General features: G+C 34.4%; 4 protein-coding genes across 7 annotated transcripts; 3 read left to right on the plus strand and 1 right to left on the minus strand.

Annotated features, from left to right (window-relative positions):
* Positions 1 to 20678: 20678 nt before the first annotated feature.
* LOC132641995 (uncharacterized) lies at positions 20679 to 25616 on the plus strand. Its single transcript, XM_060359187.1, has 5 exons — positions 20679 to 20881; positions 22789 to 22921; positions 23623 to 23747; positions 23869 to 24015; positions 25222 to 25616. Exons 1-5 carry the CDS (start codon positions 20708 to 20710, stop codon positions 25354 to 25356), a joined length of 714 nt encoding a protein of 237 aa, XP_060215170.1. The 5' UTR covers positions 20679 to 20707; the 3' UTR covers positions 25357 to 25616.
* A 785-nt stretch (positions 25617 to 26401) lies between these two features.
* On the plus strand, positions 26402 to 30071 carry LOC132641996 (uncharacterized). Of its 2 annotated transcripts, none has more exons than XM_060359188.1 (4): positions 26402 to 26735; positions 28689 to 28778; positions 28849 to 28957; positions 29624 to 30071. In XM_060359188.1, the coding sequence occupies exons 1-4, from the start codon at positions 26483 to 26485 to the stop codon at positions 29760 to 29762; spliced, it is 591 nt and encodes a 196-aa protein (XP_060215171.1). In that variant the 5' UTR covers positions 26402 to 26482; the 3' UTR covers positions 29763 to 30071. The 2 variants fall into 2 exon arrangements, with proteins under 2 accessions (XP_060215171.1, XP_060215172.1); XM_060359189.1 differs by having other exon boundaries at positions 26404 to 26735; positions 28861 to 28957.
* Positions 30072 to 33662: 3591 nt separating this feature from the next.
* On the minus strand, positions 33663 to 35031 carry LOC132639947 (uncharacterized). Its single transcript, XM_060356323.1, has 2 exons — positions 34026 to 35031; positions 33663 to 33697 (listed from the first exon to the last, which is right to left on the minus strand). The coding sequence occupies exons 1-2, from the start codon at positions 35029 to 35031 to the stop codon at positions 33663 to 33665; spliced, it is 1041 nt and encodes a 346-aa protein (XP_060212306.1).
* A 4210-nt stretch (positions 35032 to 39241) lies between these two features.
* Positions 39242 to 48130, plus strand: LOC132641997 (uncharacterized). 3 transcript variants are annotated; one of them, XM_060359190.1, is made up of 15 exons: positions 39242 to 39398; positions 40894 to 41340; positions 42680 to 42757; positions 43013 to 43068; positions 44372 to 44491; positions 44647 to 44717; positions 44916 to 45009; positions 45109 to 45318; positions 45689 to 45940; positions 46129 to 46237; positions 46374 to 46441; positions 46585 to 46654; positions 46754 to 46828; positions 46942 to 47033; positions 47743 to 48130. In XM_060359190.1, exons 2-15 carry the CDS (start codon positions 41038 to 41040, stop codon positions 47816 to 47818), a joined length of 1674 nt encoding a protein of 557 aa, XP_060215173.1. In that variant the 5' UTR covers positions 39242 to 39398; positions 40894 to 41037; the 3' UTR covers positions 47819 to 48130. The 3 variants fall into 3 exon arrangements, with proteins under 3 accessions (XP_060215173.1, XP_060215174.1, XP_060215175.1); XM_060359191.1 differs by lacking the exon at positions 39242 to 39398 and adding an exon at positions 39406 to 39554; XM_060359192.1 differs by lacking the exon at positions 39242 to 39398 and adding an exon at positions 40220 to 40244.
* Positions 48131 to 53727: the final 5597 nt, after the last annotated feature.

A 53727-nucleotide genomic window follows, 5' to 3' on the forward strand; every position in this document is an offset into this window, starting at 1 on the left:
CAAACAATGGGAGACCTCTTTTTCCACCCGTACTTCCTAAAGATGAAGCAATTGCAAGTGAACCCCGTCCTATGGAAAGTGGTCCCGAAATCCCACAATAGGCGATGAATAATTTATAATAGATTCACCTAATGATGGAACTCTTACGCAAGGAACAACAAATAAAGGTGAAGAAGTCCAAGCTTTGTGAAGCGAAAGAGAAGAGTAAAGTGGAGGGTTCCCTTAACCCTTGCAAAAAAGTATTTGGCAATTGTCCTAACTCCCATGAAACTGAGAGAGAAAAGATTGAGAGGAGTAACGGAGTGAAAAGTGACAACTCTAGATTGAAAAAAAAAAAAGGTTATGAGGAGTGATGTGAGGGAGTTGTCACAACCCCATTCTAACTCATGTAACTTTGTTTCCTTCTCTAGTTGTCTTAATGATAGTGCAGGTATTCTTGAAAGTAAACCAAACGATGAACCTCAAACTTTGAAAGTTCATAAGGTAGTTGAAAGCTTCCCGAAGGAGCAAATGGACTCCAAAGTTGAAAACTGAGATAAAAAGAATGTTCTATGCGAACTTCAAGGTAAAATAGCTAATCTTAATACTCCAAATGATGTGAGTAACCATGATGCTAAAATGAGTGTGAATGATAGCTTATCCTTACCTGAGCTTAATGTGCCTTTACCTTGTGATGATCTTAGTGAGTCTTCATTGATTGTTGACAATGTAGTTGATATAGGTGATCCAACACTAGTTGATCCTATTGATGACCACCTTGATTCTTCTTGTGAGATCAATTTGTGCCCATCTAGTGTTGATCTTTATGATTTGCATATTAATACATTGTCATATGATTTGTTAGTTCACCCACTAGTTGATCTTAGCGATGACCAAGTTGATTATTCTTGCAAGATCGATTTGCGTTCAACTAGTATGGATACTTGTGTTGATCAATTTGATTGCTATGATAGTCCACTAATTGAGAAATTTTGTGATGTGCTTAATGAGACTCAATTTAGTGATGTTGTCGATATAATTGGTCATTTAGATTGTCATGAAAATGCTTTGAAAGGTGAAGTTTGTCTTTTGAGAGTGAGATTGTATGTTTTGATTCGCTGTTGTTCATAGAACCTTCTCTCCTAATCTATGTCTTATTCAATGATAACATGACTAGTGAGGGTGATGTGCATAGTGAATTGTATTGTCATGATAAACATGTAGCCAAAGGTGGGTTATAGTGTGTTTTGTGAGTCACTATGAGATGATGATGAGCTTGGTCATGATGACAAGCATGAGGTGGACGAAGTTCTTGACACCATCCTCGTTGACAAAAAGTCCTTCTTGAGGGATTGTTACCTACTTGATGGACCCACGTCGAATTTGGGAAAGACCACCGGAAAGTGATGGGCGCTCTTTAAAGAAAGGGAGTGTCAAAAAAGAAGGTGATGTTTGCCTACAAATTGCTAATTCTCTATTGCATGTTCAAAATCTTAGTAGCCCAATGCATGATATTATTCTTGAACCTAGTGAGGATACATTGGAGGATGACATAGGTGAAGAAGTTATTTTGCGTGACACCTTTGTTTAATACTTATTTACATATGATGACACTTTTGTGTGTGATAGGGGTGCATCTTATGTTCAAAGGGGCCTTTATGGGTTAGATGATTTTGCTCTTAACCGAGATATGTGTATACTATTCCCTTTTGATCTCGGTGATACCTTGTGTGATTTAGTCTTGACACCACCTTGGAGGAATCAACTTCTTGATGCCTCATATGTGGAACTTTTATTTTTGGTAGTGGTTGATGTGTGGTTGCACCACAAGCTTGTCCCTCCTTGGGTGAGATTATGATTATTTCCTTTTGTGTTAACCCTTATATGTTGAGGAACATGTCTTCGTATGTCTTTCCTTGGATTTTGCTCGGTTCGAATTCGAGGACAAATCCTTTTGAAGAAGGGGAAGAAGGGGAGGATTATATGATCCTAAATGGCACAAATGGCATAAGGGTTCTTAGAGGGACGTGGGACGTTTGGATGATAGCAAGGGAAGAGATTGTGGAGGCTTCTACACCAAGTGGCTAAAAACGCAAAGGACTAAAAGTGCAAATTGTGGCTATAAGATGCAAATGAAGGCCAAGATCCCAAATTCAAGGCTATGGATGTAATTTAGGCTACAATTGCAAGACAATTGGTGTTTGGAAGATAAAGATCCCACGTTGGGTTATTTTCTCAAAGAGCCACTTTAGCGCCTTTGTTGTAAGAGCTTTTAGTATAAATAAGACACTTAGTCTTTCATTTCTTGCTTAGCTTATGCATTAGGAGAAGATGAATACTCTTATTGAGTAATAGTCTGTTTAGCTAGGTAGCTATAGTTTTAGTGATAGACAATGGTGGATTTCATTGTTGGCTTATGAACCTCATTTCCATTGATTTCATGAAGAGTTGTTCATTTGTGGATTCAATTGAATTTCTCTTGCCTTGATTTCAAGCAGTATAGGTTCTCTTGATTGAATCCAATTGGAAGGGTCTAGGTTTGATATATCTGCGTTTGTCCATAGATTCATTATCATTAGGGTCTAGCTTTTATTCCTCTTTTCTCATCCTTTTTTCTTCAATTCTCATCCCAATTTCTTTTTATCCTTTAATTCCGCATTTTAGGTATTGATTTGGTATTTTCTCCAAATTGATCCTTATCAGAGACTAGCTTCTATATTTGTCTACTCCCTCCATCCCAATTTATGTGACACCTTTCAGATTTCGATTCAAATAGTTTTTCTTTGGCCACAATGGTTTCATATGTCTTCTAAATATTTTGAATTGTCAATTATTGTGGCTTGTAGTACTTTTTACGTAATTTCTAAATATATAAATTTTATGTCAAAATAAACTTAAGGATTCTTTGTCCAGATACTCGGTCAATATTAACAAGTTTCACTCTCGAAATTCGAACCGTGTCACATAAATTTGGGATTTTTGGCAGTCTCATGTTTTCTTTTCATCTACTCGCTCTCTTTTAATATAATTTCTTTTTAAAATATTTTTCACTCAATTGAATTTCATATTGAACCATGATTCATGTTGCAATACTTAATTAGTTGGGATGTGTTTCATGTTTTTATGGTGATTTTGTTATTGTTGTGGTTGTTATTATTATTGTTATTATTTATTTATATATTTCTGATAATTTTCTTTGAGCTTTTGGGGAGTATGAATCAAGGGAATCACTTTCTGTTATCAATTGGGAGGCAAACGACAAGAAATTTGTACATAGAGATTTTGAGAATTTTTCTTTTGAGTGTTTCTTTTTCTCTATGATGTCTTTAAGATTTGAAGTACTTGATTGAGAATTTCAATTTATTAATTTGTAATGAGATTATACTCAACTTGACTGAAATTTTTAGCATTGTAGGAATATTACTGTGTTGCAGGTGAGGAAAGTATTTTTCAGAACGACGATCCAATGTTGTATATAATATAACGAAGAACAAAAATATAACAAATGCTAAAAATTTACTTATATTGTTATACTATACTAAAGTTAAATATTCATACTAACTCTTGATATATGAGAGAAAGATACGAACTTTTTCTGCTGTTCAATTGAAGTATTACTTTTAAGCTTTTCAATTTTTAGGATCGAACATATTTCTTTTTTTATTTATAAACTCTTTTTACTCCAATATGTGCTCCTCTTTGGATATCAATCTATACGTTTTAGGAGAAACATAGATCTTTTTTGTTGATACCGATTATTTTCATTTTGGGGTTATATTTTTTATGGGATTTTGCTTATTTTTGTTTTTGTATCAAGCTGATGTTCTCGGAGAGAAAGGTTCCAGGCTAACAAAATGCCTATTGTGTTCCTATTCTACTTTTTTTTTCTTCATATTTTCCTCTTACTTTTTAGTAATTTTTATGCATTTTAGCATGTCAGTTCTATATGGTAAAATTGTATTTTCTTAGTAGAAATAGTTATTCCCTTTAATTTGTCTCAATTTATAGGAAGGAACTCGGTGTCAAAACACTTAATTTTGACTATGAATTTACGTATAGATTTTCAAATTTTTTAAAATTAGAATTTACATATTTAAAAGCTACACAAAAAGTTTTACGAGTCAACAAAGCTGATGATCCAAAATACTTTAAAAAAAAATTGGAGAAAATTGCAGTCAAGAAAAACTTATTTGACTCCCAAAACAATAATACATTCACATAGAGTGAGACCGAAGACTCAATGTCTATACCTCTATTTTACTTATCCACAGTCGTTTTTGTATTTTTTTTTAAATTTTTCTCTTCCATTAAATCTATAATTTTGTATCTGTAAGAGAATTATTATTTTTGACTACGCGAAGCGCAGAGAAGTACACTAGTAAAAACGAAGTCCGGAACGAAACCCAATTGATTTGGATCGGTCAGTCGAACAAACGAAGACTATAATTCACAATCAAGTTATTCGCTTCTATACAGATAATGACCCCTTGGTACGCGGGATAAGGTGAGATATCCCAGTATTTGTATTAAGTTTGGTATTAATTTTATACTCTGTTTGGTACAAGATATAAAATTATCCTGGGATAATTTTATATCTTGTACCAAACAGAGTATAAAATGAAGCACAAAACTAATTCTGGGATATCCCACCTTATCCCATCATTGTTGGGATTGTTTTATCCCACCTTTCAGATGGAATAAATTAAATCCAGGACTATAATTTCAGAATTATAATACCGGAATAATTTAATCCGCGCACCAAAAGACCACTAATGTAATAATGACCATATCTTAATGAAGCTTGGTTAAGGTGACGAAAGTTATATGGGTAAAATATATTCTATACAAAGGTTAGTTAGGATGTCATGTTACTGTGATTTGATAGACATGACAACATGTACTCTTTCTTGTGTTGATAGAATGACCACATTTTTTATGTTATCATTTATGGAATGACCACATTGTGATGCTGCAATTTGTTCACAAAGGACACTATAAATAACGTTCCAACCTATGCTCATATCTTCACATTATTGTGAGTGATGAACAATGGTGTACCCCAGAGGTGTGAGCCTGGGAACACAGGTGCATTTTGGTCTTTTTGTTTGTAATTACTGGACCTAAATCTACTTGTGTTCTCAGGTCACCCCTTTGGGGTCACCTTGCTTTTTTTATTTTTTTATTTTCTTCTTTTCAATTTGAATTCCTCATTTTTCTTTCTTTATTTATAGCTTGTGAGAGTTTCACTCTTTTTTACAGCAACGTCTACGAATGCTACTCGATTAAGGTACTGTCATTTCGCTTCTTAAATTTTCTTTTACCAACTAATTCATGTATCAGATGCAGTTGAAAAATTAGTAGAGACGTATTTACAAATTCCTTTTTCATCGAAGAATCATTCAAAGAGCCGGATTTTGTCAACTCCAACATTGTCAAGAAGTTGTTGATAGTTTTATGTTAATTTTTGACGCCTGTTCGACGGATTATGTAGTTGAAGTTTCAAAAATTCCGACAATGTTTACATTTAGTTGTGTTCATTTGAGAATGGTATATTACAGCAAACATATCAGAATTTATTTTTATGGTGACACAGTGACACCATTAGTTGCTGGCTTGCAATGTTGCCCTTAGGTATACGTTATTTCAAATTGACTTTTAGGAAAGAACGGTCCGAACATCTTTATTTAAATTTATCAATTATTTAGATCGTTTCTTTCAAAGATAACGTGTTGCAAAAGTATTTGATGGATCTTATGTAGTCGATCTTATTTGTTTTTCTATTCTTTGGGATGACAAATTAGGTGACTGTTTCATCTAAAATATTTGAATTAATGAAGGAAATATTATTTACCTAATTAAATCCTCCGCGTGCTTGTAAGCACTTAAATTTAATTGAATTTAAATTCATAAAATAATGTGAACTACATTAAGTGCAAGACGATAAATCCGAATAGATATTACGGCTAATGCAATTGAATTAATTATTTAAATCTAATATATATGGATCAAGTAATAAGTCCAAATGCATTGGCCTAGTCCTTTAAATTGCGCTACAAATAATGAGCCGAAGGTTCAAATGACCTTTAGCTCATATTAAAATCTAGGTTCTAGGTTCATGTTACGTGTCAAATGATGTGACAATCTAAATCAAATAAACGAGCCAATGGAATCATGTCACACGTCAAGAAAAGGTAGTATGTCAAGCCAAATCAAATACTTTGTCAGGTCTGCAGATGACATGTTCTGGTCAATCAAATTAGAGCTTGTATTCATTCGTATAGTAGAAGAGATTCAGAACAAGATGTGTGGAAAAGTGCTTGTGGATAAATGCTACAAATTTCGCTAAAAGCTACAAACATTCAAGCATACATTACTCCCAAAATTTTGTAAAGTGAAATTTGTATTCATTGTTCATGGCAATTATCCAAGTGTTGATGACGAATAATTCAACTCCAAATTTGAGATGACGATTCAAGATCAAGCTATTCACGTCCTTGAATCAAAATGAAATTCAAATTCAACATAGTTTATATTATTGTTGGGGACAACCAGAGAAGTAGTATCAAGATTATAACGCTTAGTACTTGAAATCAAATACCACATTTGTTACTCAATTTTCAAGTCTTGATAATTTTTTAAAAGTGAAATTTGTTGTTTACAATGCTCTCTTCAAGTGGGGATAGATTCTTTTTTCATGGGCTAAGCACGTGAGAATTTTATTGATAGTAGGCGATTGTGACTCGAATTCACAACGTATGTTGGTTTTGTATCATATTGAAGTATGTGGCTATCTCAATACGATATTAGAGATACATTTTATAAGCTTATTTGGACGTGCGCAAGAATGCTAGAAATGCTACCATTTTTTTCACAAGGGAGGTATTACCCCCCAAAAAAAAAAAAAAAGATATACAGCTTTATAAACTGACCACTCAAAAGCAAAAACTTCTTTATGTAATATTAATTAATAAATTAAATTGAAGTGATATCAACTTTAACTTGTGGTCGCATTATTAGACAACTCTGGTCTCTGTTTGACCTTAATCGGGGAATATCAAGAAAGAGAAAAAAATTACTCTTGAAAAGGACCTCAATTTGAATACAAATTGCCAAGTCCTGTCACAATATAAGTCGCTCCTATAATACGAAAAATATGTGCCTGAGAACGAGAGTCCGTTATACAACTCACCCTCTATAAAAGTATTAATCTTGGATAGGTACAAATTAATATTGTCTAAAATAAAAGTGGATAAAAGTCGGATTGGAGAACTTGATTAAGAGTGAATGGACAGATGATTGATTTTATGTTTACGTGCCCCATATGTTTGTGTATCTTGGGATGATTAATACGTGGAATAAGTTCATTTGGCCATTTGTTTGGCATATAAAAGGATTTTATGGTCAGTTATTGGATTGAATAAGAAATTTATAGTTACAATAAGTTGAGTTTATGTTCAAGTATGAAAGACGAGTCACTATGCACAACAAATCAAGAAAAGGAGGAAAAACATATCATCGAGAGTGAGTGATAGCTTGATGGTTTAAAATGGACATTTCTAATTGTACTTGTAATACCATACTGAGTTAATGCAATTGTACATCTAGTGGGCATGATTGTATCAGGAAGTTCAATATTTACTATATGTACATAAAAAAATGATCTTATATATACAGTATGATTTTCGGTGAAAGGGACTCGGCTGAATCCCTCACTACTAAAAAAAAGAGCGTTTTCGACCAAAAAATTTCGACCACATTTTTGGTCAAAAAAAAAATCGACCACGCGCGGTCGAAAAATCAAGAATTTATTTTTTGTTTTATTTTCAGTAGGATTTCGACCACACGGGGTCGATTTTTTAAAATGAAGATATAATTTCGACCACGTGTGGTCGAAATTAAATTTTGTATAAATAATAAATGGGAAACGTTTAAATTAAAAATAATAAAAAAAAAAAACAAATTTCGACCACATGTGGTCGAAAATTGGACCACATTTATATATACACATCTGCTGGCTGGTCTTTACTAGGGCTATTCACGGTTTTGGTTAAAACCAAAATCAAATTGAAAATTTAACCAAACCGAATAAAAAAACCGACATTTGGTTTGGTTTGGTTTTAAATTTTAAAAACTAATAATATTTGGTTTGGTTATGGTTCTATTAAAAAATAACCGAACCAAACCGATAAATTATATACATAAATTTTATAATTATTTATATGTATAATATTAGTTTTTCATAAATAATTATAAATATTTTATACCTTTTAATCATTAATTTGATTTTTGGTCTACTTATTTCACATGATTGTTTAAGGTCCATGTTTTTAAGAGTATGTCAAAGCTCATGTCTTTAAGTCTTTTAACTCTTTAAGTGTTAAGTGTAAACCTACTAACAGAAGCTCACGTTAGAGTCTAATGTATTTAACTTAAATTTTTAGCCTTTCTTTGTCAGCCATTTGATTTTAGGTTGTTTCTTCTTCTTTTTTCCGAATTTATACTTTTCTTTTTTCTTGTCTGAATGGGTCCGAAACTTCTAATATTTTTCATACGAAAAGGACAGAGGTTGTAGATTTGGAGGTTCCTATAGAAGATACTTCAGTAACATCAACATTTGCTGCAACTCAAGCACATAGTAATGCCCTAATACTTCTTTCGTGGGTAATCCTCCTAAAAAGCAGAAAAAAACAACTCCTTGTAGTCGAGACCCTAGTCTTGGGGATAATGATAGAAAAACATCTGAAGTTTGGGATCATTACACACAGTTGTTTTTAATAAAATGGGAGAATAGAGGGCAAAATGCAAGTATTGCCCCAAAGTTTGGGATCATTACACAAAGTTTTTTTATTTCATATATTTTCATTTTAATTTTAGGTAGTCTTTATGTTTAATTAATATGTATGTTTGTAACAACAACTAAAAGCACCTATGCTCTACTTTATTTCTTGATATGTGTATTAAGATGACAAAAATGGTGCAACCACTACTAAGTTAGTTTTTAGCTCTATATGTAATAGTTTAGCAACTTTGGGTAACTTGAGTACTATACTATCACTAATAGTGAAAATGTTTCCATGATGTATATCATTCAACCTTAAACTATAAATAAAAGTTATCGTTTGAATAAAAAAAAAGACATGTCTTTTTCAACTTTTTAATGTTTTACTGATAAGTCTCATGGCTGCTAGTCATAAACCGAAAAATCGAACCAACCCGACAATAACCAAACCAGTGGTTATTATTTTATTTGGTTTGGTTATGGTTTTAGATATTTAAAAACCGACTAAATTGGTTTGGTTATGGTTTTAATCAATAACCGACCCCAACCGAACCATGAACACCCCTAGTCTTTACTTTTCATATTGAAGATTTTTTCTTTCTCTCTCTTTCCTCTCTCCCTCTCCCCTCTCTACCCACACACACCACCTCTCTCCCTCTCCTCTCTCTACCCACACCACCAGCCCACCGCCCCACCAGCCCACACCCTCAACCCACCGCCTTCCAACCACCGCCAGTCCACCGTCGGTGGCGCAGCCCTTGCATTTTCAGGTACGTTTTTTTCTTCCAATGTCATGAACACTTACCAATGCATAATAATCTCATGTTATTAGCTACATTACCTTCTATATTTAGTAGATTTGATAACTTTATTTAGTGCTCAATATTTGTTTTAGGGTTTATTTTATGTTATTTTTTTTTTTGGATTTTGAGTTGAAATTGAATGTTATTTTTTGGGCTGTTTTGGTCCCTTTTTTTGGGACTATTTTGATTCTTTATTTATGTGCTATTTATTTATTTTGGTTCTTTATTTATGTGCTCTTTATTTATTTTATTGCTCTTTATTTATTTTTTCTTTCCATTATGAAGTGCTAACATTATTGAGGCTATTGTGTACTTAAGCACGTATTGTTTTCCGCCCAATATTATATTTTTTTGAAGTATTATCAATAGTTTAAGTCCTTAACAAGGTAAGACAGCTTATATGAACCACATAGTGCTAATCAGGATCAACCATTATTTTGTTGGTTTACTTTGGTTATGTAGATTTAGACACAATTAATTAGCTCTTCATTACTAATTATTTTTTTCCCTAGTTGGTTATACGTATTCTCCAGTATGTCAATGGAAAAAAATAGAAGTATATTTCGGTAGCAAAATTTAAGTTGTCAATTAGCAAAGTTTTTGGGCTGTTTTGGTCCATTTTTTTGGGAGTATTTTGTTTCATTTTTTTGGGACTGTTTTGGTTCAGATTTTGGGACTGTTTTTGTTAATTTTTGGGACTGTTTTTGGTCATTTTTTGGACTGTTTTTTGGGACTATTTTTTGCGGACTGTTTTTTTTTTTGGACTGTTTTTGGTCTTTTTTTTTTGTACTGTTTTTTCTAGTTGTTAATACATGAGTGGTTATTATGTAGTTATTAATTAAAGTTAAAAAGATTTAGGTACTTTATCTATCTAGTTTCAAACTGCGCATTACAGGTAGGAAGGTTATACTTTGAAATAAAATTCTTTTACTAATCATATAAATTAAATATGATTTAACAAGTTCAAACTTTTTGCAATTTATGTAGATGGAATCTCGTAGTTGGATGTACGATAGAACTAATCCTGGTCGATTTGGGTTGAAGAATGAATTTGTAGCCGGCGTTTATGATTTTGTTGACTATGCTAAAACACTTGAGGATTTTACAATTCATGGTGTGGTTAGGTGTCCTTGTTCTAAATGTGAATGTATGAAATTTAAGACCCCAGAGATTGTGAGGTGACATCTAATGGAAAAAGGTTTTAAAAATAATTATACAGTTTGGACTAGTCATGGAGAAACACGTAACAATTTGGGTGAATTTCAGAACTTTGTTGTGGGTGAACGTAGTAGGATGGTAGAACCTAATGTACATAATTATAGAATGCACGACATGGTTCAGGATGGTTATGGCATGCATTGGGGCTTTGAATCAAGTGGCCATGTTGAAGAACCTCCCAATGAAGAGGCCAGCCATTTTTATAAAAAGTTTAAAAAAACTAGTCGGCCCTTACATGATGGTTCTACCCACTCTCAATTATCTGTCACTGTTAGATTATTGAGTATCAAAGCAGATAATAATGTTCCCCAAGGGGCAATGGATTCTGTGATTGACCTCATGCATGAATTGGTTGACCCGACTCTAGAGATACCCAATAATTACTATAAGGCAAAGAGATTGGTATCTAAGTTGGGACTCTCGTCGGTGAGAATTGATTGCTGTGAAAATGGCTGCATGTTATACTATAATGATGACGTCGATCTAGAATCTTGTAAGTTTTGTGGTAGTGAACGGTTTAGGGATACACGTAGCGGGAAGAGAGTGGCTGTTAAGGCGATGCATTATTTACCTCTAATACCAAGGTTAAAGAGGTTGTATGCATCTAATAGCTCTGCTCCTCATATGAGATGGCACAGTGAAAATAGAAGGTCACCGAGTGTTATGTGTCATCCATCGGATGGTGAGGCCTGGAAGCATTTTAATAGAACCTATCCAAACTTTGCAGCTGAACCACGTAACGTTAGGTTGGGTTTATGTTCTGACGGATTCACTCCGCATTCTGGCTCTGCTGCTCCGCATTTTGGTTCTTTATTTTTTGGGACCGTTTTGGTTCTTTATTTTTTGGGATTGTTTTGGTGATTTTGTTGGACCGTGTTGGTTTAGTTATTTGGGACTGTTTTAGTTCAATTTTGGGATGGTTTTAGTTATTTTGCTAGATTGTTTTTTTGGACTGGTTTTTGGGGACTGTTTTTTTTTTGGACTGTTTTTTTGAACAGTTTTTGTGGGACTTTTTTACGGACTGTTTTTTGGACAGTTTTTTGGGACTGTTTTTGTGGACTGTTTTGTGCGGACTGTTTTTATTTTTTTTGGGACTGTTTTGGTCATTTTTTGGACTGTTTTGGTCATTTTTTGGACTGTTTTTGGTCATTTTATTGTACTGTTTTTTGGCACTGTTTTTGTGGACTTTTTTTTCGGGACTGTTTTTTTTTGGGACTTTTTTTTTTGACAGTTTTTTGCGAATTTTTTGTTGGGACTTTTTTTTAGACTGTTTTTGCGGACTTTTTTAATTGTTAATTTTGATTTGTTTGTACGAGCTCCAGAGGGGTCAGGCGGTACCTCAAGATGAGATCTTTAAGATTACTCACACGAGGAAGGAGAAGAACGCTGATGGTACAGACCGATGGGTTGAGCCAAGGGCTGAGCAAACTTGGGTAAGTTGTTAGTTAACAATAATAATATATTATTTTGTACTAAATTAGACTATTAACATTGTATCCTTTAATTTCAGAATGAATTTCAACAACACTTTGGGGAGTTTCGAGCCACTCAGCCAAGTACCACGTAGATGACCGACGAGTTAATACAGCAACAATGGATTGAGAAGGTTGCTCCCCCAACAAGGCATGGGACAATTTATGGGATGCCTAATCGAGCCTTTCGTCGATACCCGTCGGCCCTTGAAGCCGTAGGTGTTACTGATGATGGGACAGTTGATCCTAAGGAGTATGAAGTTATGAAGCATCAAGTTGACCTGCTAACAAGAACACTTAATTCCTCGGAGGCCAGGATGTTGGGTATGCAAGCCCAGATTAATAGCTTACGTAATTCGCGGTTGTTTCTGATTCCCCCGTGTCCTGGGGATGCTCGTAGGTCACAGCCTCCTAGCCAACCCCGACCTTCCCAAGGTCGACGACGTTGGTCACAAGCTGACATAAATCATGCTCTTATCGATGATTCTAGTGGGGAGGATACGGATCATGTCTTTAACACTGAACATTTACCTTTTTGATTAATGTGCTTTTGGATTCTAATTCTGCTATGTTTAAATGGATATGTATATTATGTTTAAGGGTTTGAATGTAGTTTTAATTTGAACTAGAAGTACTTTCAATTTTAAGATGTTTAAGTGTTTGAACGTAGTTTATGATGTTTAAGTGTTTGAATGGACAATGTTTAAGTGTTCAAATGTTTGAACATTGTTTATGGTTGTTGTGTTGAATTGTTGATGAATTGGATGACTGTTTTGGTTGATGAATTTGGTTATTTCAAAATTGGCAAGTGGGATGTCAAAAACAGGCAAATGCTGGAAAAAATATTCCAGATCAGCCTAGATATTTCACAATTTCGACCACATGTGATCGAAATTGTACCCAGAAAAATACAATTTCGACCACGTGTGGTCGAAATTTAGCAATATGGTTTCCAGATTTCGACCACATGTAGTCGAAAATCTGGGCCCAATTTACAATTTCGACCACATGTGGTCGAAATTGTGAAAATAATTTTTTTTTATATTTAAATATAAATAATGTTTTCGACCACACGTAGTCGAAAAAATTAAATATATAATTTAATATAAAAATAATTTTTCGACCACATGTGGTCGAAAATAATTTTCCCTTAAATTCGGTAGAATGTGATTGCGACCACATGTGGTCGAAAAAAAATTTCGACCTACCGATTAGCGACCTACGCGTGTGGTCGAAAAATTGATCGAAATAAAAGCCTTTTCGACCTCGTGTGGTCGAAATTTTTGGTCCAAAATCCCGATTTTTTTAGTAAGTCTCGCCCCACTGGCTCTGCCATGATACATTTCGCATTGGTCCAGTTATCTAACAGTCTTTAAAATGGTCAACACTCAACACGATCTAATAAGTAAATTACGAATTGGAAAAAGTTTACTTAATTTCTAATTACTATGTTATCCTTCGAAAGATAGTCGGGGCTTAATATAGGAGTAGCGTAAATAAAATCAACTCACATGCTACTCCGTAAAATACGATAATTTTCCTTATTACTACTATTACTTTATGAATTTTGTTTATTAAGCTTAGAGCAGTTTTATGAGTATTATACTAGGTTATTACAATGATTCCAGAGATATGACAACATAGTATATATATATATTCTCCTTGTGTTGATAGAATGACCACACTGTGATGTTGCAATTACATTACAAGGAAGGCACTATAAAAAGGGCCAACATATGCATTATTTATATCTTCTTATTATTGTGAATGATGAACAATGGTGCACCCCAGAGGAGTGAGCCTTGGAACACAGGTGTATTTTGGTCTTTTTGATTTGTAATTACTGGACCCAATTATACTTGTGTTCTCAGGTCACCCCTTTGGGATCACCAATTGTTTTTTTTTTTTTTTTTTTTTGTCATTCAATTCTTGTTTTTTTTTTCTTTCAATTTTTCAATTGGAATCTCAACTTTCTTTCATTATTTATAGCTTGCGAGATTTTCACTCTTTTTACAACGTCGTCTGCGAATACTGCTCGATCAAGGTATTGTCATCTTACTACTTAATCTTTGTTATACTAACTTATTCATGTCATGTATTAGATGCAGTTGAAAATTTGCCAGGACGTATTGACAAATTCTTTCTTCATCGAAGAATCATTCGAAGAGCTGGAATTCGTCAACGCAAGTCTCAAGCACTGTCAAGAAGCCTTTGATAATTTTTTATTTCTGAAGGCCGTTCAATGGATATTTTCATCGAAAGTTTCAGAAATTCCAGCAGTGGATCTTTCATTAAATACATTTAGTTGTGTTCACCTTCTTTGGTTCATTTGAAATGGTATATTAGAATATCTTTTTATTTATAACACAACGACCCCATCAGTTGTTGCAATATCGCCCTTAGGATACCCTATTTCAGTTTGACTTCAAGAAAGAACGATCTGAGCATCTTTATTTAAATTTATCATTTATTACATCCTTTCTTTCAAAGATAATGTGTTTCAAAAGTATTTGATGGATTTTTAGGATCTTATGTAGTCGAACTTATTTGTTTTTATTCTCTTTGGGACGTTGATATGTGACCGTTTCATCTAAAAAATTAAATTAATGGAGAATTTTTTTTATTTACCTAGTTAAATCTTCCACATGCCCGTAAGCATTTACATTTATTGAATTCAAATCCATAAAATAATTTTTTAAATTCAAAACTATAATCCAAATAGATATTATAGCTAATACAATTGAATTAATTATTTAAGTCTAACACATATGGACCAAATAAAAAGTCCAAATGCATTGACCTAGTCCTTTTAGTTGGGCGACAAGTAATGAGCCATTATTATTAGCCCAAGGTCCAAATGACCTCTATCCCATCTTAAAACTTAGATCATGCTATGTCAAATGATGTGGTAATTTGAGTCAAATAAACGAGCCAAGAAAAGGTGATATGCCAAGTCAAATCAAATAACCAATAGAATTGTGTAGATGACATGTATTGATCAATTAAATTGGAGCTTGTTGATGAATGTTACTGGTCAGTTCGAATGAACCAATTAAATCACACAAGCTATACCATTCCCTACAACTATAAATAAAGTGTTCATAACTGTAGAAGAGGACCAAAATTCAGAACAAGAAGCAGAAAAGAGTTTGTGGATCAAATGCCACAAATTTCTCTAAAAGCTATAGATGTTCAAGCATTTATATACTACTCCCAAGTATTCAAGGATCAAGACTAAAATAACTCTAGATTCAAAGTGGTCTCAAGGTGAAGATTATTTGTTTGTAAAGTGAAATCTATATTCATTATTCATAGCAACTATTCTAAGTGTTTATGGCGAATAATTCAAATTCAAAGACGAAGATTCAAGACCAAACTATTCAAGCTCTTGAATCAAAATCAACTTCAAGTTCAACATAATTTATATTATTGTTGGGAAGAATCATAGGAGAAGTATCGAGTTATAACACTTACTATACTTGAAATCAAATACGACATTTGTTACTAAAATTAATTTCGAGTCTTGATTATTTTTCAAAAAGCAAAATTTGTCGTTTACAATGCCTCTTCACGTATGGATTGATTCCTTTTTTTTTTCATGAGCTGAGCATGTGAGAATTCTGTTGAACATTTGTGACTCAAATTTATGACCTATATCGATTTTAAACCATGTTGAAGTATGTGGCTATCTCATGGTATTAGAGGCAAATTTTATAAGCTTATATGCACAACTTCTGTCTCAAGTCATGTTTTATTGTTATATGCTTCTCGCTTCCAACTTTGGTATTGGAGCTGCTCAATCTGTTTCAATCCAGCCTATCAAGTTATCTACATTACGTTAGACCAACTCAATATAATCAATTAATATATCGTATTAAGCCTAATATGTCTCCTTCTCCTTCAAGCTTGCTCTGAACCTCCTCTCTAGTTGTTTAAAAACAAATCCACGTATAAAGCCAAAAATTGAATTACTATCAATATCAGCTTTGCCTTTACCCCCAAAAAATAAATAATCCAGCTTTGCAATATGAGTAAATGATTATTCAAAACGAAAAACTTCTTTATGTAATATTAATGAATTATAATTGTAGTCATGATATCAACTTCAACTTGTGGTTGCATTTGATCAGCTTTATCGGGGAATATCAAGAAAGAGAAAAAAATTACTCTTGAAAAGGAACTTTAAATACAGTCACAATCATAAGTCACTCCTATAATGCAAAAAGGATGTTGCGTTATTAGAACGAGACTCCGTTATACAATTCACCCTCTAAAAGTACTAATCTTTGATAAGTATGAATTAATATTGTCTAAAATAAAAGTGGAATCTCAATTAAGAGTGAACCGACAAATGATTGATTTTATATGTTTAAGCACTACAAGAAATAATATTTTCAGTGACAACTTCATCAAAGGTGAATTAGCAGTTGTGGCAACTATGCTCGTCACAAAAATTAACAAAATTGATTTAAGGTAGGTAGCATCTCACAACTGCAACCTAAAGACTTATCTTTGGAAAGTAGGCCCCACAGAGGATCGTCACTGTAAACGTTATTTTCTGTAGTGTTTGTGTATCTTAGGATGTTCAATACATGGAATAAGTTAAATTTGGCCATTTTTTTGGCATGTAAAAGGATTTTATGGATCGGATATTGGATTGAATAAGAAACTTATAATTAAATAAGTTGAGCTTATGTTTAAGTATGAAAGACGAGTCCCTCTGGGTACGGAGTTGCCTTTGTTAGGGAACATTTTAACCCTTAATGTGGGATTTTCTGGCGCGAATTCGAATTTAGTCGGATTCCAATGCAAATGCCAAACACCGAATGAGAAACCGAAAAAAAGAAAGACGAGTGACTATGTAAAACAAATCAAGAAAAAGAGGAGAAAAATCATAAAGAGTGAGTGAGAGGTTGATGGTTTAAAATGGACATTTCTAATTGTACTTGTAATACCATATTGAGATAATGCAATGGTGCATCTAGTGGCGGAGACATAATTTTATTAAGGGATTCAACATTTATTATATATACATAAAAGTAAATGAACTTATATGTACGATATGATTTCTAACAGAAAGGATTCGGATTAACCCCTTTCGTCCCCTGACGGAAGGGATTCGGATGAACCCCCTTTCGTCCCACTAACTCCGTCCCTTGATACATCTCGCATTGGTCCAGTTACTTAACGGTCCTTAAAATGGTCAAGGCGATGTAATAAGTAAATTAGTTGGAATGTGTTTACTTACTATGTTATCCTTCAATAGATGCTTAACTAGGAGAAGTATAAATAAAATCAATTCACATGTTAGAGAAAGTTTAGCTACGCCGTAAAATACGATAATTTTCCTTATTTCTATTACTTTATGACGTTTGTTTATTAAGAAGTTTAGAGCAGTGTTATAAATATTATACCAGTTATTACAATGATTACAGAGATATGACAACATAGTATGTATATTCTCCTTGTGTTGATAGAATGACCACATTGTGATGCTGCAATTTGTTCACAAGGGGCACTATAAATGAAGGCCAACATATGCTAATGTATTCTCATTATTGTGAATGATTTAACAATGGTGCACCCCAGAGGAGTGAACCTTGGAACACAGGTGCATTTTGGTCCTTTTCTTAATTGCTGGACCAAATATACTTGTGTTCTCAGGTCACCCCTTTGGGTTCACCTTGTTTTTTTCTTTGTTTAATAAAGTTTATTCACTTGTTTTTTTCTTTGTTTAATAAAGTTTATTCACTTTCAATCTTTTCTTGTTTTAATTGAATTCATTTATCATTATTCTTTATATAGCTTGTGACTTGTTAGATTTCCATTCTTTTTATAACATCGTCTTCGAATTCTACTTGATCAAGGTATTGTTATCTCATTACTAAATTTTTCCAAGTTTACTAACTTATTCATATATCAAATGTAGTTTGAAAAGCTCTTGAAGACATATTGACAAATTCTTTTTTCATCGAAGAATCACTCGAAGAGCTGGATTCCGTCAACTCCAGCACCATCAAGAAGTTGATGATATTTTTATATTTCCAACAGCCGTTCAACTGAGTACTTCTCTTTGAATTTTCAAGAAATTTCAATAGTGTCTTTCATTAAATATATGTAGTTATGTTCATCTTTTTGTTCATTTGAGAATGATATACTATCGCAATAAATTTAGAATATCTTTTTGTTCTTAATAGAGCAATCAATGTTTGATTTATCCCTATAGATCTTGATTTATTAGTTATTTCGAAGGTGTGACTAGAGAGACTTTAATTGGAGGAGCGATTTTTGGTTTTCGTCCGATGTCTGGCCTTTACTTTAGGCTTGACTAATCCGAATTTGCATCGAAAAATTAAAAATGACTTAATTTTCAATACTCGAATCCGTAATCTTTAATTAAAAATGAATGTCTTACTTTTTTACCACCAACTGCAACATTATGGTAGTGGTAGCGATTAAAGGGAAAGAATCCCGACATATTATCCTCATTTGAACACACGGGAGGTCCATTTTTTGGATTCTTCCATTGCTTAGAAAAATTGCTAACTTCTTTATCACAAGAGTGTTGTTTGAAATTATAATTATACAAAGATATCTTGAGTATCAGTTGTTATAACTCCAAATAACAATTATCCTACACCACATTATTTTCTGAAACTGATTTCCTCTTAAATGGTTCTACATTTAAGTGAGTTTCAAATACTTGTTCATTTTATAAAGAGAAAGTCAGAATTTTCTTATTGTACAACTAAGGGATGTAGAGAAGGGATATGAGATCTCTTCATTTTTAACCAGAAATTTTGGAAGAAAGTTCAGGCAAAGAGTGATTCCCTCTTAAACGGTCCCACATAATGAATTAGCCAGTCAGCGTGTTTCAAATACTTGAATTAAAAAAAAAAAAAAGATAATACATCAACCTTCCTAAATTGTTACGTTTTTATTAGCTTCATATTTAAACTATGCCTAGTTTACGATATCCTTTGAACTATAACTTTAAGGTGCTCAAAAGAAACCTCACCCTAAAGAATCACATTTTTATAAGTTTCATACTTAAATTATGCCTAATTTATATTATCTCTGAACTATAACTTTCATGTGCTAAACCCTCTTGCACATTTTATGTTATGTAAGTGTATTTACCCTCCCAAAAATCTTTAAAAGAAATGTCAAATGGCACTACATGTGTTATTTAACAAATTGTTTTTTAAATTTCGTTTAGATTTTTAATAGGTTTAGTTATTATATAAATTCTAACTGAATAAGTAAAAGTAAAGAAAATTAAAAGCTAAAAGTAAAAAATGAATTAAAAGTTAACTAGGAGATAAGAAAAGACAAAAGAGAGAAATATAAGGGAGGCCACTTTATCCCATTTCGCTGAGAGCTCGCTGTAGAGAAATTAAAGCATATGAGTTTTCATTTAGTTCGATTTCATAGTGATTTCAGTCTATAAACTTTTATGTTATCGTGTCTTTCGATTGAAAGGTGTAAATTAAGTATTGTGAACAAAAAAACCTCTAAACTTTGAGAGGTTGAAGAACATATCTATATATTCACAGGTTCTTTTTATGTCTCCGTCCTCTATTTTGATTAGTTCATGACTTAATTAGTCGTTGTAAAAGCTACGTAGATGGCTTTTTTCTCCCTTCGCGCCTCTAAGGATGTGGTTACTCTACACACACTTTGTTATATGTCAAGCCGATGGGTTTTTAGCACCTGAAAGTTATATTTCAAAGTTATATTTCAGGGGTAACGTAAACTAGGTACTCCTTTCGATTTATTTTTACTTATCTTATATACTGAATAGATTTCCAATTTTACTCATCTATTTTAGAAAATCAAGAATTTAATACTTGGCGCCTAAATTAACCCTTAATATTTACTATAATCACTTTCCAATGAATTTTTCAAAATATTGCAATTATTATATTCAAAGAATGATATAGTAAAATTGTCATTCAATTTTTGACTCCTTTAAGGCGTGCCAAATCAGTGTGTGTGTGTGTGTGTGTGGGGGGGGGGGGGGGGGGTTAGCATCTGAAAATTATAATGTATGGGTTAGGTAAACTACGCATATAGTTTAAAATATGAAACTAATACGAACGTGATAGTTTAGAGGCTTTTTTCGATACTTTATCTCTTAATCTTAAGAAAAGAATCAACGTTTTCTTTTTCATTTATACTCCGGCCATTCCGATTTAAGTGTTTTAATTTTCTTTTTGATTCGTCACAAAACTAAGTTGACAATTCAAACATCATACATAACAATATCATGAGATTCAAATAATATTTTAATACATTATACGCACATTTTATTAATATAAGACCACAAGATTCATTTTTTTTTTTTTGTCAGAGTTTCATAATTTCTTTTTTGACTGGTAAGAAATAGGAAGTTGAAATTCCCATATTACCCTTTACTACATATATGCAAATTCTGAGTTATCTGAAAATCCAAAATGGAACCCTCATCAGGTCAAATGAAGGACAAAGATTTGTTCAAAGGTGCTGAATGTGGTGATTATTCATTCTTCAAATCACTTACAGAAGAACAACTCCTCAATGCCCTTTCTCTTCGTAATGAAGATGCTCGTTCTCTCCTTCACGTTGCTGTCTCTAATGGACACTCCCAGGTTCTTGAAATAAGTTTATTTCTTATTTTCTTTGTGTTTGGTAGGTAAGTAAAAATAATATTATCCTAAAAGTATTTGTATTTAATTTAGACAAATACTATGGGAAGTGGAGGGTGGGGTAGGGTGGACAGTGGTGGAGTTAGGATTTTTACTCAGGGAGTTTAAAAATGTAAAGTACTCCTCCGTCCCAAAAAGATTATCCTAGTTTAGCTTGACATGGAGTTTAAGAAATAAGCGAAGACTTTTGAAATATGTGGTAGGTATCTGTGTGGTCCTTCCGTCCCCAAAAGATTGTCCTACGTTGACTTGACACGAAGTTTAAGAAATAAAAATAAGACTTTTGAAATATGTGGTTCAAAACAGGCCTTAGGTATTTGTGTGATTATAAATCATTTCATAAAGTTAAAATGTTTGTAAATATAGAAATATGTCAATTTTTTTGGGACAAACTAATAAGGAAAGTAAGACAATCTTTTTGGGACGGAGGGAGTAGTAAACAAACAAAGAAGCTAAGAGTTCAACATCTACTATATATACATAAAAAATAATTTAACCTTTTATATATAGAGTAATTTTCGCCGAAGGGGGTGAACCCTCTAGACATTAACAGGCTCCACCCTTGAGAGTGGGGTGGTGGGTGGTGAGATTGGGGTGGGGGTGAAGATGAGGTGTTCCAGGGTGGGAAGGAGACAATCGAGTTGAAATGCCACTTGTGGAACTTGTTTTTCTTAGAGAAAATGTTGTCTAAAAAATTTTGACCAACCACATATAAGAAAATTGAAAAATATTTTTCGGAAAATGTTTTCCTCCATACTGAACACACCCTAAATGAGAAAAAGTTGGGATTTTGTACTTCCTTTGTCCCAAAAAAGATTGGCGGAATTCAGAGTGCGAGAATTATTTTTGATGAGAATTCACTCGTTGATTTCTTAATTTTTTGAAATTAGGACTCTCCTAGTCTAGTGTTGTCAAAGGCAAGCTTAAAGCGCGCTTTAGCCCTGAAGCGAGGCTCAAAACATGTTGAGCGCTTCGCGTCGCTTTATGTGCGCTTCAGTGTCATCATCAAGGCTCTAAGACATACTTTTGCTTGCCAATGAGCCTTTCTTGATGAGGTGACACTAGATAAATGATATTTCACTTTATCATAATGTTTTTACGATTTCTTTGTCCGTACATTTGTTATTCATGCTTATTGTTATTAGTCTTGGACTAAACATATATATATATATATATTTATGTGTTCGCACCATTGCGCCTTTTTTCATTAAAGCCCATGCTTTCGCTTAAAGCCCCAGGTGACCTTAGAGCTTTTTTGCGCTTTTCGCTTTTGATAACACTGTCCTAGTCTCCTAGTCTCAACATGTTTGGTGTTTTTCCCTGTCGAAGATTCAAACTTTGTGAACTTTAACCAATATTTTTGAAATTGTATTTTTCTTCTTTAAGTAAGTCATTCAGCCGTTTTGCGCACGCTTAAACTAATTCTCTTGTTTTAAAGTGTATCATGTTACAAATTTGATACAAGGAATTGTAACTTATTGTACTTTTGTGTAGTTTTCAGATATCTGATTTTTTAACTTGGAAAGATAAATTAGTCTAGCCATATCTAGTTCTGGAAGTTAGTCTAATCGATTTTCAATAAGGGTAGAGTGTTGACAAATAATATATTTGGGTAAAAGAGGGACTAATTTAAATCACATTTTTTACAGTTAAAATATCTTTCAACATTTGAAAAATCATAGTAAAGAATGTTATGTTTGATTTTCCAAGTAGAAATGGAGTCAAACAAATTGGGAGAGATAGAAAGTGTATAATTTCTATCTAATTCCTGAATGGGATGTTTACGATGTTGAATATCGGGGTTGAAGTAATAAGTTTGTGAAATTTGGGTTTTGGTGATTGTATATTAGGTGGTGAAGATTCTTGCAGCTGCTGATCCCTCAGCGAGTGGTATAAATAGTGGTGATGAAGAAGGTTGGGTCCCATTGCACTCTGCAGCAAGCAGTGGTAATGTGGAAATTGTGGAGATTCTGCTCAGCAGAGGTGAGTAGTATAACAATTTGCTGGCATATAAAGAATTTATCTTTTCAAAATTGGAAGCGGTATGACCAAAAATGAAAATAAAAGATCTGAAAGATTTCTATGCATTTAAGATAATGGATTTCTCTAGAACTATCAGCCTTTTGGAGTTTAATTAATTTGTGTTTACTGTTTAGTAATTCCATTGACTTGTGGATTTTAAGGAGTAGAAGAAATTGAATTGATGTGCTAAAAGCAGATGGATCATGGATGTACAGTAAAAAATATAGCATTAGTTTTTGTTGAGTGTTGACTTATATACAAATGTTTTGCATTTTGCCTACCTGATATCCAATCACAAGGGTCAGCCATCTAGTAAAATCAAACGAATCACAGCAGAAATTGAATTGAAATAATTTGTGCTCAGTTTGTGCCAATGCATCTATTCTCCAATATCAAAGCAGGATTCCCCCTTCTCACAAAATCTATTGCAGTGTAGTTTTGTAAGATGAAAGAAGGTTATCCTTATATCAGCAATATGTTTTTGTTACCTTTAATCTCGTATATCCTACGAGGACTCTGTTGCCTTCCCACGGAAGGGGTGACCTGTGAATGCGTACCTGCTTTTGTCAGCATCTTTTAGGCAGTTTCAATTAATTCAGTTCACTCGTTTAATGGTCGATCCATGAATTTGTGATAGTAAATGTGAATATATTTGTAAATAGGTGCTGATGTAAATCTGAAAAATGATGGTGGCCGCACTGCTCTTCACTATGCTGCTAGCAAGGGTCGAGTGAAAATCGCTGAACTTTTGATTTCACATGGTGCTAAAATCAATGCAAAAGACAAGGCATGCTATCTTATGCTTGGAACTGCTCATCCCCTTGGAAAGCTTATTATGGTTCCAATTATATGTGAAAATTAGGGTGTTCATAACGTCTTGCTATTGGTTTTATTAACATGTGATATAGGTAGGATGCACCCCATTGCATCGTGCAGCTAGCACGGGGAACTCTGAGCTGTGTGAACTATTAATTGAGGAAGGCGCTGAAGTTGACGAAGTTGACAAGGCAGGCGAAACGCCCTTGATGACTGCTGTTGTATGTGGCAATAAAGAGGTAATTGTGCCGAAGTTATTTCCTTCACGGAGGTTAAATGTCTTTAATCTTGTTCATGAGCTATATAGATCAGAAGGGTCATAAATATCTTACAAGTTAATAGTGCAGAGATCTTTAAATAATCTTTTTGTGATAGGGAGAGATCTTTAAATAATTTTTTTGTGATAGGGAGATCTACTTTCTTCTTTTTTTGAATACTTAAGCATGTCAAGTATCAGATATCTCGCCCTTTTTAAGTATTACACCTTTTCATTTGGTCTGAGGAAGGTTCCTTCATCTTTTGCGACTCCTTTCTCGTAATTCTACTACTTCCACCCACTTCCCTATTTGGGAAAGAAATAACAGTTCAATCGTTTTCTCTTCTTTGTTTGTTATGCTGCGGTCAAACCTATGAAACCAACTTATATTTGAACAAAGTTGTTTCCCTTAGAAACTCGGTATGAAACTCTGGATTACTCACCTGTGAAGTATTTCTCCGAAAAGCTCACCAGAAATCATCCAACTTATTCATGCTACGTTTAGTTACATGGGAATGGCACCACATCAGGTGGATGCTAATGATGTCTTTAATATTCATGCTACTTTTCGTTGGGTGATTCTTTAACTCTATTCATATTACTGATATGCAAAAACAAATATCTCTTCCCATTTTATATTGATGCATCGAAAGTCGTGACCTAGTTGGTCAGTGTAGTGGAAATGCTCTGAGAGACCATGGTTGAAATCCCAAGAAAAAATAAGGTAATTTTTTTCCTCAGTGTTGCCCAGTATGTGCATGCTGATAGGAGGTAGCAGGTAACCCATGGATCTGTTTGAGGGGCGCAAACTGGCCCAAACTCCACCCTTATAAATACACACACCGACACACGTATCTTTGTCGTAGAATTGGTTGTGTGCTTCTGGAACCAAGCACTACAAAAATGTTCAAGCCTCAAGAGTCCCTTTGAGTGTACCTTGAACTTCATCGATGTTAGTATTCTTCCCAAATGAAATTTATGTGAGCTGAAGAATTCACTGCTGAAGTGCTGATACTCTCTGGAATACATTTGGTATTTTTTTATTCATAATTGTGCTTGCGATTATTGCAAAAACTTTTGATTGTAGAGAACATGCTTAAGGAGCCAAAACTTCTATATAATATTACGACATTACATAAACGACATTTTGTAACAAATAATAATGCACGTCGTGATTACTTTTACACAGGTAGCTTTGCTCCTCATAAGACATGGAGCAAATGTTGACATTGAGGGCAAGGAAGGTTACACTGTGCTTGGTCGAGCTTCCAATGATCTTCGCCCAGTATTGGTCGATGCTGCAAAGATGATGCTTGAAGGATAACTCGACGACCTCATAGCCTATCAGAAAATGCAAGCCAACTAATTTACAGTATTGTTTTCTGCTAACTTAAACAGATATGTTTCATCCCCTGAGGATACGATATATTGATATGTACTATTGACCTTTCAGAAAGTTTGAACAAGAGGTGCTAGGTGCAAAATACATTCTTCACTGTTTTTAAGTTTCTCTCAACCTCTTTAATGTACATTAACTTCTGTCCTTTCAGAATGACCTCCAAGGCATCATTAATTTTCTTGGCTCCTTGTTGTGCTCTACATTGTGGAGTTTGAGATTGCAAGACAATCTTTAAAATAAAACTGGCAAGCTAACTTCTGACTAATACATCTGAAGCTTGTAACTTAGATTTGTATGTTTGTAGTCTGTAACTTCTGATCCAAAAAAAATTCAACGTCAGTATCATAATTCAAAGTTGATTTTCAAATGCTAAACTTATAAAAATTTATAAATTTAGATAATCCCTTAAATAGGAATCCTAAAATCAGCCATCCGTGCACTTGCCCTTGTTAAAGGACTAGCAAATACTTGGCCAATCCTTGAACGTGATATGAACCAAGGAGATACATTCGTTTTTGGGTGATTTGTATAAAAGGTATACGAGTTTAATGATTTTTTTTGGAACTAAAATACCCTTTAAGTTGAGAGGCATAGATGGTAAAGTGACGCTGACAACTACAGTATGCAATTCATGACAAATCGGTATGACTTCATGTTATATTCAACTTAGTTGTCCTGTTGAATTACTCACAAGCGATATTAGATCTTCTATTTCAAAGCTACAAACAAAGTAGAGAAAAAAACATTTTAAGAAAGATGGCATGCATGTCATGACAAATTGATAGGACCTCATGCTAAGCAACATATTTGTCCTGTTGGGTTACTCAAAAATCATATGAGATCGTCATGATTTATCTGTTGACTCGGACTATAGCTTGTTCGAAAGCTTGTAATGGCCCAACGAGCAAATGATGGCCCAAGCCCAGCAAGATAACTACCACTTCCATTTAGTTGAAACTAAATGATGACCGTTTGTTTCTTGATCGCCCCTATCTTCTACTTTTGCTTCTACTTTTGGCCTAGTGAAAAGGAGAGCAAAATCAGAAGAAGTATGACTACTCATATTTCACCTATGGCAACATCAGTCAAGCAATTTCCATCAACTAGCTTCAATATTCAGCCACTTCCATCAGTTTTCCATGGCTTTAAAAGAAAACCAACAAGAACTTCTATTACTGCTTCCCTTAAAAAAGCTCCTCATCTTTTCTCTTATTCACTTAAATTGCCTTCTGAAAACTTCATTTTACAGAAGTCATTTGTTCCACTTTCTGCTTGCCTTGCTATTCTTCTCTGGTCCTCTCCTGGTAATGTTATCTTGATTTATCTTTCTTTTGCCTCTTTTGTTATGGTGGTATTTTTTTGTTTCTACAGTTATTTGTGTGCGTCATGAACATAGACGGATCTAGAATTTGAACTTTATGATTTCTGAATTTTAGGAAAACGACCTTAAATGTCAGTAACTTGGTTCTGAATTAAATTTTTGTACATAATTAGTAAAGTTTTTAACACATATATAAGGTCTAGCCAAAGTTACTGGTTCTGCTGAATCCGTATATTCAAGCCTACATCTACCCCTACCTATGAAGCCTTGAAACAAAGGACCCACATAGAGCGGAATGTAATATAGAGGATTCAAGTAGTCGTCCCATCTAGTTTGACATTAGTTGGTTTAATTGATAGAAGTTGTGAGGCCTTGATGTAAGGTTATTCTAAGAAATATACTCGCCTGTGCATAAATTAAGAACGCTTCAGAGCGATAATAAGCTTAGAAGCGTTTAGATAATGAGTTTATAAGTGTAATTTTTATCCATCATAGTTCTTCCCATCTGTCCAAGCCTTGGTGGGCAGAGTTATTCGGTATGTGTGTTGGTGGGAGGTATTAGGTATCTTTTGGAATTAGTCGAGTTGCGCGCAAGCTGACCCAAACACTACCGTCATCAGAAAAAGAAAATTATCCGTAATAGTGCAAAACTTTACTAGAACAATTGAATTGGCTAGTTTTTTTGGTCCTACAGCTGGCAGTTGAATGGAACACTTGCCTAGGTTGAGGGGACCTAGCCATATATTTTTTAGATTTAGAGCTTCCCCATAACAGGCTTCTTAGTCTAGTATAAGGCCTACACTTCTGCCAAACCACACCAATAAATGAAGTGACATAGGTCTAATATGGAACCCAAAATATGTGGCTTCGGTATTTTCCACCATTTATATATGTTTAGCTTGTTTTACAAATATCACATTGAAAAGTTAAGTAGCCTCTTTTGTTTAATGCTTTTAGCTTCATACACGATGACGTGATTTTTGTGTGTATGAAGCCTTGAAACAATGGAACCACGTAGAGCGGAATGACTATAGAGGATTCATATAGCCGTCCCAATTAGTTTGACATTACAACTTAGTTCATTGACAGAATGATATGAGGCTTTCACACCCACCGTACCATTCCCCAATACCCTCTGATTAGTAGAAACATTTTGCAGATAGGAGAAGTTTTTGAAATTCTTGAATGTTGAGATTTAGCATAAACACTCTGCAGAACCATCTAATAATTCTGATTTTTGCTATTTGTGGGGAAGAATTAGGTTGGCGTCTTTGCTTTTTAGTTTATATTGTCTCATCTGCATTTTGAGCTTTGGCACTATATTGGTCCCAAATGGGAGCAATGAACACTTATTGATCTAAGGTAGCCTTCTTTTCTTGTTTTGAGTGTTCCCTTTGTTTTCCTTTACTAATTATCCATGAAGATATTGCATCAACACTAGGAATTTTAGCTAATGGAAGTAAGCCAAATGCTATTGAATACCATTTGAGATTCAAGAGAACAGGAAAATGTTGTCATGCAGATGAAGTCTTTATTATGGTTTAGCATGTATATTGATTAACTGCTAAAAGTTACTACAGAGTTTTGCTAAACTAGGAAGTGTATAAGTTTAGCAAGATAAATTGATATAAACTTGAGATGCTATGGAAGTTTAAGTTATTGAATTCCTATGGACATATAGAAATATCTCGAACCATGTTAGAAGCCACACACCTTTTTGACAGGTGGCCCTGCTAAGAACTTTGAAGATTAATAAACGCTTTTGTTACTTTAATTGATTCTCTTAATTTCTTTTGAATACTTTTTCAGTAGGACTCGTGATAAACTGAGTTCCTATTTGCTTCTATGTAATGGATATAGAATTTACATGATTCTTTCGTTTTTTCAGTTGTCAGTGCTTGAAAGCTAAAACTATGTTATTGTGTTTCAATTGCAGCTAATGCTGGATTTCTTTCGGGTTCAACCGGAATAGAATCAGTTCCTGGACCTGAATTGCCTAAGATTGATTTTCTTAATCGGTGGAACGGTATATTCACTAATACATTGTAAAATATTTCTGCTGACATTATGCAGTATGATGATATGCAAAAAAATAGCTTTTCTTGCAGACAATAATCAGAAGAGGTATGCAGAACTTGATGCAAAGTTCAAAGAGTCGCCCCTGCTTAAACAGTTACTTGAAAAATCCAAGCAAAACAAAGAGAAGTAATTTCTTCCTTTTCAGAATGATTAGCTTTTTGGTTAATAGATCATATTACAATTCTAATATGTTATATGCTAATATTATTACAATATGCTTATTTCAGTATGCTGGTTAAACTTGGAAACTTTCAATATTGTCTTTGTTTCTAATAGTGATTTCAACTGCTTGCTTGGAGGAGGGTTGACTATCTTCTGTCAGTCTGTGCATTTCCTTTTCTATGGTTATGATTAACTTGTAATAGGAAGTAGAAGAGCTAGTAATTTTAACAATGGGATTCAGAAAAATGCAAGAATGCCACATCAGGGGTTTGAACGTGAAACAAAAAGCAATTTGACATCAAGGGGATTTAACAACTTTCATATATACAGAAAATATTGTCTTTACCCGCTTTATAAAATAGGGCTGCCCGGTGCACAAAGCATCCCGCGTCAACATGCACTAAATTTTTTCGATGAAGGGGATTCAACTTAGGACCATATAGATCCACCCCTGCTAATAGGTGAAGGTTGATTGTCCGGTTTTTTCTTGTCTCATGAGATTGCATCGTGCATTGTGTTTTCAAAAGCTATAATATGTTTTCCTTTCATTTTCTTGAAGTATATATGACAACAACTGGCATAGATGACATCAAGCATCAACCAAATGGTAACTGTTCGTGTATTTTTCAGGAACGAAAAATCAATTCAAGACAAGTATTGCCTACGAGGAGCTGAGTGGGGAGTTGGAGATTGCTCTACAGCAGGAATGACACCAGAAGAAAGAGACAGCTTCATCGCCATGTTGAAGCAGAAGGCAGGAGTAGAATGAATACAACTATATATGTACCCTTTGTCACCAATGTTGGTTCCAATTTCCACTCTTCAAATTTTCAAGAATGCAAATGGATGATGCAAAGAGTGATGATTGAACCTTAATGGTGAAAATTCACGATAGGTTTCTGCAGAAACGGGGAGTTTGATAAAGCCTCAATACATCAGAAGCTATTAGTATAAGCAGTAGAATTATGTCGAGGTCCATTCTGCCCATTGTTCAATAGCTTGTCTATACATTGCATTAGTAATCTATGAGCTTGATAGTGGCATATTGATTATATAAAAAAGTGAAGTTTTGCACCTAGTGCTTTCTTCTAAACACCATTTCTTGAGCTAAATCTGTTAACATTTCTAAAACTTACTGATTCTGTATCCTTATAAATGACTAAGTTACAGTTAAGGTTACTGCCCTAATAGGATTGCTTAGTCATCTTTCTTTCTTTTTCCTTTTTGCATTTTTAATTCAGTGCAAGTGAATATCTACGAAAAATGTAGAAATTTAGGAAAAGAGACTGAATTGTGGAGAATTTTCTGATGTTTATTTCATCCCACTGTGTGCGTATTTATACAAATGTACTCTACTACAAGACAAAGGAATAAAAGAATTATCCTATACATCTGCTAGCCTATGATTGGATGCTATATTTAACGTTGTAACAAACTATTTTGGACTATATACACGTATAAGGAAAGTTCTAGAAATAGAATAACAATTTGATTCCTCAGCTATGCTTTGCTTGGGCCACGCTGTATGCAGAAATGAAATCAGCCCATTCGTGTAGTGGCCCAAGTCAGTCTTAAGCCCAAATCCGAATATGCTTTACCAAATTAGACATCAATTGAACTGATAACCCAATTTCTCATTCTAACCCTTTCTCTTCCTTCTCTTCTTTATCAATCTTCTCTTTCTTCTTTCTTTGATCAATTTTTGTATCTATGAGAGGTAATGATTCAATTTCAACACCCCCCCTCAAGTTGGAGGGGATCGAAGAAATACCCAACTTGCGAAGAATGCTATTGTGCGATGGTCCAGATAGTGATTTTGTGAAAATATCTGCCAACTGTGAAGAAGATGGCACAAAATTGAGAGAGATCAAACCGGATAAGAACTGTTGCGGCAGTCTAATTCGACATGCTTTATTCTTTCATGGAAAATCGGGTTTTTAGCGATGTGCAAGGCAGCTTGGCTGTCGGAGTGAACCGGAATGGGTAGTGAAGGTGACGCAGACAGATTGGACAGAAGTCGATTGATCCAAGTCAATTCTGCCACTACACGACGCATCGACCTATATTCAGCCTCCGCGGAGGACAAAGAGACGGAAATCTGTTTCTTAGATTTCCACGAAATGGGAGCTCCGCCAAGACTGATGAAGTAACCACTGATAGAACGTCGGGAATCCACACACGATGCTCAATCGGCATCACAAAAAGCGAGTAGAGAAAAGGATGAATCAGATCTTATGAAAAGCCCTTGACCTGGGTCTAAACATAAGTATCTCAACACACGCAATGCAGCAGAGAAATGAGGAACCTTTGGAGATTGCATAAATTGTGAAAGGTGTTGAACAGCAAAACTCAGGTCAGGTCTTGTGTGTGTAAGGTAGTTTAGCTTACCTACTAATCTTCTGTAGACTGTAGGATCAGCTAATGAATCACTTTCCATGGCAGATAACTTGCAAGATGGGTCCAAAGGAGATGAAACAGATCTCAAATGGTCGCAGTTGAACTTAGCTAAAAGCTCAAGAGTGAATTTCCTTTGACTTACCATCAAACCATGATGTTCTCGGATAATTTCAAGCCCAAGGAAATAATGTACGTCCCCTAAATCCTTTATTTGGAACTCTGCATGTAGAAATTGCTTGAGTTGCGTCAATTCTAACTCATCATTCCCATTTAATATAACGTCATCAACATAAACACCCACAATTGAAACAGAATCACCTGAATGCTTAAAGAATAGTGAATAGTCATTTAAAGAAGAAGAATAACCCTTGAAGTGTAAGGCTGCTGCTAATCGTGCATACCACTGTCTAGAGGCTTGCCTCAAGCCATATAATGATTTCTTAAGCTTGCAAACCTGACCGGTAGAGGGGGTAGTCATACCGGGTGGAACCTTCATGTAAACTTCTTCTTGCAAATCCCCATGCAAGAAGGCATTGTTTACATCTAATTGAGATAACCTCCAACCCTTCTTAACTACAACTGCTAAGATACACCTGATGGTTGTCATCTTGACAACAGGGGAATAAGTTTCATTGAAATTAATCCCAGCTCTTTGTATGTCTCCTCTTACCACCAATCTAGCTTTTAATCGTTCAAGAGTCCCATCTGACTTTTGCTTAACTTTGAAAACCCATTTACAGGGTAATGCCCTCTTTCCAATAGGCAAATACACTAAGTCCCATATGTGATTAGCTTCTAGAGCTTTAATCTTAGAATTCATGGCTTTCTGCCAACCAGGGTGCATAGTAGCTTGTTCATATGATGTAGGTTCAATGATAGAGGAAATAGAGTTAAGAAGCAATTGATTAGAATCAGATAATGCAGTAAAGGAAAACACAGGGGCAGGTGAAGAAACAACAAAACAAGTAGCATCCAGGTCAGTGAGGAAAATAGAGTTACAAACATAGTCATCAAGATATGTAGGCCTTTTGTGGACCCTCTCTGATTGTCTTGTAGGTGCAGCAGGAGATGTGTCCACTGGATCTTGTATAACAGCTGGTGCAGGATTAGGAAGAGTAGGTGATGGACTAGGTGAGTGATGAAGATCAAAAAAATCATGATTAGGAGGATCAGGTGTTGTATCAACAGGGGGATTAGATTGAAGGGTAGCAGGTGATTCATCTGGGACAGGAATTGGTGTTGTAGGAGTGGTGACAGTAGGAGTGTTGGATCTAGAAGAAAAAGGAAAAGAGTGTTCATGAAAATGAACATCTCTGGATATGAAAACCTTTATGGACTTTAACTCCATGACTTTGTATCCCTTCTTTCCAGGGGGATATCCTAGAAAGACACAAGGCACACCTCTAGGTTGAAATTTCAGTCTATTGTGGGCTGGAGTAGAGGCAAAACAGAGACATCCAAAACACTTAAGAAAACTATAATCAGGTGGATGACCAAAGACAAGTTCATGAGGGGTTTTACCATTTAAAACAGAAGAAGGAAATCTGTTTATCAAGAAGGTGGATGTGAGAAGGCATTCTCCCCAATAAGAGATAGGTAGTTTAGATTGATGTAGGAGTGCCCTTGAGGTTTCTAGCAAATGTCTATGTTTCCTCTCTACAATTCCATTTTGTTGAGAGGTTGCTACACAAGATGTTTGATGCACTATTCCTCGAGAAGCAAAGAATTCGGCTATAGTACTTCCACTTCCTAGTTCTAGAGCATTATCCGACCTTATACACTTAATCTTGGCCCCAAATTGTCTTTCAACCATAGCCATGAAGTACTTAAGCATAGGAAAAGCATTACTCTTGGCACGTAAAAGATATGTCCAGGTTGCCCTACTAAAATCATCTACTATAGTAAGGAAGTATCTATATCCATTGTAGGTAGGTGTTTTGTAAGGGCCCCAAGTATCAATATGAATTAATTCAAAGATAGATTTTGTTTTAATGGAACTAACTCGAAATGGTAACTTGGTTTGCCTTGCCAAAGGGCAAATTTCACAAGCACAATCAATGGAATCAGAATGGGAAATGAAACTGAACTTCTTCATTGAATTAAAAGGCAAATGCCCCAACCTAATGTGCCACAAGGTTACATCAAATTGATTGCTTACAGGAATTGGAAAACAACTAGAAACAGCACTACATTGACTTAAAGAAACACTAAACTTAAAGAAACTCTCGGACTGATTGATAGTAAAAGGCAATACATAAACTCATCTCTTGCTTCACCAAGAACCAGAGGGGTCTTCATTGAAAGGTCCTGCATAAAATAAGAAGTATGAGAAAAACTTAGATGACATGAAAATTGTTTGCAGAATTTATGAACAGAAATTAAGTTGATCCTAAAAGTAGGGACTAGCAAGACATTCTGCAAAAATCAGATCTGGGAATTTTTTTACAGATCCTGCATGTGTGACTTTGACCCTAAATGAATTAGGTAATTTGATAAACACTGGTGTTTTTAAAGGGGTGAGAAAGATAAAAAAATTTGGGAGAAAAGGACATGTGTTCTGAGGCTCCAGAATCAATTATCCAGGAATTAGAGTTAATGTGTTTGAGATAGGCCACTGGGTCCTTGAATATGTTACCAGCACACTGAATGACATTTGCATGAGCATCTGAGGATGTTGTATTCTGTATGGCATTCTGGAACAACTGCATCATTTGCAAAAACTGATCCTGGGAGATGGAATTGTTTCCTCCCTGAGAAGTTTCACCACCATTTTGTCCAGGTGTTGTCATTGCTGCATTTCCTTTCACAGCTCCTTGATTCTTGGTACTCTTAGTAAACTTGAAGTCACCTGGGAACCCTATGATCCTGTAACATTTGTCCACTGAATGACCTGACTTCTTGCAATTTGAACACACTAAATTGTTCTTCTTTCCTCTAAAGTCAGAGTTAGAAGTCCTCTGCATTATAGGGTACTGTTGACTTGCCATAAAAGAGTTAGAGTTTGCAGGAACAGAACTATTAGCATTTATCATAGGGTTTTGTTGAGCTGCCATGAAAGAACTAGAGTTACCAGGAAAGTGAGTGTTCATAAAACTTTCCCTTTGTTTCTCATCTTGCATCAAGAGTGAATAAGCAAGATTTACACTAGGCAAAGGTGACATCATGAGAATATTACTTCTTCCAGGTGCATACACATCATTGAGGCCCATGAGAAATTGAACTAGCCTTTCATCTTGCAAAGCTTTGTTCATTTTTTCCTTACCTCCACAGTTATAGTTGCAAGAGCATGTCACTTTGGTGTATAAAGTGTCAAGCTCATCCCAGATTTTCTTCATCTTTGTGCAATAACCAGCAATGTCTGATGAACCCTGCACTAAATCAGCTAGTTCCTTTTGCAAGTGGTAGAGTAATGCTCCATTGGGTTGTCCAAAATTGTCTTCAAGGTCTTTCCATAGCTTTTTTGCAGATTTGGAGTAAATAACACTTCCTGCTATCTCTTTTGATAGAGAGTTCAGCAGCCAGGAAGTTACCATATCATTACATCTACTCCATAACTTGAACTCAGGAGTATCAGATGAAGGAATGGTTGAGTCTCCTTCAATGTATCCCAGCTTGTTCTTAGCTGAGAGTGCTATGAGCATGGACCTTCTCTAAGCACCATAGCCATTTCCATCAAAAGGTGTGATGACTAGAGTCATCCCCAGTGAGTCAGAAGCATGAAGGAAATAAGGACTGGTCTGATCCAAGACACCAGTTCCTCCATTTCCAGAAGTTGCTCCAGCAGATGAGTTCTCAGTTAATGCAGACATTGAGATGAAAGGAGATGAAGAATGAGTAAAAAAATGAGGATTAGGTTGAGAAGTTTGTATTCAGATCTTAGAATTGCTCTGATACCATGTAGAAATTTAGGAAAAGAGACTGAATTGTGGAGAATTTTCTGATGTTTATTTCATCCCATTGTGTGCGTATTTATACAAATGTACTCTACTACAAGACAAAGGAATAAAAAAATTATCCTATACATCTGTTAGCCTATGATTGGATGCTATATTTAACGTTGTAACAAACTATTTTGGACTATATACACGTATAAGGAAAGTTCTAGAAATAAAATAACAATTTGATTCCTCAGCTATGCTTTGCTTGGGCCACGCTGTATGCAGAAATGAAATCAGCCCATTCGTGTAGTGGCCCAAGTCAGTCTTAAGCCCAAATCCGAATATGCTTTACCAAATTAGACATCAATTGAACTGATAACCCAATTTCTCATTCTAACCCTTTCTCTTCCTTCTCTTCTTTATCAATCTTCTCTTCCTTCTTTCTTTGATCAATTTTTGTATCTATGGGAGGTAATGATTCAATTTCAACAAAAAAAAAAAATGTCGCAAAGTTTGTTATTACTTTATCACTCAATCACAAACCGCTCTGCCATTATCTAATTTTTGGTTGTCTTCACTTCCGTTGCTATTTAATTCTCTAAAGCTTAATTAGAAGTTAACCGTGGGGAGAATTGGATAAGGATTTGACTTTTCTAAAAAGGAGATAAAACTATTTCATCTGTATATATTACTGCTTTACTTGTTGGCTTATCTAATACTCTCTCCGTCTCATAATAAGTATTACCTTAGCCAAAAACACTCATATTAAAAAATCAATAATGCAATATGAAATTTACTAAATTATCCCTATATAATAAAAATAAATTACTTTTTTCTCTTGATTAGAGCATGCCTTTTGACATTAAGAATCCAATAATACTAAATTACTAAGTGTCTTTTTTAATTATCATTTAAATATTATTTTAATTTGTTATTTTTATCTAAGGGTAAAATTAAAAAAAAAAAAAAAATTATATTTTGATTTCTTAAAATGACACTTATTATTAGACAGAGGGAGTAGTAGATTGTTTTTAGCTTTCACCTGTTGAGAGTATGCCTGTTAACCGGTTCCAACCGGAACCGGACCGGGAACCGGTTAGGAAACCGGCCGGTTCAGGTTCCAAAACCGGAACCGCCTAACCGGTTCCGGTTTACCAGTTTTAAAGTCCAAACCGGAACCGGTCTTAAACTATTTTTTTTTTGTTTTTTGTATTATATATATATATTATAGTATTTATTTGTATATTGTAGCTATATTTTCATATGTTATATAACTTTATAATTAAAGTTTAAATATTTACTGACTAACAGCCTAACAGCAAGTCAGCAATACAGAATAGTGTTTTTCGTATACATATATATGTATAACTTACATATACTTATATATATGTATAACTTAATATATATATATACTATATACTATATATATTTATATATTATTAGAAGCATTATCTAAAGCAATACAAATTGTTTTTCTATAAATGTTAAAAAATCTCATTATAGTAGACATTGAATCGGCTAAAATTTTTCCATCGTGACGACCTTTTCCTTCGTCATATAAAAAAGCTATAATTCTTTTTTGCATAACCCAGTTGTCATCAACCCAATGACATGTAATAGCAAAAAAATCTAAATGGTTAATACTAAGACCCAAATCAGCGGTAAGACAAACATTACAATTTAAAGAATTAAATACATGGCGCAAATAAAATTTATATTTTTTAAACAAATCTATAACATCGGCTCTACAAGTACTTCTAGGAATACCCTCAAATAACGGGTTATAACAACGTTGAATGTAAGTAACAAATCCCAAACCCGAGGGAAAGGAAAATGGTAAACAATCATAAGCTACCATTTTAGCTATTTCTACGCGTTCTTTTTTCTTGTCATACTTAAAATTTCTACCAGTTCGTGGGTCTATCGTCATTTGAATCCCCCCCACATTTGAACCCGTTTGTTCTCCCCAAATATCCATATGTTTGGTTCTTATATGACCATTTAGTGTACCCGTTTCACCATCCTTACCAGTTCCTTGCTTAAAACTAAATACTTGTCCACATAGGGTACACGTAGCTGTTTGGTTTTCCCTATTTTTAGTCATAAATTTCCAAACTTTAGCTGTTGGCTTACGAGTTCTAGGCGGTTTGTCTTGTGTATGTGATTGTGCAGGACATGTATCTCCTATGGGATTTTCGGGGGTTGTGTTTCATCATCATCATCATTATCTAAGTCTTCATTAAAAGTGTCGGTAAAATGTTGTTGCATTGCCTCATGACCTAAAAGTGGATTATTTCCACCAACATCAATACCTAAATTAGGTGTTTCTTCCACAAATGTTTCCTCATTAAGCGCACCCCTAACAGTACGACTACTACTACCGGCACCACGTCTTAATCTCTTTGACATTATTAAATAGAATTAATTTAAATCACAATCAAATAAATCACAATAAAATAAATTACAACAAATTAAATTGCTAGAATTAAATTGCGTAAATTAAATTGCGAAAAATAAATTGCTAGAATTAAATTGCGAAAAATAAAGATAGAGTTGGAACGAAGGTACCAAATTGTCGGATTAATTTCCAACAAAGTGAAGGCAGCTAGAATTGCAAATCCACCAAAGTTACTTCGGATTATTGCAAAATTACCAACTCCACCAACAATATTATAATTGCAAAATTAATAATTGAAAGTTGAAACTATAATAAGACTTTGTGGCTAATTATTGCAAAGTAACTATAATTGAGAGATTGAGATTTGAGAGAAAGATGAAGAAGAGTGAATTGATGTGCATCAAAATGAAAATGAAAAAGGGTTTATATAGGGGTGGGGATGGGTTAAAGTGTTAAAAAAAAAAAATTGGGGGCCAAAAATTAAAAAACTGACCGTTTGGCAACGACCTTTTTTGCAAATGGACCGTTGCCAACGGTCCATTAAGCCCAACGACTCTTTCGTTTTTTTTTTTTTTTTTTTTAAATTTTTACTGGTTAAACCGGTTTAACCGGTCCGGTTCCGGTTTTACCGGTTTAATCGGTTCCGGTTTCCAAAATATTAGAACCGGACCGGTAAACCATTACACGGTTAACCGGTTAACCGGTTCTACCGGTTCCTGTTTAACCGGTCCTGTTACCGGTTAAAATCGGTAAGGCCAAACCGGTTGCCACGTTTAGTTGAGAGGGAGGTTAATGATGGTGATAGGTGATAATTTTGTACGACTGTAGTAAGTAAAAACGTGGTAAAATGTTACATTCTCTTGAAGCTTTTAACAAACGACATCCTGATGATATATTAGAAAACGGAGCCAACATTAGTAATTAAAGTGATTGCCTATTAAGATTGCATGATCATCTTTCTTCTTTTTTTCAATTTCATTATGATTATGATTATAATCTTACCCAAAAAAAAAAAAAAAAAAAGAATTTACAGTGATATTGTTCCTTTTTTTTTTTTTTTTGGCTTAAACAGTGATATGGTTAAATGTTAAGAATCTTGGTCTCTTGGACCTACTCTTTGTCCCAATTTATGTGACATACTTTTTTTGATCAGTCTCAATAAGAATGATATATTTTTTTATTTGATAACAATTTAATTTAATTTTTTACGCTTAACGAGATGATTTATAAACATATAAATATATTTAACCTATTTTAGACACAATTTTTTTTTATTTCTTAAATTTCGTACCGAATCAAACTATATCAGATGGGGAGTAATAAATTTGTGTGTAATTCTCAATACCTTTTACAGCCCCTTTTAGGGAAAACCCATTTTTTTTTTTACCGTAAAAAAAGCAAGAAGAAGGGAATATTCATAAGGGTCCTTATTTGAAACTCTAGCAAGAATTCAGAGGGCACATAAAAAAAATAATTAAAAAAAAATAATTAAAAATAAATAAATAAATAAAAAAAATATATATATATATATATATATATATATATTTTAACAGTGATTACAAGAAACAAAAAATGACAAAACAACCCCACAATAATAAGTTAAAGAAAAAAAATTCCACAATTTAGCAAATCCACTCCCCCACCTTCAAAGGGAGTCTCTATTTTTGGCTTTAACTCATTAATAAGACCCCACAAAATAGTTCTCTTCTTGAAATTTCACATCTATTTACAGGTAATAATTTTCTTGAAAAAATACCCATTTATTTTATATGTTTTTGTTAATCATGTTCTTGATATATTAGTTTTTTTTTTTTTTTTGGTTGCTTTGTGGGGTGTATGGACCTATGATTTTGAATCCATGGATGAACTTCTAAATTGGGATTTGTAGGTATAGGCTCTGTTGAGTTTCTAAATTTGTAAAGTTTGATTTTTTTTTTCTTTCTCCTTGTAAAGTTTAATCAATGATAGTATTTCTTGGTTTAATTTTATATGGGGTTTGAAAATACTTGTCAGGGTTGTTGATTTGATATAGTAATAAACTAATAATGGTTTTTTTCTCATTGAATTTGTGGGAATTGAGGGTTAGTTCAGTATAATGAGTTATTTAGATGCAAAGGTTCAATTTTTATTGGAAATTATCTCTATTTCGAGCCTTATATAAAGTTGTGTAATACTGAATTTATGAGAATTGAGATTTAGTTTAGTATGATGAGTTATGTAGATGCAAAGCTTCAAATTTTATTGGAAATTATCTCTATTTCGAGCCTTATATAAAGTTGTGTAATACTGAGTTTGTGGGAATTGAGGTTTAGTTTAGTATGATGAGTTATGTAGATGCAAAGGTTCAATTTTTATTGGAAATTATCTCTATTTCGAGCCTTATATAAAGTTGTGTAATACTGAATTTGTGGGAATTGAGGTTTAGTTCATAGTAATGAGTTATGTAGATGCAAAGGTTCAATTTTTATTGGAAATTATATCTATCTCGAGCCTTATATAAAGTTGTGTAATACTTTCTGTTCTTTCTAGGGGATTACGCTTCTTCTGGCAGAACTCACGTGGGGTTACTGAGATTTCAGTATGTGTTTGACTTTAGCTGTAATCGAACAAAGTGAGAATATTCTGTTCTTTATGAAGGAATAGGAAGTGAAATCGGAGTTAAGAGAAGAAAAATTATGTATCTAGTAAGGCTGTTTTTAGCTTTTACGTGTCGAGAGGATAAAAAAATTGAACAATACTTTGTGAGTATGAGCCTTTGATTTTGAATCCGTGGAAGAACTTCTAGTTCTGTAGGTATGGATCTGTTGAGGTTCTAATTTTGTTAAGTTTGATCAATGGTATAATTTCTTGGTCTAATTTTTAAAGGGGGTTGCTTTAGATTCCAACTATGTTTGAAAATAAGTGTCAGGGTTGTCGATTTGATTCAGCGATAATGAATATATCTTTTCATTGAATTTGTGGGAATTGAGGGTTAGTTCAGTATGATGAGTTTATTTAGACGCAAAGGTTCGACTTTTATTGGAAATTATCAGGGTTTTTGATTTTGATCTAGTAGTAATGATATTTTTGCTCATAAAATTTGTGGGAATTGAGGGTTAGTTCAGTATGATGAGTTATTTTAGATGCAAAGGTTTGATTTTTATTGAAAATTATCCTATTTCCAGCCTAATTTTTTATGTTCTTGTGTCCTTTACACAAAGTTATGTAATACTGCCTGTTCTTTCCAGGAGATTCAAGTTCTTTTGATGAATGCATGTGGGGTTACTGAGATTTCAGTATGTGTTTGACTTTAGCTGTAATCGAATAAAGGAGAATATTCTGTTCTATATGAAGGAATAGGAAGTGAAATCGGAGTTAAGAGAAAGCAAATTATGTATAGGCCTGTAGGAACTACTACTACACGAGGCGGGGTACCTACTGATAGTGGAGATTCTGTGGTGACACTTGACCAAGTTCCCCGTTGGATTGATTCTGATATTAGGTACTTGTATGAGAACGAAGATCCCAATTCCGACTATAAGGATCCTTTATCATCTGCTTCTGGGTCTGAGGGCAATGCAAATGGTATCATTTCCAAGTTTCCTGTGGATCATGAGATTAACTCCAAGATATACCTGTGGAGAGGAGACCCCTGGAATCTCGAGGTAGATGCCGTTGTTAACTCTACAAATGAGGTGAGAAGTAACTTCTAGATAACTCTATTGTGTTTGTGTTTATTTTGATGTGGTCTCTGGACATGCCTGGTAATTGCTTCCTACGTGGATGTGCAATGTGTATAATTTGCTTTTTTAATGTGGAGAGTAAGAGATTAAATAGTTTGTTGGCTTGCATCAGTCCATCTAAGATGGTGGCAGAGACATGAACTTGCAGCCAACAAATTAGCTAAAGATTTTGGGTTTCATTGAAAATTTTGAGTTCCAAGTAGCTTATTTGTGTGTCTGATTCAAGTTTAATACTGTTTGGAGTAGGGGATGCTTCAAGTTATATGCTTTTTCTTGAGCTAAGACTTTAAGGGGTCGTTTGGTAGGGTGTATAAGAATAGTACTAATTAGGGTGTATTAGTAATGCTGGCATTGTCTTTTATCGATTGTTTGGTCTGTTGTTTTAAATGAATCGAGTGTATTAGAATAGGAATAGTACTGGTATTGTTAATGCCATGGTTTACTATGTAGAGGCAGAGTACCGAATAGGGTGATATAACTAATATATGTATTAGTTATACATAGATTGAGAAAACTACCAAACAAGGGATTAAATAAATCCAAAGCTAATACCAGTATTATTTTCTTTAATACTCCTACCAAATGAAACCTAAAGATTCTAGCATCCAAGGGAGTGGTCATGGTTAATGAAGTGGGTTCAAACCTTAGAGACCAGGGGATTTCTTTTCATCTACCTAACCCTTGGGGGCAGAGTTACCCGTATCTGTACTGGTGGGAGGTAGCAGGTGCACGGTGGAATAGTTGAGGTGCGCGCAGTTGGTCTGGACACCACCATTATTTTAAAAAAAAAAAAAAAAAAAGGCAGAAGACTTTAAACATCCAAAAAGGTGGAATATTTTCCAATCCTGTTTCTAGTTCTTTTAAGGGATGGGGGAGAGTAGGGTTGGGGTACTTTATCCACTTCCACTAACAATGGGAGGAGGAATATCAATTCAAATTTGCATTCTCTTTCTACTTTGCAAGTTTATCATCATAACCAGGAAGTACCTAAAACTGAAGCATGTATATGTAGGCTATTGGATAATGTTGTCTGTTTTTCCTGCCAGTATGTGTCTTACTCTACATCTTACCAAAAGATTATAAGGCCGGCCAATGTGATTATTAAATAGTTTCCATACATACCATATAGTTAAGATCTGTCTGAGCTCGTTGTATTTTGTGCAATAATAAGGATGTTTGTAGAAATGTAGAGACCAATGCTATTTTGATTGTTGCAAGTAACTACATCAAGAAAACACTTATTCTGTCAGTGGAATTGTTGACAATTATACTTAAATTTTGTGCTCAACAGAATTTAGATGAAGCGCACAGCAGCCCTGGATTGCATGCTGCAGCTGGACCTGGTCTTGCAGAAGAATGTGCTACTCTCGTAGGTTCCTCTATGTGTCATATGTTTTCCAGATTTTTTTAGAACTTATTTCCTGAACTGGTTCCCGAATAGGGTCAGAAGCATAACTTGTGGCAACCAATTAAACCTCAAATTGTTTCTTTACATTTGTTTCTGTACTTTCTGTTTGTTCCAGCTTAAGGATGCTATATAACGCCTTTTCCAAATGTTTACCCTTGTATTCAACTTATAATGCTGACACTTGAAATATTATATATGGTTTACATTACTTTGTAGGGAGGCTGCCGGACCGGAATGGCAAAAGTTACCAATGCTTATGATCTTCCTGCTAGGTGAGTGATATCGGGTTACTTTTATCTACTCTGTGCATTATAATTGAGTATGTTTGTAACTGACGGCTTCGTTAGTTGATCTGCAATACCTTATCTTTTCATTTGCAATAGCGATCGCTCTTAAATCCCAAACTAGTCGAAGTCAGCTATGTGAATAGCCTACATCTATTCTACTCCATCTGGGCATAGTTTATTCTGTACTCAATTATTTGTCTTGTAGGACAAATCGTGGATTCCTTAAAGTTAGGGATTCTCTCAATCTCACATCTATCCCTGCATTGTCATACGAACTCAACCAAACTTAAATGATTCCTGTCAAAAATCGGGCCCAGTGTAAATGCACCAACAACTAGCCTTAACTGCAACTGGTTGTCAGATGCTTTGCTTTTCATTGTGTTCTATTATTCGCTAAGTCTGTATAGAATTCAAAGAAATTCTATGTCTTTCGAGACAACTTTCGTCCATGTGATTTTTTGCTCCTTTTAATACATTCAGTAATCATGGTATCACACCTTTGGACTGGCGTACCTGTGATCGTATTTGGAGATCTCCCTACGAAATTTAGCTGGTTCCATCGATATCCACTTTTCGAGTATATTCACATAGTAAAAGAAATAGAAGTAGAAACTGTGAATAGCTAAGCTGGTCTTCAGTAAGGAAAAAAGAGCATATGTACATTGAGGTACCACCTGCATACCATTTCCGGAATATCATAATACGTATGTATGAGTTGGTTATGGAATTTTTTTATATGAAGCCAAGTTGCAATGATGTCTGGCTTATTGATAACTTGTTGCATGATCACAAACAGCACTTGTGTTGGATTATCTAAATAAGTATCTGATAATGTGAGAGTTTAAATAAATCTTCAATCGTGGTTAGGACTTAGGAGGCAGTACGACATCTCAATTTAATGCTTTTAGCCTTACTATAATGTATTTTTCAGAGAAGCGGATGAGAACTGAAGTCATCAAGCTTCTATGTATCTAACTTTTTACACTTTACAGATAAGAAAAATGGTGACATCGCTTAACAATTTTTAATTTGAATGGTGATGGCTGGGTGTTGAGCAGCAGTAGTAGTAGTAAACGCATTCCTGTATCACCATATTTAGCTACTAGTAAATTATAGTTAATTAAAGAAAAGAAATAAGTAAATTACATTTAATTAAGATATTAAAAAAGAAAAAGAAAATACTCAATGTTCTCTTTCCCTTTGGACTTAGTTCATGATGTTTCATCACAGTTTTAGCATGGGAAAAAATGCAGCATTATAAGCCTTGCTGATTGTGTTTCATGTGCAGGAGGGTCATTCACACTGTTGGTCCGAAGTACGCTGTAAAATACCACACTGCTGCCGAGAATGCTCTAAGTCATTGCTATCGCTCTTGCCTTGAACTTCTTATAGAAAATGGGCTACAGAGGTTGTCTAATGGTCATATTTCTGCGGTTTGTTATTACTGCCGTGATTTTGTTTATTAAAAGGAAAAAGGGAGAGCCAGTCCCTTGATTTCATTTTGATTTTAGGGGGTCAAATATTTTTAAAAAGCTACTTACTATGTTGGTTTATGTGGTGCAGCATTGCGATGGGCTGTATCTATACCGAAGCCAAGAATTATCCGCGAGAACCAGCTGCTCATGTTGCAATAAGTGAGATATCTCTCTGCTCTTGATCAAGTGCTTATTTGTTCGTTATTTTATTTTCAAATTAAAGATAAAGATAATTCTTTCTTTGCTGAGACTCTAAAGAACTATGATATCTCCATCAGAAAGATTCTTTATATTAACAATTTGTTTAAATGTTTTATCTGCCACTTCTTGAACTCCATCTTTTGTTTCTTTGATTAGGAACTGTACGACGGTTTCTTGAGAAACAGAAAGATAAAATAGAGGCAGTCGTTTTCTGTACAACTACTTCATCCGACACGGAGATATATAAAAGGTATACTTAGTACATTGTTTTCTGCCAATATTGGAGGGGATGCAGGAATTCTGTGTATATTGTTTTGCTGTTAAAACTCACAGTATCTTTATTTTGCAGATTGCTTCCTCTCTACTTCCCTCGGGATAATCACGAGGAGGAAATTGCCCGATTAAAACTTCCTGCAGATGTTGGGGATGAGAATGGAGAGACAACTACAGCTGAACGTAAAATAAGAATTAAACCGTTGCCAAATTCAAAAAGTTCTAGTCCAAGGACCCCCCAAGCCTCTGTTGATCTATCTGTCAGCAATGTTGGTTTGTCCAGAAGGTTAGTGATGAACTAAGCAGTTCATTCACAACAAACATCATATGAACAGTGGGCTTGCAGGATACAGTTGAAGTGTTAAAGTCGGTCAGAACTTAAAAACTGGTTTCATTGTTTTATATCTCCCCCAACTTTTTGAATCTGTGTGTGTTACAGTAGTATGAAATCGACAAAGAAATTACATGAAGAAAGATACTTCCTGTGACATTTATGATGTAATATTACTTTGATGAAAAGTTCTATTATTGTTGTTCCTCATCTGATTTCTACATGTTGAAATCTTATTTGTGTGGCATATGCCTTTATATATATATATATATATATATATATATATATATCATTAAGCCTGCCTAAAAACGTTTTTCTTAAGCAGGAGTTCATCCTACTTGGATGCGTTTTTGGATCCTGCTTTTATGTCCCTGATCAAAGATCCAGATCAGCGACGCAGAGAACAATGGGAAAAAACAACCCAAGCACAAAATAGTTGGAACTGCTTTAAAATCCTTGGATATGGTGATCTTGGGGGACCTCCTTTATCAGCTGCAGAAGAATATTCCCTTCACTCTAGATATCTTGCAAAAGCAAATTCTCTGAATCTTTCAGAAATTGCAGAAATGAAAATCGTGTAAGCAGAGTTTTTGTAAATTATGTCTTTGCAAACATTGTTTTTGGTAAAACACAACTACCCGATTGCATGCAAAGGTTTTGTTAAATTAACATGACTGATAGATAACTGAAGTGCTATTAACATATTCATTAAAAAGTTTCACCTGTCTTATGTTAAACTTATGTTGCTTATTTCTATGTTTTCAGTTACCGAGGAGGGGTTGATAGTGAGGGTCGTCCAGTTATGGTAGTCGTGGGAGCGCATTTCCTGCTAAGATGCCTTGACCTTGAGAGATTTATTCTATACGTAGTAAAGGTAGTTATAATTTCTGCTAAAAATATATTGCATTAGATCTAATCGATAGCAATTTGATGATTCAATAATTTGCTTTACTTCAATTTTTTCCTGCATGATTTGGCAGTAATTAGTTGATCTACTTGTCGCGTTTCAGGAGTTTGAGCCTTTGATTCAAAAGCCTTACTCTATCGTATATTTTCATTCTGCAGCGTCTTTACAGATGTAAGTATTATCTTTTGGCCCGTCTTTTCATTGGCTCATGTTCTTATGATAGATTACCTCATCATAGAGCTCATGTTGAATTTTGTTGTCTTCCGTATTTTTAAATAGATGCTTCCGGATTTTGTTTTGTTGTATAAGAACAGGCAACCAGATCTGGGATGGATGAAGAGAGTACAACAAATACTTGGACGGAAACACCAGCGTAACCTTCATGTATGCAATGCCTTCACCTTTTTTTTCCAGCGTAACCCTGAAGCTGGAACTTACTCCTGGTTTTTTTTCCCCTTCTAAATCTCTTTTTTCTGTGAGCAGGCAATATATGTTCTTCACCCTACCTTTGGGCTGAAGTCTGCAATTTTTGCAATGCAACTCTTTGTCGATAGTGTGGTACTTATATTCTCAGTACCTTTCCTTTTTTCCTTTAGCTAATCGCATTATTACTTGCTTACAAACTCAGCTTCATTTCTCTGAAAGCTTGTTACTGGTGAACTAATCTGCAGGTGTGGAAAAAAGTAGTATATCTTGACCGTCTTCTACAACTCTTCCGCTATGTTCCTCGTGAACAGCTTACAATTCCAGATTTTGTGTTCCAGTTAAGTTATCACGCCTACTGTCGTTCATTTTTTTACTGGTCATTGAAGTGGAAGGAGAACCATGAGGTCTTAGGTTCAAATTCCAACAGAGACAAAAACACGAAGTGATTTTTTCCCAGTTGTCTAATCCTTGGTGGGCAGAGTTACCCGGTTGGAATAGTCTAGGTCCGTGCAAGCTGGCACACCACAGTTTGCCCAAAAAATGTACGAGCTTGAGTGCAACGCGGATAATTGGTAATGTTAGGCGTTGTCCATATTTTGCTGTTTTGGGTTTGTTTGTTTTTTTTTTTTTTGGGGGGGGGGGGGGGGGGGGGGGGGGGGGGGGGCGGGGGGGCGATTATAGGTACTACTTGCCTATTTTGGGGTGGCTATTGTGTCCTTATAGGCTGAATTTCTTGGCGTGTCTCACACTTTCACATGTAGCAACTCAAAGGAGGATGAAATATGAGTTCCATTGGTTCAACCTGTCCACCTGAACCTAACGTTTTTGACATGGAACTTAGATATATATGCGCATAATCAATTCATCAAGTTTAAATTCTGGTCTTCCTCTGCAGCGGCGGTCATCACCCTTCTTGTAACGAGCGCTTGAACTGCTTACATAAAGATAGAACCCATCAAGTTTATATTCTGGTTCTGCCTCTGTAGCAATGGTCATAACCCTTCTTGTAACGACTATTTGAACTACTACTCATCTTATGATTGCAGGCACGATTTGGAAGTGAATGGAGGGAAGGGCCTAATAGTGGATCCTAGAACAAAATATGTTTATCAGCGACCTTAGTGTTATATCCATTAGAGCTCCAACTCAAGATTCATCAATTAAACCAAGCTATGGAGCAAGTTGCAGGATATGAAGCTTGTAATCTCCTATTTTCTTTCTTGTTATGAGGTTAGTGGCATTTGTTTATTTCTACTTTCTTTTGTAATTATTTATTTATTTGTTCAGACAATGTCTTGTCTCCTGTGGCAATAAAAAGTCCATCTCTGTAACATTCTCCATGTAATGAATGTATTTATGTATTTTTAGAATTTGATTGGATAATTAGTAATCTTTGAAATACTTTTACTAAAAGTTTCAGCGTATTATTCTCTCTGGATCTTGAGTTGTTTTCTCAGTTTCATGTTTGCAATTTTTCTAAGGTAAATAATGTCAATGATTTTGGCAACCAAACACAAATAGGTAGTAGCTTTTGCTAAGCAGATGAGAAGAGTAATAACCATTGAAACAGAACTATGGATGTAAATTATGTGCACTTCACAATGCAAGTTGCCTTCTTTCTTCTTCTTATACACTATGTTTCTTTGATATATTTTATACCAATTTGTCTTCAATTTCTTCAGAACACATTTTTCCTTAATCTCAAGTTTTTTTTTTTTGGTAACTATCTCAAGTTCTAAAAGCTGAAATTGTTAAACTTCTCTGGTCATCATCCTATGCAATTCTAAAACCTGGAGTAGTGTCTGCCCCCATCAAATCTCACCCTTGGACCCAAAGATATGAGCTCATTATTATTATAGAAAACATTTCTAGTATTGCAATGAAAGACGATATCATAATGACGTGCAAATTAATTAGAACATAGAAAGAAATGAACATAAACTTTATGCACATAAAAAAAAAAAATACTCTGTTTCACGACCAATAGGTCAAAGTTTGGACTCATTTCAGATTAATCAAAACATCTGAGTAGAACATATATACATACACTTGCCCCTGGATTTATGTTATTATATGTGTTTCTTGTACTTAGATTATCGACTTAAAGTATGATTTTGTGGTAGTTACGATATTGTCCCATTTTTTCAGACTGTTTCGTCATGCTTTATATCGTATTTTGCCATCACTTCTGTCATTTCTTTTTCCCGACTGCTTTGGTTTGCTTTTCTTTGAGCCGAGGATCTATCGGAAACAACCTCTCTACCTTCCAAGGTAGGGGTAAGGTTTGACTACACTCTATCCTCCCCAGACCCCTTTTGGGATTACACTGGGTTTGTTGTTATTGTGTCTATTATAATTCGACTCACACGATGTACCAATCGAATCTGTCATCTGCCTTTCTACTATCTTACTCCAAAAAGTCAGCTCGTAGGCACTTACATTATTTGATGCAAGTAATAGTTAAATTAAAGATATTCAAATTTTCTAAATATATCCTTAAGAGGATATAATCAGGCATCATTTCATGCCAATGAACAAAAACAAAATCCTACGCTAAACAATTTGACTATAACCTTCAATACAATTACTACGAGCACACAAAAAAAATTTCTTGGATGAACCTCCAAGAATCGACACAACATGAAATTAAAATATATTGCTAAAATAGTATACTTGTGCTCATGGCAGTTTGATGACATTTCATTAACTTTAGAATAGCATCCACAATCCCCAAAAATTGGCCCGAGGCCTAAAAAGTCGAGAATGCATTAATCCATATTTGATTCCCAATAACTTCTTGTTCTTTAACTTTATGTGACTTTAATTTGGCAATCAAAATTCTGAGATCAATCGACAAGTATCACTAAAATAATTGGCTAAATTGATCAATCAACAAAACTTATTTTTCTCCAATGCACATTTCTTAAGGCAAGTATATCTCACTCAAAACTAAAACATATTTGCTCATGTAGAAGATCGGACGAGATTACTTCTGCGTATACTGGAAGATCAAATATATTGCTAAAATAGTATACCTACAATGAGATTGACAGTGCTTGAATTTTTTGTCAAAAAATATTACCATTAACTTTTTTAAGTAAATATTGTCCAATTTCAGTTTTTATACAAATAAATAGAAAGCCTATCCATCCTTCTCTATGCACTATAAGTCATTACAAACCATTGAGAATAGTGTAAAATGAACGAAAATCACTTGTTCAATTAGAAAATTTTATAGTGATCTAGACCTCGCTATATCAATAAGGTAGTTGCAAGAGACAAAAAAAAAAAAAAAAAAAGAACCACCCTACAATTTTTTGAATAATAAAAGGCCTATTCCTTTAATTCTTCTCTTGAGTGAATAGCATGAGAAGATCAGTAGGTGCTTAATTATGGTTTAACTAGTTCAATGTGCAATAGACAGCCAAAACTTGTCACAAATTACCAGATTCTTTGTAGTGCGCCACTCTTGATATATATTGCGAATATGTTTCGTGTCTCTTCCTTTGCGGCAATTCAAACTCTTCTCTTAAGTTTTGGAGACAAACCTTTTTCTCCTTGACTAAATCTTTAAAGAAAGTTTGAAGACTATTCCATGCTTGCTTGGAGGTGGCCATTTGCATTTGCAACCTTTTCGAACATCTTTTCATCCAAACTTTGATGGATGAGAGTGGGCGCCGTTTGATCTTTCTTCTTTGTGGAAGTGTCATATTCCACTTCATTAACTCCGCTCTCCACCATTTTCCAAACATCATAGGCTCCAAGCAAAGCCTTCATTCTGATGCACCAATTTCCATAGTTTTCTGTAGTCATTGGAACTTGGAATGGAGTTACATTAGTGTTAGTCATCTTCTCTCTACAGTTAGTTGTCTGCCGAGCACACTGTCTCTGGTACCAAATGTTAGAAATTTGAAAGAGCAAGACAACAAAACAAACACTCAAAAGCTCACTAAAAGAGAAGTAGAGGAAGAGATGATAGTTCACTAGTTTTGCTTGATTAAAATGGCTAGAAATACATGGATATGTATAGGTGTTTCCCATCATGTATCTAAATTTAATTTTTGACTTCTCAGTTTCCTTACATGAACAAGAATTGACTAGACTAATTCTAGAACTTTTCACCAATATGATGCATCTCTAAATACATTCAATCTACTAGTTCATGAACTAAAAGTATAAATAATGCATGAACAAGTTTAATTATCATTTCGACATTTTTGAGAACCGAAATGCCATTATCCGAGTATCTCTAAGCCCTCAATTTTCATTATGTAAACACTATAGAGAATGATGGTGGGGTAGGGGTGTGTGATGGGGGCTACGGGTGCTGGGATGTGTTGGAGGGTGGGGAGGATATAATCAAAGCTTAATACACAGATAGTCCTTTAAACTTGTAAGCAAATTTCATTTAGACACTCGAACTATGGTTTTGTTTAAGTTGAACACCTAAACACGTGATAAAGTGTTTCTATTAAACACTTTCGCTTCAAATTTTGAAAAAAAAACTTTTGCGCGTGCTAATACGTAAATAAGTTAACCACTTAAAATATTTCGCCTCCTTTAATTATACGAATTAGCCCAATAAGTTGTAAAACCTCATGCCTGTTTCAATTCAATTTTTTGCGCAGAGTGCCCTTCTTTTGGGCTGGTCTTTATATTTTGCCCCTCATTTATGCCTTCTTTAATTTTTGCCCCTGCCGCCTGTTTAATGAAAATAATTTGACGAAATTACCCTTACCCCATTAAAACCCTTTCTATTTCGTCATTTGCCATTTTCTTTTCTTTTTTTGCTTCTTCTTTCCTCCTCTGTTTTGTGTCTGTCTCATCTGTTCTAAAATTTAGGTACGAATTTGAATCTTTTGCTCGTTTCAATATTTGTTTTTATGTTAAATTGTTGTTTGTTGAATTGATATCTTTGTCTTCGTCGTTTTTTATATTTAATTGATCCTTTTTTTATTTAAAATTATAGTATTTTGTTATAGTGTCTGTATGATTTTTTGAACTTTAGTTTCGTTCCCCATGTATATATTTTGGTTTTTTGAATGTCGTATTATGAATGTCGTAATATGTTTTAGTTGATTTTGATATGCGTTTCGGTTTTCTCTTTGTTGAATCTTTGAAGTTTTGCCTGTGAACAGCTATTTTATGTTGTTGCTGCTGTTTTTGTTTAATAATCTGGTTTTTGTGAAGAATGTGTTTGTCTGAGGCAACATATGCCGGGTCCGGCAGAGTTCTCGGTTTTTGAAACTGAAGTTATGCCGGTTCCGGCATAAAGTTATGCTTGTTCCGACATAACTTCATGAATTAAGTTAATTTATGTGTGTCTTGGTTTTTTGGTGTTGTCTTGTTAATAATTTTGGTTTTTATGCAATCTTATGTGTTTTTGGTGTTGTTTTGTTAATAATGTTTTGTTTTGCTCATGAAAATGAAAGTTACCTCTAACAGCATACTTTGTTCTTTTGTAAAGTGAACTTCTGCCTCATCCGGCATACTTTTCTAGTTCTTAACACTTGTATACTTGATGTTTTGCTTATGAAAATGAAAGTTTGCCTCTAACAGCATACTTTGTTCTTTTGTAAAGTGAACTTCTGCCTCCTCCGGCAGACTTGTCTAATTCTTAACACTTGTGTACTTTTTTATTTTGCTTATGAAAATGAAAGTTGCCTCTAACAGCATACTTTGTTCTTTTGTAAAGTGAACTTCTGCCTCCTCCGGCATACTTTTCTAGTTCTTAACACTTGCATAAATTTTTGTTTTGCTCATGAAAATGAAAGTTTGCCTCTAACGGCATACTTTGTTCTTTTGTAAAGTGAACTTCTGCCCCCTCCGGCAGACTTGTCTAATTCTTAACACTTGTGTACTTTTTTATTTTGCTTATGAAAATGAAAGTCGCCTCTAACAGCATACTTTGTTCTTTTGTAAAGTGAACTTCTACCTCCTCCGGCATACTTTTCTAGTTCTTAACACTTGTATACTTGATGTTTTGCTTATGAAAATGAAAGTTTGCCTCTAACAGCATACTTTGTTCTTTTGTAAAGTGAACTTCTGCCTCCTCCGGCATACTTGTTCAGAACTTTGCCTGATTATTTTTTGTCAACCGAAGTTACTATAATTTCAAGTCTAAGTCATTGAGCATTGTATACTAATCAAATGGAACGTCTTTTTCTTATTATCTTTTAGCTTAGAAGGGCAAATATTAAAGACCACGCATTACATGGGCAAAAATTAAAGACCAGCGCATTTGAAGGGCATTCGCGCCAATTGCCCGTTTCATTTAAGGATGATATGTATAATTAAAGGATATGACATATTTTATATTGTTAACTTATGTACGTAATGGACACTTGAGAACACGCGCAAAAGTGTTTTCAAAATTTGAAGCAAAAGTGTCTAATAGGAACACTTAGAGCCTGTTTGGATTGGCTTATTTTAGGTGCTTTATAGCCAAATTGCTTTTAAGCACATTATATTGTTTGGGTAAAGTAAAAATGTTTTTAAGCGCTTGTTTTTAAGTCAAAATGACAAAAATAAGCTAAAAGTCATAAGCTAGAATTTCTAACTTATGGCTTTTAGCTTATAAATCGAAAGTCATAAGCACATCCAAACAGGCTCTTAATCACGTGTTTCGATGCTCAATTGGACAAACAATAGTTTAGTGTCTAAATGAAATTTGCTAGCAAATCTAGCGAGCTATCTATTAAACTACAATCAACGAGGAATGCGACTATGCAACTTGTTTTCCCTACTTTCTACTAGAAAAAAAAAAACATTTTCCTTATTTTAAGAACACATATTCCTATAGAAAATATTTTTCACAAATTACAAAACATGAAAAAATTGAAAAACATTTTCCTCCATACCTCACACACCATAATTTCACTTAGAGATGTCCTTACATGTAATATGATGCAAACTTAATATAAAAAATTTTAAAAAATGCAAACTTAGGGCCTATTTGTACATGGATATAAAAAAAAAAATCACTTTCTTTTGGAATTTTGGAGTTGGAGTTGTGTTTGGCCATAGTTTTT

The sequence above is a fragment of the Lycium barbarum genome, chromosome 5 (assembly GCF_019175385.1).
Source record: "Lycium barbarum isolate Lr01 chromosome 5, ASM1917538v2, whole genome shotgun sequence".
Classification (NCBI taxonomy): domain Eukaryota; kingdom Viridiplantae; phylum Streptophyta; class Magnoliopsida; order Solanales; family Solanaceae; genus Lycium; species Lycium barbarum.

What these genes read in the sequence shown, in the direction of transcription:
- LOC132641995 (XM_060359187.1), top strand. Translation starts at nt 20,708, where the DNA reads ATGGAACCCTCATCAGGTCAAATGAAGGACAAAGATTTGTTCAAAGGT. An exon ending in AAATCAATGCAAAAGACAAG is followed by an intron (nt 23,748 to 23,868) that starts GCATGCTATCTT and finishes CATGTGATATAG; the next exon opens with GTAGGATGCACCCCATTGCA. An exon ending in TTGTATGTGGCAATAAAGAG is followed by an intron (nt 24,016 to 25,221) that starts GTAATTGTGCCG and finishes ACTTTTACACAG; the next exon opens with GTAGCTTTGCTCCTCATAAG.
- LOC132641997 (XM_060359190.1), top strand. Translation starts at nt 41,038, where the DNA reads ATGTATAGGCCTGTAGGAACTACTACTACACGAGGCGGGGTACCTACT. An exon ending in AGCTGCTCATGTTGCAATAA is followed by an intron (nt 44,718 to 44,915) that starts GTGAGATATCTC and finishes TTCTTTGATTAG; the next exon opens with GAACTGTACGACGGTTTCTT. An exon ending in TTATTCTATACGTAGTAAAG is followed by an intron (nt 46,238 to 46,373) that starts GTAGTTATAATT and finishes GTCGCGTTTCAG; the next exon opens with GAGTTTGAGCCTTTGATTCA.
- LOC132639947 (XM_060356323.1), bottom strand. Translation starts at nt 35,031, where the DNA reads ATGCTCATAGCACTCTCAGCTAAGAACAAGCTGGGATACATTGAAGGA. An exon ending in AAATGTCATTCAGTGTGCTG is followed by an intron (nt 33,698 to 34,025) that starts GTAACATATTCA and finishes TATTTTATGCAG; the next exon opens with GACCTTTCAATGAAGACCCC.
- LOC132641996 (XM_060359188.1), top strand. Translation starts at nt 26,483, where the DNA reads ATGACTACTCATATTTCACCTATGGCAACATCAGTCAAGCAATTTCCA. An exon ending in TTTTCTTAATCGGTGGAACG is followed by an intron (nt 28,779 to 28,848) that starts GTATATTCACTA and finishes GCAAAAAAATAG; the next exon opens with CTTTTCTTGCAGACAATAAT. An exon ending in TCCAAGCAAAACAAAGAGAA is followed by an intron (nt 28,958 to 29,623) that starts GTAATTTCTTCC and finishes TGTATTTTTCAG; the next exon opens with GAACGAAAAATCAATTCAAG.